Here is a 72,089-nt window from a genome sequence, read left to right on the forward strand (position 1 = left end):
CAAATTGTGTTAAACGTCGCGATTGTTCATCTAATAGCATTTGATTGTATGCACTATTCATATCTGCGGTTGTAAAGTATTTTCCGTTTATTTTTGCTAAAATAACTTGTATTGGTTCAATAGGCCAATTACACTTTGATTCATCTATGAGTGAGTTGAGGTATCTAGCGTCGAGAACGATTTTTAATGATTCTCCTTTGGCTAGAATGATAACAGGGTTGATAAATGTGTTACCTTTTGGTTGTTCTTCTTTATTTACTGGTGATATAATGTTGTATTGTTCTAAAATGTCGAGTAATCTGTTCACTTTATCGTGTAAGTGAATTGGTACTTTACTTGCTCTTTGTTTTTTGAAAACTGCATCTGGTTTTAATGGGAGATGTAATGATGAGCTGATTTTGCCAACATCAAATTTGGATGTTGCATAGACTGATGAATATTTGATTAGCTGTTTGGCTAATTTATCAAATTCGTCTTGTGTTATTTGTGAATGTTGGAAGTTAAACATTGTTAAAAATTTCTGTTGATTCTCTGCGTAGTTACTTATGTTGAATGTAGGTTTGAAATATGGGGTTTTTGTGAAATAATCCGTATTTCTTTTTTCGTTACTTATTATATTATTTATGGATAATTCTTCATTAAGAATTGTGGATTGACAAATATCTAATAATTGGAGTATATTATTTACGCGATATTCTTTTTCGTGTATTGGTGATATCGTAGCGTTGGTTTCGCAATAGCCTAAAAGTCCTAAAGGTAATGTTACTTGATAGGGTGTATTGTTGTATACATGTAGAGATATAATATCTGAATTCGAGTTTTTCAAATATTTTATGGATGAGATTGTGATTTTGAAAAATTTATGGATAGGTTTGAATTCAAAATCTGACATATAGAGTTGTTGTTTCTTTTGATTTTTATCATATTGGTGAACTTGTTTTATTGAAAAATTATATATGTTTCCTGATAGTGGTTTCAGGTGTTTTCGTTGTTGGTTATAAATTGGATAAAATTTTGAAAAGAATGGTGGTTGTTTATTTAATCATTGAAAAAATGTTAAGGCTGTATTGTTTGTTTTTGTGTACTTATCTTTGATTAGTATTTTACTATTCAAGATGTTGATTGTTGGTATATATTTAGAGATAAATGGTATTCCAATGATATTGTGTTTAATATCAGTGATATGAAATATTTGTTTAAATGGTTTGTTTAAAATTTTATTTTGCTCCATTGTTCTTGTGGGGAGAAAAAATAATTGAACTTTTCCATAGTTTTCTAATGTTGATCCTTGTGCTGTTGCTAGTTTACTGGAGGTTTCAAGAGGTGTTAGCTTTGGGTGTAAGGTTTTTATTTCATTCCATGTGGGAATGTTTATTATATTTGATTCTGCTCCTGAATCAATTAAAAAATCAATTTCAAGATCTGGTGGTTGAAATTCTTTGCTTCTTGGACTTTCTAAAAGAAATGGTATTGTCCAAATTTTTTCTTTGGGTTGTTCTTTTTGTATGTTTTGATAGATGTGATTTGTATTTAAGCATTTTGTCTTATCATTCTCATTGGGTTGATTTGTAGTGTTAATTTCGTTTGTTTCTTGTGTTGTTTGTGTAGAATGGATGGGTTCAATATAATAATTGTGGAGGAGTTCTAATTGATTTTCATATATATGTGATGAAAAAGGTTGTTCATATATAATAGGTTCGTAATCATTTTCAACTGCTATCATATTTATGGAGATAGTGTTTTCTGTATCACTTTCTGATTCTGATGATTCACAGTTTATTTGATTCAGTTGTAGTTCGTTATTTCCTGTGTCATCAATACCTGGAGGGTCTGATGTTGTTTCTGGGTTTGATTGTACTTGATTAATATTTCTTTGATGTTTAGGTGTACTACTTCTGTGGCGATTGTTAGAATTATTATAATGGTTATTATTCCTGTGTGGTGATTGGGAATAATTTCTATAATGATTATTATAACTTGAATGTCGATTTTGTGAATTATTTCGTGATCTGTTTTGGTAATTATTGTTTGGTCTGTTATAGTTTGATCTATTATATGAGTTATTCCTTGATCGATTGTTCGGGTAATTCTGGTTTCGGTTGTTTGAATAACTTCTATTCCGATTATTGGAGTAGTTTCTATTTCTATTGTATGATGAATTTCGTGATTGATTGTTTGGATAGTAATTATTTCTTGATTGGGAATTAGATCTAGAAACAAATCGTGTTGTAATTGAATTTGATCTGGAGTAGTTATTTCTACTATTTTGTCTATTGTAGTGATTTTGTGACAAATTTTGTGTATTTCTTCGTTCTGGCGATCTTCCTCTATAACTTGAGTTATGTGGTGATTGATTTCTCGTGTAGTTGGTATTGCTCGGTAGTGGTTTTCCTGAACTATTGTTGCTGTATACATTTTTGTTTGGTAGATTTTGATCTTTCTTCATGTATTGATAGAATGATTTATTTGGTTCTTTATATTTTTGAGGTTTATTTTGATTGTCTTGCTGTTTTTGTCTACATTCAGAAATACTATGTCCGTAACGTCGGCAATAATTACACCATTTTTTTGAAAGATGGTTTGCCTTTAAAGTTTGGGTGTTTTTCGTAAATATTGAGTATTTCAGTGATTTTTTCAACAAGGTCTGTATCTGATTCCTGTATATTGTTGATACTTGTGGTATTTGTTTCGATTCGGTTAACGTATTGTAATTTCAGATTTTCTGTTTCTTCGAGTTTCATTGTGATTTCTGCTTGTTCTAGTTTGTCTACTAGTTTTCGGAAATCTAAATCGGGCTCTCGAATTGAGGAGGGATGGGATGCTCTCTTTTTTATTGCTATTTTCCTTAATTGAGGTGTTAAGGTCATCATTAAGATTTCTGTCATTTTTGTGTTTTTATAGTCGTGTGTATTTAATGAATATGCTTTTCGAACTAGTGTTTCGATGCGTACTGCTAATTGTTTGATGGTTTCATTTGGTAATCTGCGAATTTCATTACATAAAACTCTTTGTTGTTGTTTGTTTCTTTCGGAGTCAAACATTTTTGAAAATTCTTGTGTAAATCTCTTCCAATTTGATTTTATTTCTAGAGGCAATACTGAAAACCATTTTTGGGCTGCGCCGTCTAAAGTTGTTTGTATCAACGCTGTGCGTCGATGTATCCAGTTTTGATGTAGTGGCGTATTAATTGGTTCAGGTCCTATATTTAAAATCAGATTTGCTGTTACTGCATTTAAATAGTCTTCTACAGAATATTCAGGGTCTGTTCCTGTGAATACCATTAAAGGTTTATTTGATGTTATTGATGATCCACCCATAAGGTATGGATTCATTGTCATTTGTAATGATTCTGCTGCATTTGGCATTTGAGAAAAATTTGAAAGTTGATTTCTTGTTATTTCGTGTTGTTGAAGATAATATGGGAGTGGTATTTCATTTTGCATTTGCGTCGGTTGATACGAGTGTGTGATCATTGGGTTTTGTTGCTGAATTGGTTGAAAATATTGTGTATTAATTGGGTTTTGTTGCTGAATTGGTTGTTGATTTTGTGTATCTATCGGTTGTGGGGAAAAAATTCTATGATTTGTATGTGGTTTCTGTACTCCTTGTCCACGATATTCTTGATTATATGGTGCAAATATATCTGGTTGTAAAAAATCATCATCTGAGGATAAGTAATCCATTTGATAAGATGTTTGTTTTTTATTTTTATTTTGTTGGAAAAATGGATAGTTTTCACTACGATCCTGTGAAGGATGTAAATTTGTTTGAAAATTTACTGAATTAGTTTGTGCTATTGGGTTATCCCAGTTTCGAGATCTTGTGTAATTATTAAAATTTTTTCGTGGGGGATAATTTGTTTTTGATGGATGTGTGTAATTATAATTATGTTCTGCAAAATTGTTTCTAGTGAACGTTTTACGTGTCTTTGACGGTATTGTCATGGGTCTGTATGTCTGATAATCCATGTTTGAATATTTTGGGGCAACGGAAGGTTTAACGGTTGATTGTAAGGTTACCTGTGTTTGTGAAGGGTTTGTATTTCTTGGTGTTGTTAAATTTGGACGTATCGGTGAAATGCTTTGTTGTGTAGTTGTTGTGTGTACGATTTCTTCATTTATGAAGTGTGATGGTGTCTGGATATCTTGCTGGGTGAGATTTCTAGTTCCATTGAGGTTTTCATTGTGTATGATTGTGGAGTTTAAACTATTATTTTGCATATCAGGTAAAAATGTATTATAGTTTAATGGTGTTGCATCAATGGTTAATGGTATTATTCTTACATATTCTCTTACATAAGATATCGTACTTATTGCTTGACTTGAGATTGATTGTGGGAAGTTTATGAATGCGGGATGAGACCATTCGGGGTCCCAAACATAGTCTGACTGTTCTGTGATGGCAGTATCATCGTTTGAGTTTTGAGGTCTAAAATTTTTTCTTGCTTGTGAAATTAAATCTAGGTTATGTGTGAAATAATCTATTATAAACCATGCCAAGATTTTCTGTAAGTCATGTTTTGTATGTTGTGAAACATCATCTTCAGTGAAATTTTCTTTAATTATATTTAGAAAACTAGAGAGTAGTGTGATTTCATGTCGTACTCTTATATGTTTAGATGTTTCTGTCGGTGAGACATTTGAGGTTGGGATTTCGTTTTCTAATATCGAGATATAACTATATATTATTGCAAAAACTTCATTGGTGAATATGGAGTTTGCTCTTTGTGAGTTATGATATTGTATGCTTTTTATATATTCTGAGAATACTTTTGAGAATTCTAAATCAAGGTCGTCTGTTTGAATTACATATTTGCTGTGGTTCTGGTTTGGTGAGCTGAATTCTATGGAGTAGATTCCGTATTGTTGTGTTAAGTTGCATATATCTTTCAAATAGTGATCGATAATTTGTTTTTTGATTTTTACATCTGGGAACTCTGTTTTACATGGACTGATTCCGGGTTCAAACAAATTTAAGAGTAAATTTTTGCAAAATATGTGCTGTCCTCTATCTGTGGTTGCATCTACGATAAAGGGGAAGATATCATCATCATCTGGACTTTCTTCACCTGGGGTGTGTGTTGAGCTCATTTTTTCGTTTGATGACTGTTAATATGTAACTATCGATGTGTCTAATTGGTTGATTCCAATTGTATAAATGTACTGGTTTGTGTTTATATTGTTTTTTTATTCTTCTTTTTCCTCTTTTTGATGAATTTGAAGTTGTTTCTGAGTCGAAAAAATATAATTGATCGTGAATGGGGCAATTTTTATCTATAGATTCTTTTAATTTATAAAGTTCGTCTAAACTGCTGGTTTCTGATTCTGAAAATGCGTTTTGGTTAGCGTCCTTACGATTTTTTGGTTAGCCTAACCTGGGTCTATTTGTTCAGGGTTGGGGAGAAAAGTATCTCGATTCCGAAGAATGATTTTTTACTTTCTCGTGGCTAGTATAAGCTTAGGTGTTAACTTACTTAATCTTTTTTAAGGGTAGTGATTGTGTTCAGGGTTGGAGAATAGTAAATCGATCCACAAGGTTCAGGTATAATTAGAACGCGAGTAGTTCGTTAGATACTATTTTTAACTTACTAAGTCTAAGATTTATCCGGGGTCTGGTAAGAGGGGGGATCAAGTGAAGGATGAATAACCGAAGTTCTTCACTGTTTATCCTAATTTGAATGATTAGTTTTATTCAAAAATTTCTGTTAGTCCTGGGTTTTTAGAAAGGGTTGGATAGTGAATCGACGTTTGAGGTCGTTAGACACTAGCTAAGTGGGTGGGGGAGAACAAAATTGTTCTTTTTGATCCAAGGATAGGCCTTGATGATCAAGTTTTAAATGTAATTAAATAGAAAATAATTTAAGATCCAAGGATGAGCCTTGATGATCTGGTTTTAAATTTAAGTGAATTTAAGTTTAAAATAATTTAAATTTGTGTAGAGAAAGGATTTAGTGTTTTTATGATATTAGTGAGCTTATGAATGCTGTTATGTTTAGGTGATGAAGCTGGAACAACAGGATGATTTATGATTACTTAACCATTTATTGTCATGCTACTAATTTTTTATTTTGATTTTTCAATAAATATTTTTCAAACATGTTTTGTATATTACTGCAGAATTTAGGAAAACGATCTGAGATCTTTTTATCAATCGTTATTGTATATTAATAATTTTGTTTAGCGCCTGAAATGATTTTGAAGATTGACTTCAATATTTTATGTTTGCAAATGAAAATCTAAATTCATTGCTAGTAGTATTCTAAATACAAAAGTTTGTGTTGGCTTTTGCCGAACTATCATATAACTATATGGTAAGTTTCTACTTTGTCGTATGTCGTCTCTGGTTCGAGGTCTTCTTGCAATTCCGGGTAGTTCTCTTATCGTTCGGAATATTGGCTTTGATCTATTGAGTCGTAGAGACATTTCGATTAAATTATCGTCGTGTAACATTTTAAAAATGTTTTGTCTAAATTCTAATCTATTTTTGGTTAATTCTAAGCTATTAAGGTCTTGTTCGAGACTTATGGTCGCACCAGATGAGTTAGGACCGAAGTGTATAACTCATAGAGTAATTTCGGATAGGGTACACCGTCTGCTCGTCACGCTATCTTATTTTCGGCCGGATAGATTCGTGCAACTTCTTAGTCTAATACCAATCCTAATCTTACTCTTATACTATCTAGTCTCAGGTTGTTTAACTAGTCTCTGCTAGGCTCAATAGATCTAGGGTATACTGGTTTATTGCGGCAGCTGAAGTCTTCTTGGAGAGTCAACTAATTTCTAAGTTAAATTCAAATCTCTCTGGTGCTGAAATTACAAGTAATTTCAGCACTTACAAATAAGTGGGTTGTTAGTTAGATGGATCATGATTGGTTAATATTAAATACTTTACAGTGGTAAAATATCTAATTTATCCAATCATAAAATGTAGTTTAGATCAGGTTCCATTATTTCGAGCCAAATATATCGCAACCGTGCAACAAGAACCAGTTGACTGCTATAAATACCGCAGCAAAATGCTTTCACTAAGAAAAATTATTTGAAAACAAACGTTTTGAACTGGCATAAATTTTCATTTTTCATGGAAAAAATGTTGACATTTTTATCCACAATAAAATTACATTGAAAACAGAGCTAATAAAATTAGCCAGCCATAAGTAAGATCGAAAACACCACTCATATGATGCTCGTCAAAAATTATGAATCCGAAAATGTAATTCACAACTCCTTCCACCCAAAAAATCTCAAAAAAACGTTGATTCAATTCATCTCAATTTCAATTGTCAAAAATTTGAACAAACTAACTTAACGCGATAATGCAAATCCAACCTATACATTTTGCTATAAAAAAATTTGAAACAGATCAAGCATTCGCGCATTTTTTGTACATTTTGATAAGGCCAACCAAAAACCAAAATCTAAAACCAAAAACTCGAACAATAAGCACTGATTTTTTGAGAGATTTTTCCGATGCTGCTTGCAGTTAAGATGAATTTCATTCACGCTTGGGTGCACGATGTTGCTTGAAATAGTTTTATCTAACAAAACCAAGGAAAAGAACTTCGATTTCCGTCATTAAATAGAAGTTAGTTCTGCGATCTCCGATAAGGCTTTTTCTGACCTTTTTTGGGGTAATCGAATCACAAGAGAAATGTTTTCAATATAATACAACAGAACTGTTCATCAAAAAATTTTCTGGGCAAATAAAACGAATTTGCAATACTTCTCACTGAATTTCAGATCAAGAAGAATGATTAATAGGAATTGGGTTGTGGCCAATTCTCCCAAAACTTCAAAGTGCTAGAACCCGGTTGCAACACTAATGCTAATCACGAGAGTACAAAATCACTAACAATCTTTTTCGATAATTTTTTTTTTCATGTGGGTCAGCATCCTACTTTTGACTTAAAAAGAATTAGTGCTTCAGCTAACACTTGACAGAGGCTGGTTGAATCGATTAAGCTGCCTTGAGAGAAATTTAAAATAGATTGTACATTCTCCTAACCAATACTGCAGTAAGTATGATGGGACCAAGTTACCACCATCCTCAATGCTAAATTGCACAATTTTCAGCTTATCAGAAACAAACAAATAAAAAAAATTTCAAGCAAACTACTAAGATGATGGAAGTTCTGGAAAAACTTTAAGTTGTTTTTATAACTTCAATCGATCAGAAAAAAACTCAAACTTTTTCCAGCACAACATTAAAGCGATTAAATTTTGGAAATATTTCAATTTAGTAATAGCTGGAATCGATTCGTAACCATTTTTTTCAGGCAAGCTACGAAAACTATGTGAAAGCAAGCTATGTGAAATATAAACGATGAAACTTTATATTTCCAATTTTTAAAGCGCGAATAGATTTGAAAAAACTAGAGCTTTATCAAGCAAGCTCATTAAGTGATGAAACATATAAAATTAATTTATAGCGAGAATCGTTTCGCAAATACATAGTTTTTTTCAGGCTCATCAAGCGATAAGAATTTGAAATATTTTCAAGCGGATTTCGATTTTAAAAAAATAGCTGGCTCATCAAGCAATGAAGTTTTTGAAATAATTCCTTTTAAATCATAGTTTGAAATCATTCACAAAATTTGCAAAAATCAAATCTCATCCAGCTAAAAGCTACCAGAAAAATTTACACTTTTTAAATAGCTTGATTCATTTTTTCAGGCTAACTATTCAAGCAAAAAAACTTCTGAAACAAAGTTTTTTGTCAACTTGAAACGGTTCGTAATTATTGATTTTCACAGCAAACTACTAATGTGAGAGAACATTTGAAAACTTTCATATTTTTGTTACAGAATGAATAGATTTGCGAAAAACCCGAAAGAATTTCGAGCAATTTATTGAAGCGATGAAAATTTCAAAAACTTCGAATTTATTACAGCTAGAAATGGGTCGCAGTAATATTGTTTTGCTAAACAAGCTCATCCAGCGAAAGAACATTGAATCACTTAAGCTTTTTTATAGCATCTTTTAGCACAAAAACATAAATTGTTTCTAAGCGAGCTCAACGGAATTATCATGTATTTCAACTTATTTCATAGCGGAAATCGGTTCAAAAAATTACGTTTTTTAAGTCAGCTTATCAAGTGTTTCATTTTTCAAAAATCTGCAATGTTTTTCAAAATTTGAAACGTTCTAAAACAATAAAAAAAAACATTTTTGAAAACTAACGTTTAGAATTATGAAACATTTAAAAATATTTCAAATTTTTTTATAGCTTGATTTGAATAGCCAAAATCTGAAAAATGTTCCGGCAATCCAAAAAAGCCACCAAATTTCGAATTATTTCTTAAATCTTTCCTGGCTAGAACTGGTTTGCAGTAAAAAAAAATTTGCAAGCAATTTCGTTATGCAAATTTTTTTCCTTTAACTCAAGTTACTTCAAGGCGCAAATTAAAAAATTACTTTTTATAAAATTGAAGTTTTTAAGCAAGCAAATCGAGCAAAAACTTTTGAAATATTTCAGGTTTATTTGATAGCTTGAGTCGGTTTTACCCAAGCTTTTACCCAAGCTTCATTATTCAGGCAATTTATTCCAGCGATGAAAATTCCAAATGTTTCAAGTTTTTACAGATTGAATCAGTTCACAATAAGTAAACGTTTTTAAAGCAAGCTAATATCACGATGAAAAAATATGAAAATTTTCAAATGAGTTGCTCAAACGTCAGCAAGCTAATCGAGCCCTGAAATTTTTTTAAAAAATCTAGATTTTTCACAGCCAGAATTATTTTGATTTAATAAAATTTTTCTTAGCGTGCTCATTAAGCAAGAATTTTTGAGATAGTTTTCAAGTTATTTCAACAGCTTGAATCGTTTTTCATTTAAAATAGTCGAGCTTGATTTTTTCAGGCTAACAATTCTAGCAAAGAAACTTTTAAAAAAAAGTTTTTCATCAGTTTGAAACGGTTCGTAATTAATTGATTTTCACAGCAAACTACTAATGTGAGAGAACACTTGAAAACTTTCATATTTTTGTTACAGAATGAATAGATTTGCGAAAAACACAAAAAAGAATTTCGAGCAATTTAATGAATCGATGAAAAATTCAAAAACTGCGAAATTTGTTTATAGCTTGAAATGGTTCACAGTAATATAGTTTTGCTAAACAAGCTCATCCAGCTAAATAACATTGAATCACTTAAGCATTTTTATAGCATCTTTTAGCTCAAAAACATAAAAATTTTTTCTAAGCGAGCTCAATGGATTTTTCATGTATTTCAACTTATTTCATACCGGAAATCGGTTCACGAAATTACGTTTTTTATGTCAGCTCATCAAGCGTTTAATTTTTCAAAAATCTTCAATGTTTTTCAAAATTTGAAACGTTCTACAACAATGAACAAAAAACATTTTTGAAAGTTAACTTTTAGAATCATGAAGCTTTTGAAACATTTCAAATTTTTTTTATAGCTTGATTTGAATTGCCATAATCTGAAAAAAGTTCCGGCAATCCAAAAAAGCCACCAAATTTTGAATTATTTATAAAAGTTTTCCTAGCTAGAACTGGTTTGCAGTAAAAGAATTTTTGCACGCAATTTCGTTATGCAATTTTTTTCCTTTAAATTAAGTTACTTGAGGGCACAAATTATTAAATTACTTTTAAAAAATTGAAGTTTTTAAGCAAGCATATCGAGCAAAAATTTTTTTGAACTATTTCAGGTTTATTTGATAGCTTGAGTCGGTTTTACCCAAGATTTTACCCAAGCTTCATTTATCAGGCAACTTATTCCAGCGATAAAAATTCCAAATGTTTCAAGTTTTTATAGATTGAATCAATTCGCAAAAAGTAAACGGTTTTGAAGCAAGCTAATATCACGATGAAAAAATATGAAAATTCTCAAATGACTTGCTCAAACGACAGCAAGGTAATCGAGCCCTGAAAACTTTCAAAAAAATCGAGTTTTTTCATTGCTAGAATTATTTTGAATTAATATAGTTTTTCTTAGCGTGCTCATTAAGCAATGACTTCTGAGATTTTTTTCAAGATTCTTAAATAGCTTGAACCGTTTTTCACTAAAAACTAGGCGAACTTGCTTTTTTAGGCAAGCTATTCAAGCGATGAAGTTTTCGATACATTTCAAGTTAATTTTTAGCCAAAAGTTAAAGCAATTCTATTTTTTAGCCAGCAGCTAAAGTGTTTCAAACTATCTAAAAAATTCAAGTTTTTTAAAACCTAAATTAGTAACGATACCCTCAAAAAACACCAGCAAGGTATTCAAGCAAATATGGTCACCTGATCTTTTCAGAGTGCATATCCAGGCAAGCTATACGGGCAATGAAATAGCTAGTTGGTTGCATAAGATAGCATTAACTAAGCCGGCTCATGTGATGAAAAAACAACTAATTCAAATGATTTCAATGTGCGAACCGGTTGACATAAATTAAGTTTCTAAGCAAACGCATCACCCGAGAAAATTTTGAACTATTTTAAGTTATTTAATAGCAGAAACTGTTTGTCCCGGAAAACATAAACTTTCTCAGCAAGCTTATGAAGCAATGAAGCTTTGAAACAATTCTTGTAATTTCATAGCGTGAATCAGCTTAAGAAAATTTCGAACGCGTTCATCAATCGCAGAATTTTTGAAATATGTTGACGTATTTATGCCAAGAATCAGTGCAAAAAATTTCGACCACGTTCATCAGCGACCCGCTCATCATCAAAGAGTAAACCAGTTCACATTTGAATTACTGAGTAAGCTCATCAAGCATTGACATCTTGAACCCAGAGGCACAGCAGAGTTTTCTACGTTTAGTGATACAAAATTGTGTCATAACTACGAAGTAAGGTTTTATTGTAAAAACAGCGACATTTTTCCTTTTGGTTCAAAACTAAAATGTTCAAAATTAGGTGCAATTTAACCATTCTTTATTACAGAGCTGTTTGAAATTATCCGGACGAATTTAATCAAATCCTTTTGTTTTCTTGACTTGTCCAATCCTGACCTTAACTGAGTTCCAAAGTTGAGTTGTTCGTTTTTTTTTTCCAGATAACTTGAATCCGCACTGTAACTCTGTGTTGAAATTTTTTTTGACAGACCCAAACCTTGACAAACTCAATCGCCGTAGTGCTCGCATATACTTTTTCAAGTTATCAAAATCAAAAATAATCAAAAATTTGAAAGTTAAGACGCAGCCATTTGTTCTTTTTTTCAGTATAAAAAGATTCTGAAAGCTTTCAAAAATTGTATAAAATTATATGATATAACATCAAAAAAGGCAGCAAAATAACTTAAAACTTATAGCGCAATTATTAACATGTAAGCAGAATATGTTCAATAGATTTTGAATTACAGTCGATAAATATTTAAAAATTCCCTGCTGTGGCAAATAATCCAAAAAGGCTAACTTCAGTTCAACTTTTCTGATATTGCATTTACGGTTTTTCTATTCTTTTTTCTAATTTTCCAACTGAGTTGATTGGTGTAAGCTAGTTGTTAGCCTGAAAAAAGTATATATTCTGATTTAATAACACTTGCTAATCGCCAGCGTAAACAATTCAACTTATTTCATAGCGCAAATCAATTTTCAAATTTTATCAATCAAAATCGTCAGGCGATCAAACTTTGGAACAGTTCCAGTCATTTCATAGAAAAAATTGATACGCGAAACGTTTAAAGTTTCCAAGCGAGCTTATCAATATTTTCGATGAAATTTAATTTTCAAGCAAACAATTAAGCAAAATTCTCAAATTACACTTCAGTTTACTGCTGATTTCAGCAGCTTCTTTCAAAATTGCAGAGCTTTCATCAAAATACGTTTTGGTTGTTTTACGACAAAAAAAGCGAAAATAATTAATTTTAGCGTGCTCGTCTCAAAAACAATTCAGTGTTACTCTAGATTACAACGTTTTAGTTCGCTTTTTCTGGTAGTGCTGGTCTATTGTGATGGGAGGTTTCTGGAAATCGTTCGCAAATGGTATGTAATCTTATAGTTTTTAACTAATTTATCGAAGAACGTCTTACAATTTTGAAATAAATCTGACCTTCAAGCTGAAACTAATCGAAATTGTTCTTTGAAATTTCGCGTTTGTCTTTTTGTCGGAGCTTTATGTGCTATTTACTTCTTAAAAATTGCATGTCAGATCGCTGCTGAATGATATTAAGTTTGAACCAAGGGGCTTATAGTTATTCAAAAACAATTGACCTGAAAAATGCAATAAATTTGATTTGCTCTTTTGACAATTCAAATCCACTTTGGAAAAAATTGTTGCAGTTTCAACTATATTTTACTGTCTCAAGGTCAGAGTTACTTCAAAAATAGACGTTGCTGTCCAAATAGTTTTTGAAATTTACAGAGAGTGCCGAAAATGTTAGTTTTTTCAATCAGAAGTTCAATTTGACTTATACAATGCTGATTGAAATTATTCTGTCAAAACCAAAAAAAGTTGAATTCTAAAACACAGTTTTTCTCAAAATATGTTGAATTTAAACAAAAAATAATGAGGATAAACAATGTTTAGAATTTAAGCAGAATTGATATGGTACTACTTTTTTTTGCCAAATTCGGGTTTCTTTTTAGTTAGTCAAAAACTACGCTGAAACTCTTTAATTAATTGATAATCAAATTCTATCAAAAAAACCTCTTACACAGCTCAGTAAAAGCGTAAATTTTCTTAAAAAAGCAAAACGTTCAATTGTTGTTTTAAGCAATAACTTTGTATTTTAATTAGTATAAATGACATTCGTCGTTTATCAAACCAGCAAACATCCTTTTATAACAGGTTTTGGAGACTTCACTCATCTGAATTTTCTTTGACTGTGTAAGAGACATTTGTGATATAGTTTTATTGTCAATTAACCCGGTAGTTAAAGCTTAATTTTTGATAAGCTAAAAAAGCCAAAAAAAATCATTTTATGGGTAAAATCTTGGCTCCGAAGTTCGCAAATTTCCACATATCAGTTCTGCTAAAAGTATAAGCAAAATGTGTCTCCATTATTTCACTCAAAATTAACCTAATTTTATGAAAAATTCAATTGATTTTTCAAATTTCATACGCTATAAAACTTCATACGCTATGTCCAGATAAATTAAATCTGCACTGTTGAAAATTGCAAATGACAGCAATTGAAACAAGTAAAAGACCTATTTCAAATTTTTCAGACATAGGTTGCCTCAAGATCAATTACAATTTCATTTTTGCAGATTGCTCTTTTTACTTATTTCTGTCTGATTCAAATTTTCGCAATTTATTATTTACAGAGAGTTGCAAAAAGTTTGGACAGACAAAATTAATTTAAAAAAGCAAATGTCTAGACATCAACGGAAATCAAAACTGAAATAAACATAACATCCAAATATCATGCAGCAGAGTTTCGGGATCTACTCAACAATCCGCACTTTCAAGAAAGGGGAGATTGTTAATTAGATTACTTGCAGCGAACTTTCAACCAATCAGAATGCAGCAAAATTCAAATTTACACACAATGCTCTAGAGACTCTACTGATTTTATTTACAGGTGTGGATATTATTCAGTAAATACAATAGGGGGGGATTGTTAAGTAGATCCGAGTTTTGTTCAAAACCTATAACCACGGCGGGCAATTGCATCCGAAGCGTCGAACTGTTTTATAGTAAAATCTGGATGTTCATAGCAGTTAGTTAAAAACTAGGCTGGCATAATCATCGGATAATCGACGATCTCGCATTTTGAATTTGGTCTGACAAAAAATTCAACGTTGTTCGGCTTCAGATTTTGCATGCAAAAAGCGTCGAAAAGCACTGATTGCTCATTTAAATTAATTCTGTCTTTCCGAACTGTTTGCTACTAATTATAGCTCAACAAATTAATTTTATAACGTCTTAAATTTCTGAAAAAATTGTGACTTTGAGACAGTCAAAGAGCCTTAAAATATCAATCGAATTGTTAAAACTGTATAGAAGTGCGAAAAGATCAATGCAAACAGGATTGCGCTTTTTCAGTGACATCAATTTTTTGCTTAAATTCAAGACAACAAATGAAAAAACACATTCTATTCAAGAACGATTTGCCGTGCAATTTTCAGAGACACAAAACACAAAAAACGCCAGCAAAATCTAAACTTCGAATAGTTATTCAAATTTAGATGCAGCTTGAATTATTTCGAAAATTTAAAACATTGCCCGATAAACTTGTTAAAAGCTATACATATTTCGATTCATAGTGAACGCCAAGTTGTTGGCAAAATCAGTGACCTTGAACAATTTAATCCGTCGAAAACTACAGCTTGTATTTTAATTAGTTTTTTTTTTTGGAAATGGTTTTTACGTGTGGAAATTAGTGGGAAGCTATAATTGCAAGAAGTTCGGACAGACTGAATTAATTAAAAAGAACAATCATACCATTTCGACAAATTTTTGAATGCAATTTCGTTTTTCAGAAACCTTGATATTCAAATTTGGCCTGATAACTAAGGCTCTGCAGGCAAAGTTTTTCAAATTAGGTATCTGGTTTTTGTAATTAATTGTCTGTTCGAACTCTTTGCTACTAATTATAAAATCCGACGTCGAAATGAGCAACTTTAGTTTAATTAACTTCGTTCAAATTTGTTGACCGAACAGGATATTGCCAACTATTTGGCATTTACTATAAACAAACTATCATTTTTGCTTCTACGAACCTGACTTAGATGATTCGAACTCTCCAAATCTCCGTAATATTAAGCAAACTCGAGAATTTGGTGCACATCTAAAAAAGCACCAAGTTTTAACAAAACTTTATCAAAAGAAGAGCGTGTGCTGACTTTTTTCTACAGCAGCTTACAGCTGGACGTCAATGAAGGTTGAAGTTTGCTAAAAACTTCACTTTTTCCCGTCCCGTTAACGAAAATGTACAAAATTTTTTGAAGTTCGTCTCAAATCTGTTGCCTCATTCATTTATTCATCGCGAGATTTCATGCCACAGAAACCAATTTTCAGTTAGATAATTAGTTCTACGAAGGATAGTTTGCAGCTCTAGTTCACTTACCGTATTTGGATCAAATAAAAATGAAAGACGAAAAAGTCTGAAGGAGCGTCAGAACGCACGGTGTCCTGCACAGAAAATTGAGCCTCGTTTCAAAATACCGAGGGCGAAGCAAACAACCTTTGCTCTCGTTTTCTTAGATACATGTAAACTGTCTATACAGTTTGAATCGTCTGTTGACCTAAGTTGACTTAATCACCATGATTTTGCTTTGTCAGCCGATAAGCGCTCGTCTGTCAGATAAGAGAGTTTGCTAACGAGGGTTAAGTTTATCTTGATTAACTGGCCAAGTCTGACAAGTCCAACACAATTTTAAGGCTCCATTCTTTTCTTGATTGATATTATAATTTGGTACGTAGATCAATTCTTTCTAGAACTTTTTCATCTGAACCCTTTAGATGATTGAATCCAATCATTTCTTTTCAATAAAGTTAATTATTTTCGATGTTATCATTTTTTGTCTAAAAATTTGAACAGTTTGAAAAGGATAGCGAAAGCGTCTTGTTATTTTCAGCAGTTTTGTTTTCCTACAATTTTTGAATTTTGATTTAAATCAGTATTCTATAAACATAAATCTGGAAAATGAGATTTTAAATGATAAGTAGAAATTACTTATCACTTCGAAAGTTTCCTTCATAAATCTAGAACAGTGAAGAAAAAATTAGATAAAGCACAGCTTAAATTTTAACGAAACTTTGAGAAAAAAAAACAGAGAACAAGAAACTAATCCGAAAATGAATGATTTTTTGCTTATTTTTTTTGTACGCGTATTTGTCGAAACAAATTTTTTACCTTTAATTGCAATTGTCAAAATAAATATTTGTGAAAGCTACAAAAATTTTCTTGACACTGTGCAGCTGAAAGCTTTCCTCAAAAAAGTTAATTGTTTTTTCAGTAAAGCAATGGATGGATTTAAGTCATGGGCGTCCCTTTTTCCCTAGCCAACCAATGAGTCCCCCTTATGTACTTCTAAATACATCCATTTTCGGCCGACGGACCCCATAAATTGTTCTAAGTCGCTTAATAGCGCCACTATATTCTTATTTTCAGGAAAGAGCGCGCGCCAAAAAATGCAAAATTTTAGTGCCCAACGATATTTTTGAATTTATTTCAAAAATTAGCCAGCGGCGCCGAATATTTTGGCTAAATAGGGTTTTCATAGTGTTCTGTAGAGCTCGGAAGATCAATCCTAGGTCTACGAGAAAATCCTAGATCCGCCCCTGATTTAGGTACTAATTAGGCCTAACTTCAATGTAAATAATGAGTAGCTCAAACGAACTGTTTTTCTCGATACCAGGGAATTGTTTCATAAATATTTTTGTTTCGAAAACGTGATTTAAAATTGAAAAGTTTTTTATTGACACTTTACTCGACTCCGTCTGACATTTCTGAAATTCCTTGCGAGCCTCCTCTCAATAAAACGAAGCATCGGCTATCAATGTGAATACATGATTCTAATGTTGAATGATAAAAACTATAAATATTATGTTTGTTAAAATTATGTTTTAGGTCTGTGAATCTGTCAATATGAACATCCATGTCTTCGCATTGGTTCTACTGCCAATTACAGCTGTGTTCGGTGCACCCACTGACTCCGATGGATCCAATTCACAGGACACCAAGAGTCCACCCAACGAATGGGGTCCCTATTACGATCTCCCTGCCGGTAGAGCCGACATGAAAATTCTGTTTACAAACGTGTTATCTGATTACGTTAGAGCCCATCATATGGCAGATTATATGTGTGAAACACAAGATGCCCTGTTTGAGCGATGGTTTAGAAGCTCGATCAATACAGATCATTACATTCTGTCTTTCTACTGCAGAACTCGTGGATTTAGGGGTTATTCTCACTTTAAGGTCGAAGCAACAAGCAAGCACGAGGGACGTGTACTCGAATATCAGTCTTCGTTAAAAAGTTTCGGCATCATGGACGCACGTGGTTACGATGAGGAGCAAACAAAGGACGGAATTAATGGTACGAGGAAGCAAAATGAGTTGCTTAAGAAAGTCAGAGATCAAATCAAGATGCAACCAGGCGAAGATCCCACCAAAGAGCTGTCCTGACGTTGGAAACAAGACAGTCAAGACGCTTGTCTGGACCAAGTTCGAGAACGGTCTCTACTACTACAAGTTCCCTGTAAGCTGTAACATCAGCTACTCTGACTTGAGCACCGGAGGAGACTACGTTACTAGAATCGAGGTTGTCGAGGACACAGACTTCAAAATACTGAATGGCGGAAAAGCAACACTGGTTGTCATGGAAAAACCTGAGCCCAATACTAATTATATCAAGATGATGGAGAAGGAACTGGCAGCAAAGCAGGCTGCAGTAACTACCAATGAACCCAACTCTGATATCAATTTAATGAGTTAAAGGTTGTATCAAAACTATTTAAACAGAACTTTACCGACTACTGTTAACCTTCCGACTACTGTTATTCTTCCGACTACTGTTAACCTTGTCAATATATTTTTTGAGCTCTCTTCTTCAAAGTGAAGCAAGAATACCGAAGACACTCATTTCTTGTTCCGACCAATGAAAATGAGAAGGAACTTTGTATTCGGGTCCTGTTTTCATGCTTACTTTTTTCAAAGCAAAATCAGGTACCAAAGATAATCACCAAAATGAGTCGAGTAATATCTCAATTTTCCCAGAGTCGAGAAAAACCAGTTAAAAATTTTGATTTTGTCTTTTTTCTGAAATTTTTTTCATTCTCTGTTGCTAATTCATTTATGATGACAAGTATAGTCGATTACGCATAATTCATTGGCTTTCTACGCATTCTTATAGTTTTCTCATTCCAGCACGCACCAAAAACGACGCTAAATTGAAAAAAAACTAATATTTGTAGTTTTTTCATCATGAATAATGTTTTTGAGCTGTTTTTATATAAATTTATCAGAATCCCAAAAATTTGTCCAATAAAACTGTGAAAATTTTCTTCCACAGTTAGCTCTTTTTAATTCTTTCAACGCACTTGCCGGCACCATTCGAGATGTATCCAAAAAAAACCCTTATTGTAACATACAAGGCAATTGGGTGAAGTTTTTTTTATATAATGCACCTCCCCTTTCAGCACCACACAACTATTCCAATTGGCAATATAAACAACTGGTAAATAGAAAAACCCGTTAAGAACAAGTACAGGGTGCAAAACACGAGTGACATCACATATATACACGACATAACAAATACCTTTCTGGTAGAAAAAAATTTAAAGATTGCACTATAAGCGGTTTATTATCGACTTCTATCGAGATCAGCGAGCCGGCCATCATTCTTTTAACCACAAAGGAACTAACCGATGGTCGGCTCTTTGCACCCTGTACTTGTTCAAAATCACCATCGAACATAGATTCAAGCCTGTCATTGATTCCTTATTTATCGAAAAACCATGAGAGTATCTCTAAACATGACCAAGTTAGCGGAAAAAAAAACACCTTCACACCTCAAAAGTGCAGAAACTGCCTGGCAAAAAACTACCAAAAATATCAGCAAAGGAAAGTAAACTTCACCGGCAGACTAGATGTACCCTGACGACTTTGAGGCCCTACCGTTTAGTTACGGTAAGTGCACAAGCAGGATAGGGCCATACCAGCGTTATAAAAATGCATATATATCAGCAAGCTGTATCAATTTATCAATTAAGTCATAAATCAGCATTAAATGCATCGTCGTAATGTTAATTTATCTTAGCCGTCCTTCCTCTACAATAGCGCTAATGGAGTTGTCGATAAATTGAACTTCACGCAGCGATCTGCACCCCCTTATACATAGTATAGAGCTCCTCAGGAGCGCAAAGCTTATTTTAGTTCTTACGTAATTTATCGATTCTGGATAGCTTTCTTGTCTTTTTTCACTTAGTTTTTCGGCTAATCGTTGCAACGTCCGCGTGGCTGTTGGATCAACGCCACCGGTGCATCCGAAAATTAACCGGCAGGAGCTACTCTGCTCTACGTTTAAAATTCTTTGGTGATACTTGGAGTTCTTCAGCGTTTCGTGATATTTATATGCGTCTTTATGCAGTTTTCGCGATGTTTTGGCATGGGGGTTGAAAATTTAGTTTAGTTACAGTAAATGCATAAGCTGGATAGGGCCAAACCAGCGTTATAAAAATGCATATATATCAGCAAGCTGTATCAATTTATCAATGAAGTCATAAATCAGCATTAAATGCATGATTTGGAGTTCTTCAGAGTTTCGTGATACTTATATGCGTCTTTATGCAGTTTTCGCAATGTTTTGGCATGGAGGTTGAAAATTTTCACATCAAAGAAAAATCGGCTAAATTGTGAACCCCAGAGTCCGTTTGCCTTAATGTCAAGTCGTGCCTCATCTTCAGTTGTAGTTGAATTAATGACAAAGCTTTCGCCTTGCAACGGCTGAAGTTTCGGCTCAATCTCGACGTCATGGCAAACCTCGTTCATGAGGTTGGCGGATGTGTCTCTGATTTCATTGTGTTTTATGTGTGTGTAACCGCCCTTTGCACAGTGTAGCGCATGTCTCAAGTTAAAATTAGCAATGCACATGTGAGTGGGATTTTGGTCGGTTCCCATCCGTATCTTAAGTAAATACCATCTCTGAAGTCTGATTTATTCAAGTTGAAGTTATATCTGTTCAATGGTAAAGCGTTGAGCCAGTTAGAGGATCCCTTTTCAGAGGCTAGGTCGATTGCGTATTTATCTGTTTCATCTAAGGAGTTCATGAGGTTTGTTTTCTTTCGGTTTGTTCTGTCAGTTTTCAATTTTTTGATTTTCGTACATATTTTTTCTTGCTGTGTTATTGCTGTAACAGGATCTTTAGATTCCAGTACTAAGGATGTTTCCTCAGACCATTCTAGATAGCTTTCATGATCAGATGGCAGCTTGATGTTAAGGCCGCCCATTTTAAGGGGTAAGGAAGATTTCTCACGGAACTGGGGGTTCAATGTGTCTTTACCGATTAGGTTAGGTATTAATTGTTCTTTGATAAACTTTTCGCATATTTCTAAGTTTTCCATAGTGTTAGGCGTTGTCCTGGTAAGAAATGAAAGTTTTTCTTGAACTCCTTTAGTATAGCAGGCATAAACGTTTTGGGGGGAGGTTTTAGCGATTTTCGTTAATTTTTTCAAAATTTTGATTTGCTCATTCTGTTGAAATTCGAGCAACTTTTTACATTCAAATTCTGTTCCTATAACTGAACCAAGCACTCGGGCGCCTGCCTTTATAGTGATTCCTGTATTTTCGAAGATTTTCTCAGCTTCATCGAGTTTTCCATCTTTGACAATGAAAGAGCTACCATTATATGTAGAACATTAATTTAACTGAAGTCTGCCTGAAGAGAGCCTAAGGGAAAACCCCAAAAAAGCTGCCAAACATCTGCAGATTATCACTTGAACATCACAGAATTGGCAATTTCCTCGGTTTTTCCCAATAACTACAAACTGCAGCTTAAACCAGGCATTGCACTTCATTCATTATCCGCAAGCTGAAAAATTTAGCCCCCTGGAACACATTACAACACATTCAAAACTCTCTCCAAGCACGAAAATGCTATCATCGTTGCTTTCCACGTCGGATTTTCCCAATTTTTCTTTGAGAATAATCAGAATGAAGGGTCACTTTACGTTATTTTACCTAAACCAAGAAAATTTTCTTCCACAATTAGCTCTTTTTAGTCATTCTTTCACCATAATAGCTAGATTTAACGCCCTATCCTCTTTCTAAAAAAGTAGAAGTGAAAATTTTGGAAAAGGCTATGATCAAAGCAATCTATGCTAACTCATTCTCGCTGCTCCAATCACTTCATGAAGTTTGTAAGAAGAAGCTATGCTCTAGAGTTGTTTTCCTTGCAAAATGATTTATCGCGGATAAACGTTAGGTGTCGAGTAATCAAATCAAAAAAAATTATTCTTAAAATTTTTCTGCGTCGGAGAAAAAGTGGTCTGATCGCTTCCCTTTTAATTTTTAGGTTTCAGAATAATTTGCAGCAGGGGGAGAGCATGAGAAATCTGATAAACCACCATATTTTAGCTACGGCTGCCGTACTTTTTAAAGCGTATAACCCTTTTCAATCCTCCACTTTACCCAGTAAAAGGACAGAATCTAAGTTTTTTTTAAATACAGTCTAGAAATTAGTCTGGAAAACGGATACATTCAGACCCGTTTTTCTCGACATTTAAATTTCATTTGGAATCCAAGCAAAATAAATTAGGTATTCACATATTAACTCGCTCTACACTCGGCAATCTACGAAGGCACCTCAATTTCTAATATAAAACCTACCTGATTGATTTTGAATTTCAAAACCATCACAATAAATTAAATTCTATTTGCTCAAGAACGAAAGTTTACAAATTTTCTTGAAATAATTCTTATAAAAATATTTATAAATTTAAAAAACTGCCTATGTTTTCCTTCGAGAAATGAGAAGCCGATGTGTATAGTTGATAGAAGAGTGCATTCATGTAGAAACAGAAGGCAGCAGTTGCAGAGATAAAAATCAAACTTGGTCAGATTTGAATAAAGCCGCATTATGATTAAATTATGTTTAAATACAGTTTTTGTTGTAGATGTTATTTATTGGCCGTCAACTGTGCTGATCGTAGGTAGACACCAATTCTCCTATACAAATCGATTGTGCTTCCTGATTTTTGCAGTTGGTATGTTGGCAAGCCAACAAACCTAAGGGCCAATAAGTCTAAAACAAGATAGCCACTCCAACAAGCCGAAGTTGTTATGCAATATAACAGATTGTCACTGTTGTTATGCAATTTATATGTAACTCTGATGTAAATTCTACTTCAAGGTAATATGGCGGTTTGTTGAACATCAGCCAGTCATTGTAGTTACATTGGAATAACCCAATCACCTTAAATTAAATTGAAGGGATCGAGGAGATTAAAAGATGAAGAAAAATATAATAGAGGGACAGATTCGTCCTTGTTAATCGCGTCACACTAGATGCTGCCTCTTCTTGATATATCACTGCAACCCCTCCATTGTCCCTGGCGGCAGCAAGGAGACGAAAGGAATTACCAGTCGACTAAAGGATTCTACACTTCCATGGCCTCGGTGGTCTCGACCGTTCCCTTTCAATTGGAAACTTAGTTGGGAAATAGAACAACTTCGTTAGTTGACTGCATTGAGAGGGAACCATTTTGAAGTTGCCACTCGAACTGGAGAACTTTTCTTGTACCAGTCTATTCACTTCTGTCATCATGGACACCAGGTCATACTTGAAAGCCCACTCACGAAACACCTGCACTATGGCCTGTATGAACCAGGATCCTTTTTCACTATTTCTCCAGCTGACGTATCCCGGCACAGTGGAATAGGCTATAAAGATGTCACTGTGACTGGCAATCAAGTCACCCTTGGCGATAGCGTCGGTTTCATCGTAGTTCTGCGATAGGAGATCCTTGTACATACGCTCTTCCTTCTCGGGGCTTAATGTATCAGGCACTTTTGAGTCGTCAGCTGGTACATCTCCCGAAGAGTCCATGGCATCTCGACCATATAAATCAGCCCCCTTGTCACAACTCCCTCCCCTGCAAGCCTGCAAGAAAAACAATTTAGGTTTCCCGTTCAGATTCGGGGACTTATCTCCGCGGAACAAATCCAGCATCCATTCCACCTTTAGCATCCCATTATAATCATGACTAGAATCGGTTGCATATACATATCCGTCTTTACCATGACTCAAAGCAACCACAATACAACAACTGTACTTCTGGTGATCTTTTTGAAGAGCAAATCTCTCTAGAACCTCTTTCATTTGGACCAGAGTTAAATTTCGAGTCGTTGCATCTTCGAATATTTCAAAATTAAAACCTCTTAGCAATAGTCTCATATTATCATGATCAACATCTGAGCCTGTTCTTTTTTTCTCGTTTTTGAAATCAACATTGTTTATGATCAAGGCTAGTCCTGTTTTCTTAGTCGTATCAATTGGGTAGCTTCCCAATTCCTTGCTCGGTTTTCGCGGTTTTGGCTCTGGAATGCGAGACGGAAATCCGTCAGCAGAATCATTGATTTCCAGTCTATCGATTCGCTTCAACAGGTCATCCGATAGCCCTGTGCTTTTCAGCCCGGCACCAATCGATTGTGCTTCTTCAAAACTAGGCAGTTTATCAACTAGATATTGTGGAGCATTAGTTTCAATCAGAGCCTCGCGAAAACATTGATACGCTGAATCGCCTCTGGTTGCTAAAATACTGCAAAGTTCGGAAACCTGGTTACCTCTCGTTTGCTTACTTAAAATGAGTTCCACCAGCGCATCGGTTAACTCTCCTTTGGCAACAAGGTAATCGCAAATTTCTCGAATACTTAGTAAGTTTTTGCTAAAATCAAATCTTGCTTCGCGAAGAGCAGCACTTCGATTGCTTTCCATTTTCGACTACAAACTGAAACAAGTAGTTCATCGTCACTCAATATAAGATACGAAAAGCTACTGTTAAGAGGCAATGTCATTTGACATTCACTCTACGTCCACCAGGTTTGCCCAAGTCGCAGACTTTTATCCATGCGGGAAAGGACCAACATACGAGCTAAGCAGCTCATGACGGCGAGCGGCTGTTGTGCCCCTGCTAAAGAACTACATGCAATTATTTTGGTTTTTTTCTGGGCTGGGTAATGTTGCCTCACCCTCAAGCATTGAGCACGGATCATGGTGGGCCTCGAACATCCGACCTTTCGATTGAGAGGCGGAGACGCTACCGTTCCCCATTCACCACCGCTCCACTTTTGAATGAGAAATATAATTATTAACGGGTTCCGATACGCTGAATAATCACAAGCGCAACAGGAATAAGCAGTTAGCATGGCCGCTGTCATTTTTGCAAAAAGTTGTTAGAGAAGTTACCTTGAATCGTGCAACAACAGTAAAAGTTTTGCAAAATAAATTTAAAATGAAACAAAGATAACCGCTTACTGTACAAGTAGCACAGAATGTTCCAACCAAAGTTTTTTAGAAAACTACAAAAAAACTCGAATTAGTGTAGTTTTTTCTGCGTGATGTGATAAAAGGATCTGAAGCAAGACTATAATTTAGGCAAATTAGACAAAACATTTTGTAGACAATTTTAGAAATTTTGGTTAATTAAATGGCGCTAAAAAACTCCAAAACTAACTTTTCTTGCTTGAAACTAATTTTGCAGGGCTTAAATTAAGCATGAATCTGCTGTTGTAAGCCTACTCCCTCAATTTATTCGTTCAAAATCTTAAAAATTTTAAACCAGATTTTCTCGTTACTCAAGAAATTTTTTAAATATTGTTCGAATCAAGACTGAATTTTCGATCAAGAAGAGGAAAAAACCTTTGTACTGGGATGCCATTCAATTTTTCCGCAAAATCAGTAATCAAAATTAAACGCACGGCCGGGTCGAGTGATAAATCATAGTCAAAAATTTTCTGTGTTTGAAACTTTTGCGTTTGAGACTAAATTAGATTAAAGATAACAAAAATTGTTAATTTATTTATTATTTGCCAAGTAAATCATTGGTAATTTATTCTAAGCTAGGCTTTAGTCGCCAATTTAATCATTTAATTTACTAAGTTCATTAACAACTAGTGATGCAGTGCAGAATAGGCCGACATAATTATGGATGATGTGGCAAAAAACAAGAGTTCGATTTAAATTACTTTGAAGCTCTCAACGTGCAATTAAATCACAAGCAGGCAACTTCTGACTAATTCAATAATTTCAAGAAAAAACGATTAAAAGAAGCTCACTGAGTCAGCAGATGAAAAAATTTTGTTTCGGAAGTCAAAACAAAGAAACCCAACAATCAAAGAAAGAGAAAACCGACGACATTCATTGTCAACTAGCAATCCAGTGCAGAATTTTATGCATTTTAAATTACTATAGCAAGTCATTGAATTGTAAGCAAGGCCATCATTTAAAATCAATTTTATCGGTGAAAATGATTCTGAATCAATGCAAAAAAAAATTAGCTGAAAATTATGAAATTACATGCTATTGAAAAGAAAAGATATATCACTGAATAGCTGATTCTTGAATAGTAGAAGTAAAAAATAATTGGGTATTTTTTGTATTTAAACAAAAAATTGAATGGCTGCGAAAATTTTTATTTAGTGGTGCAAAAAAAGTAGTGCGAAGGCTTTTGAAAACAAAATTGCAAAAGAAATAAACCAATGCATTAATTGATAAATTCAATAAGAAGGAACAAGTCACTGCAAAGTTTTTGTTCAAAAAAAATGAAAAACAAATGACTGGAAAGCTTTTCAACAGTAAAATGAAATAGGAAAGAAACAATATGCTGCAGAAAGCTTCTTTTCACAATTTGACAATTTTCAGAACATTTTAATGGAGAAAAAAACACCGAACTTGCTAGAAGACACGGAACACGTTGAAATGCAAACAATGTTTTATATATTAGGCCGAGTCAACAGTACAAAGAATCATAAAGAAAACCTTATCAACAAAAACTTAATTGAAGGTTTAATTTTTTTTTTCAAAAAACGATTTTCAACAATCAAAAGGTTGAAGTTTCTTGAGAATGAAGAAATCTAAGGTAAAGAATCCAGAAAAGCATGAGTAAAAAACGTAAAAATGTTAGTTAAAATGAAAAAAAAACAAGAAAAAATTCACTGTCAAAATTTTTTCTTAAATAAAACAAAAACTACTGCAGCGCTTCAAAAAGGGAGAACAGAAAGGAACCAATCAGTGGTTCACTTTTTTCAAACTACATATATCAAAAACATCAAATCACTGCATAGCAATTTGTTGAATACAAAAAAAAAGCACCGAATCAGTGGAAGACAAAACGGAACAAATGGCTGCGAGGCTTTTAAAAAAGTTATGAAAAACAAATCAAAGCTCAGCTTCTTTCATAAAACATTAAAAAACAAACATAGTGATGCGGAAAAGTTTTAATCTGAACTTGAAATCATTAAGAAAACTTTCATTATTAAACAGAGCGAAATTGATGGAGGGCGTTTTTGATTTTTTTAAATCAGAAGCAAACCATTTGGAAGTTCTTTCGAGGATTAAAAATGATTAAAACCAACGGAGCTTGTGTCTACATATCATGAGTTTCTATATAACAAGAAATCTATAGAAAGCTATTTTGAAAACAAAAAATTAACGTGGAAATTTGGCAGCCTTTTTTTAAAAAAATCAAATAGAAATCATTAAGATTCTTTGTAGGAAAAATTTCAAAAACCGCTGCACTGTTTGTTTTAAATTTCAAAAAAAAATTATTCACAAAGAATAAGAAGTTATGCCGGAACTTAGAGACAACCTTTTTCAAAGTGATTTCGTTTTGATTAAAGAAGCTCATGGAGACAAAAACAGCATAAGTTCTTTGAAAAAACTAATAGGTTAGACTGTTGTAAAACTATTGTAAAAAGCAGAAGGCTTGAGCATGTCGAGATCGGGTAATTATGAATCATGTAAAAGTGGCGTAATAATTGGGCAAAGAAATCACTCAAATAACTATTAAAAGACTTTTTGGGGAAAAGTAGAGGTAGATAATGAATTAAAAATCGAAAACATTATATCGCACTTTTAAATCAATTTCGAAAGCTTTCAACAGAAGACAACCAATGACTTCCTGCATTCTCAAACAGACATATTTGCATTTGGAAAATCAATTATTTCAAGCCAAGATTCTTCAATCGGATTGAGCTTGACCCGAAAGCTCGCCAGTCTTAGGCACTCGTGGCCGGTTCAGAAAATTTCCTTGAACTACTTCGGGTTACTGCTATTACTAAATGTGCCATGTCTCCATAAAACCCACAGAGCAGGTTGGATGCCTAGAATTTTGTTGACTAAATAAACAAGAAATCAGTGAAGACCTTTTTTACGAAAACGAATAAAAAACTGCTAAGATTTTTTAAAACTTAACAACCGGGACAAATCCAAGCTTTCAATCAAAAAACTTTTGAAAACCAATTGATAGGGAAACGTTTTTATCTCAATCTGAAATCATTAGTAAGTTTTCCATTTGAAGAACCGAAAATAGTGGAGAAGCAAACCATCCGAAACAAAGCATTCGAAAGTTCCTTTGAGGTTTAGAAAAAGATAAATAACAAAAGGAGCTTCGTTCTGAACAAAAACATTCTATATATCAAGAAAACACATGAAAGCTATTTTGAACAAAACAAATTAATTAGGAATTTCGAATCTCTTTTTTAAACTATCAAACGGAGATCAGTAGAAAGTTCCTTTCTAAGAAAAATCTGAAAAACCGCTGCAAATTTCTTTTTTAAATTAAAGTTTCATTAAAAAAAATTAAGACAAAAATTAAAAGAAGCTCACAGAGTCAGCAGACAAAAAAAAGTTGTTTCGAAAGTCAAAACAAACAAACGAAACAATCTAAGTAAGAGAAAACTGACTACATACATTATCAACTAGCAACCCAGCGCAGAATTTTCAGCATTTTAAATTACTATAATAATTCATTAAATTATAAGCAAGACCATCATTTAAACTCAATTTTAACGGTGAAAATGAATTTAAAACAAAACTGCCTGACAATAAACAGAAGTTTTTAAAGCTCAAGGCAAAATCTTTGCAAAACTCTAGATACTGATGACAGTGTGTGAAAACAGTCAGAAGAAACTTTATAAAAAACTCATTTTTGGAGCCAGGCAGTCTTAAAAAACAAACTTAAACTAAGACGCAGACACTAGGCTTACACACAATTGAGAGCAACTTGAGATTAAAATGAGTGATTTGTTTTATTTCAGCAAAAAAAACTTCTCTCCAAACTAGAGAAAGCACTGGGCATCGTTTGTTTAGATCAAACTAACGGGTTAGAGACAATTCAGTAAAAAAGATGATTATACGAAGTGACATTCAATCAGACTTCGAAGATCGCGTTACTTCTTAAATTGTTTTATTTCATTAAAAAGATCGTAAAAGATTTTTCTATGAAATAATTGAAGCAAAACTCAAATAATCATACAAAGAGAATGCGCATTAAAAAACAGCGGATTATATGATCAATCACACCTAGATGAAAAACTAATTTGATTACTTTTTTTTTCGAAAAATATTATGTTTCTCCAAACCAAAGCAAGAACCCAGTGTGACTTTGTAAGCTATAAAAAAAGACGGATTCAACAAAACATGGTAACAATAAGAATACATGATTAACATTTTGAAAAGTTTTTGAAAAATCAAATTTATTTTTTCGAAACTGAAAAGAGTACCCGGTGTATTCTTATAAATTAAATATAATGATTTATAAATCAAACCGAGTGAACAAAAGAAAAGATTATATTGATGATGTTACCAACGCGAACGTCAGTCAAAGATAGAAATAGAAACAAAAAAAACGTGCAATGGCTGCGTTGGAAAAAAAAACAAATAGAAAAAAAAGATATTATTGCAAAAATTATATTGAAAAACAAACAAGACATCAATGCAAAAATAATAAGAAAAATCAGCTGAAAATGTATGAAACTACAAGCTATCGAAAAGAAAACACAAATTACTGAATAGCTGATTGTTGAATAGAAAATGTAAAAAATCATTGGGTATTTTTTTATTTTGAAAAACGATTGAATGGCTGCGAAGCTTTTTATTTAGCGGTGCGAAAGAAGTAGTGCGAGGACTTTTGAAGAAAAAATCATTAACGAAATAAACCAATGCAATAATTGTAAAAATCAACAAGAAGAAACAAGTCACTGCAAAGTTTTTGATCAGAAAAAATAAAAACACAAGACTGCAAAATTTCAACAGTAAGATGAAATAAAAAGAAACAAATTGCTGCAGAAAGCTTCTTTTCACAATTTGACAATTTTCAGAACATTTTATGGAGAAAAAAAAACACCGAACTTGTTAGAAGAGACGAAACACATTGAAACGCAAACAATGGTTTATACATAAGGCCGAGTCAACAGTACAGAGAATCATTAAGAAAACCTTTTAGTAAAAACTTAATTTAGGTTTGATTTTGTTTTCAAAAAACGATTTTCAACAATCAAAAGGTTAAACTTTCTTGAGAATGAAGAAATCGGAGAAAAAGCATCCAGAAAAACAAAAGTAAAAACGTACAAAGGTTAGTTATAATGAAAAAAAAACACTCAAATGTTTTTCTTGAATAAAACAAAAACCACTGCAACGCTGCAGAAAAAAAAACAAAAGAGAACAGAAAGGAATCAACCAGTGGTTAATTTTTTTCAAACTGCTTATATCAAAATCAAACCATTGCATAGCAATTTGTTGAATAGAAAAAGCAGGAAATCAGTGGAAGAAAAATGGAACAAATGGCTGCGAGGCTTTAAAACAGTTAAGAAAAACAAATCAAAGCTTAGCTTCCTTTGAAAAAACATTAGAAAACAAAACAATTTGACGCGAAAATGTTTTCATCTATATTTGAAATCAATGAGGAAGTTTTCATTTTGAAACAGACCGAAACTGGTGGAAGGCGTTTTTGCTTTTTTTTTAATCAGAAGCAGATCATTTGGAAAATTTTGTGAGGATTAAAAAACATTGGAGCTTTTGTCTTCATGTCAGGAGTTTCTATATAACAACAAATCAAATGAAAAAGCTTTTGAAAACAACTAATTGAAGTGAAATTTGGAAGCGTCTTTTTAAAAGAATCAAATAGAAATCAGTAAGTTTCTTTGTAAGAAAAATTTCGCAAACCGCTGCACTCTTTGTTTTAAAATTCAAAAAAATTTTATTTACACAAAAACGAATATACGCCGGAAGTAGGATAAAACATTTTTCAGTGATTTCGTTTTCATTTAAGAAGCTCACGGAAACAAAAAACAACTCAAAGTTCTTTGAAAAAACTAGTAGGTAGACTGTTGTAAAATTAATGTAAAAAACCTGGTACAATCAATTAATTTCATGCCAAGATTCCTCAATCGGATTGAGCTGGACCCTAAAGCTCGCCAGTCTTAGGCACTTGTGGCCGGTTCAGAAAACTTCCTTGAACTTGTTCATTTCGGGTTACTGCTTTTATTATTTGTGCAATGTCTCCAAAGCCTCCATAAAACTCACTGAGTTTTATGGATCTTAATCCTTAAAAATGCGGAAGGCTTTAACATGTACAGATCAGTGATAAAAAATCATGTAAAAGTGGTTAATTCACGAGACAAAGGAATCACTCAAATAAAGATAAGACTTTTGGGGGATAGGTAGATGAAATAAAAATCGAAAAAATATATCGCATTTATAAGATCAAATTCAGACGCTTCAAACAGAAGGCTGCCAATGACGTCCTGCGTTGTCAAGCAGACACAATTGCATCAGGTAAAAACAAACTTTTTCTGGCCAAAATTCCTCTATCGGATTCAGCTTGACCCGAAAACTCGCTAGTCTGAGGCCCTCGTAGCCGGTTCAGTTAAGTTTGGTGATTTTGTTCACTTTACGGTTACTGTTTCTACTAGTTGTGCTATGTTTCTAAAGCCTCCATGAAACCCCCAGCGCAAGATGGATGCCTACAACTTTGTTGAGTAGAACAAAAAACAATAAATCATTGGAAGACATTTTTTATGAAAAGAAATAGATGACTGTGAAGGTTTTCTTCAGAATTAAAAACCAAGAAAAACGAAAAAAAAAATGTAGGTTTTCTTTCAATAATAATTTTACAAAAAGACAAGAATTCAGTGGAAGACCTTTTTACGAGAACGAATAAATGACTGCGAAACTATTCTAAATAATAAAAAAAAAAGACAAGAATTCAGTAGTACACCTTTTTTACGAAAACGAATAAATGACTGCGAAAAAACCAAATATATTAAAACAAAGCCAAGCTTTCTTTCAAAAAAAACCCTTTGAAAACCAAATGATGCGGAAATGTTTTAATCTCCATCTGAAATCATTAAGAAGTTTTTCATTTAAACAACCGATACTGGTGGAGAGCGTTTTAGATTTTTTTTAATCAGCAGCAAACCATTCGAAAGTTTCTTCGAGGGTTAAAAAAGATTAAAACCAAGAGGAGCTTTATTCAAAACAAAAACAATCTATATAACAAAAAACACTTGAAATCTATTTTGAGCAAAACAAATTAACGTGGAATTTCGAATCCTTTTCTTAAAGAATCAAATAGAAATCAGTAGAAAATCATTTCTTCGTAGGAAAAATCTAAAGAACCGCTAAACTGTTTTTTTTTAATTCAAAGCAGTTTCATTTTTTAAAAAAATAAGAAGACATCGCAACTTGGAAATAACGTTTTTTGAGAGTATTTCAAATTTGAAGTGATTCCGATTTAAACAAAGCTCTTGGAAGCATTAAAAAAACAGTTCAAATTTCTTTTTCAAAATTAGTTCAAAGAAAAATGCGGAAAGAATCGTGTAAAAAAGAATCACCTAAGAGTGGCATAACTATGGGACAAAGGAATCACTCAATTAAAGATATTTAGAATTTTTGTGGAAAAGTAGATGAACATGTATCATGTCAATTGCAAACGCTTTAGACAGAAGGCTACCAATGACGACCTCTAAGATGACACGTCCTTTTGTGTCCCTGCGTTGTCAAGTAGAGATATTTGCAACTGGCAGAACTACTTATTTTCCTACCAAAAATCCTCTGTTGAATTGAACTTGACCCGAAAACTCGCCAGTCGTACACCATCGTAGCCGGTTCATTCAACTTTCTTGAAATTGTTAACTTTACGTTTAATGATTTGACTTACTGTTATATGTCTCTTAAGCCTCCACAACACCCACAACGCAGGATGGATGCCTAGTCTGTTGAGTAGGAAAAAGCAATCAATGAAGACCTTTTTTACGAAAAAGAATGAAGGAGTGTAAAAAATTTTTTTAAACAAAACCAAGAAAAACAAATCAAAGCTAAGCATTCTTTCAAAAAATTATTTAAAAAAAAACAAACTGATGCGGAATAAATTCATCTCGATTTGTAATCATTGAAAATGTTAAAATCTCGCAGCTTAAATCTGCTGCCATATCTGATGTGGCTGCCTCTTAATGTTCTGAAAAGTCGAGTTATCTATCAGATTGTCTGTCCTTGATGCTCATGCAGTTATGTCAGCAAAACCAATCGGCATCTTTTAACTCGTCTTGCGGACCGCGCAGCACCAGATGCACACGTAGGGGCGCACTTTCATGAATGCGTTGGAAGCAGGAAAAAATTGGAAGCCACTGTCATCGATTCTTCCAATAATGACCGGAAACTGCTCACTCTGGAAGCGCGACACATCGCTAGGAAGCACCCGAAACTGAAACAGCTGAAGGAATATCAGACCAGCGAGCTGGTCTTACGCGTGTGACATATTGTTTTCTTTCTTCCAGTCTTTTACTGGCGAGTTACATCTCTTTACATTTGTTTTTCTTGTAAGCCCATTTAGTCATAATTTTGTTGCACTCCTCATGTGTTTCGTTTTTCAATTTTGTTGTTTGCCGGATGATGCCAATGAATTGCGAAAACGCTTGGAAGTAAAACATCGTATTTTATATAAACCAAATTAACGTGGCATTTCGAAAGTCATCTTTTAAAGAATCAAACAGAAATCAGTAGAAAAGTCCTTTGTGAGAAAATTTTAAATAACTGCTGCACTGTTTCCTTTTTAAACTAAAAATAAAGGTTTCTTTGAAACAAAATAAAAAACACACACCGAGAATTGGAGAAAATAGTTTTTAAAGTAATTTCGTTTTAATTAAGAAAGCTCTTGGAAATAAAAACATATCAAAGTTCTTTCAAAAAAAATTAGTAAAGACTTTTGGTAAACATCATATGAAATTGCGAAAAGCTTTAACATGTCGAGAAAGGGTGTTTCAAAACTCATGTTAGGGGTGTCTTTTTTATGGGACAAAAAATCACTTATGTAAAGAAAAATAATTTTGCGGAAAATTGGATGTTAGAATTAGAAAACAAAAAATAGCATTTGAAATATTAACTACAAACGCTTTAAGCAGAAGGCTACCATTGACAACTTCTAAAAGCACACATAATTTCGTGGTCCTGCGCTCTCAAGTAAAGATTGTGAAACTGGTTAAAACAATTATTTTCCGGCCAAAATTCCTCTATCGATATAAACTTGACCCAAAAACTCACTAGTAGCCGGGTCCCCAAAGTCCTTCTTAGCCAGTTTTTTCAACTTTCCTGAACTTGTGCACTTTATGGTTACTGCTTATACTAAGTGTGCCATGTCCTTTTAGCCTCCAAAACACCCAAATGAGCAGTATGGAGGCTTTTCAGACAGCGGACAACCAAATGACCGCATGCATCACTAACCACAGGTTCAAAAGGGGCTTCTGACTCCAAAAACAAAAACTTCAGCCCAAAATCAAAAGTAACATAAATATAAGTATAGCACGAAATGGAGTATAGTATCCAAAAAGTATTACCAAGCATTGAACGACATACTCAAAAAAGCCCGTATTTAAATTTCAAAAAATGATAAATAAAAAAAAGAAATATTAAAAAAAAATAACTCTACAAAAATTGAAGGGATTCAATCCGAAAAAACATAGTTCAGTCAAGTAAGACATAAACTGCACCTGGATCCCACAGTGCAGATCTTGAATTCTATATAGTTTGAGATGAATTATCTCAACAGAGCGTCCAGCTGTCGGTTTCGTAATATCTATTGACGGAGGATATTGCAAAAGATGAAATGTCTTATGCAAGAGTCTTGATGAGAGAGTTCAATTTTAGGAAATCGCAATAAAGGACAAAAATCACGCTTTTTACCTGGTCGCTGCATACTTTGGTCAAATTTAAAATACCCAGCGTTTGCAAACCTGAAGGAATTAGTAAAATTTCAAGTTTGATAAGGTGCTCCATGTATTTGGCGATATAAAGCGCAATCCATTTAGTGATTCTGCTCTACAAACGTTCGATGCAAGTTATGTTGCCTCTCAAAGCGAATTAGCACGGCGATGCGTAAGAAAGAATTGTCAAGATGGAGCTTTCGCTTAAGTTGTTTAGCAGTATATTCAAGCAATCAGGATACGTTTCTCTTGATCTACTAAGAAGTTTGGTATGCTTCAGTAATTTGGAAAACCATATGCTCCATCCAGGACAAGGAGGCACAGAAAATGCGTCCAACATCGCGATGAGACAAGATTACTTCGATGGGTTCACCTAAGAGCTCAAATTGTGAAGGCACTTCGTTCGAAATTGACAACCTTGCTTTTGGGGGATTGGCAAACAATTTTGTAGTTCAAATCTCATGGTTTTAAGATAGTAAGCATTCGTCACAGCGGCAATCTGACGCAACTAGTTTGCTGTCACAAAGCAAACAGAAAGACCAAGGCGCGGACCTTTTTCAAAAATCCTGGCAGGTCGTTTATACAACAAAGGAAAAGTAGAAGACATGATTTGAATTCCTGTGCAACTCCGCTAATACGTCGTGCAACCCTCGACAAGAACAAGTTGCTTCCTGTTATTCACGTAGTCACTAATTGATGGACCATCGAGTTGAAAAATTGAGTTGTAAGCTGCTTGAAAAAAGTATTGAACATAATCGAAAATTCACTGGGGAATTTAGGGGAGACATGACCGTTTCTTAGTACTGCTGGTAGACGCAGAGAACTCTAACTAAGTCTGTTAAGATGTTTGAACGCATCCTGAGTGTCTCTGCCTCCAAAAACTTAAACCACATACTCTGCTAAACCATCGTCGGAACGCACTGCCGTCGGATCGCGAATTTCTTTATACAATTGAAAGTTTCAGGCCAAAATCATGGGGCTATCAGGAATATATGTACAATGCAAGTTCAATTCACGCGCGTCACAATTGCACCATCAGATTCGAATTTGTCCAGCAATACGGCTTGAAAGACGAAACTTAGATTGCATTTGAATGTCCCTCGAAGTCTGCCTTATTGAAATTTCGACACTTCCCAATATGTATTTTGGAAGTACTGCGGAGGTGTTTATCTTAACAGACAGCGCATTGTGGTAGGACAAATTTCTTGCATTCAGCTGTGTGGACAGAGCAGGGAGAGCAGATATTATGTTATCAGCCTCGTTCATGAGAACGACGTCCAAGATATGACTTTGCATCGTATCGAATGTGGTTAGCTGCGATGAGTTCTTTTCATGGAAGATATCGACTTAGGCTTGTTCATTGGATATTGAACTGGACACATCCTCCCAGGATGCGACGGCTAAGTTTAGATCTCCAATCAAGAGAATGGGCTAACATTTCGTCTAAGTCTCAAACTACTCAACAATTTTAAAAAGGAGGGCGGAAGGCTATGAATATTTCGACTCATTGGGTTGATTGTACGCAGATAACCAAGAGAGGCCAGTTAGTTAGGATTGTGACAGCCAGAAGCAGCAGTCTTCTGGAAGATTAAAGGCTACGGGTTTAAGCCGATATAATTTTTATGGCAACTAAGAGACCACCGTGTTGTTTGGGACGTTTTTCTTTACTGAGCATCGAAAGTTGAGACAAAAAAGCTCTGCATCAATAAAGCCGGCCAGTAACAAGTTTTCACAGATGAACAAAATGATGTCGAAATCAAACTAGTTTCCTTAGTTGACAAAATATTTGCGTCTCATCGCATTTATAAGACTACGAGCATTGAACCAGAAAACAGTTAGTTCTGTCGAGTCTAGCCAGTTTGTGCTCCTGTTTTGGTTATCACATGGAAGATCGGTAACTTCATTGCTATCCAGGAAAAAAATCAAGTTTCGAATAAGCTACGATAATTCACATAAAATTAGCTTCTAAACCATCAGGTTAAAAGTTGAAAAAAAAAACTAATCAATCACAGCTGACCTCTAAAATTGGCCAATTAAATTACAACTTTTTTAACCTCTGAACCAAATTATTTTTAGTTTTTGTGTACTGAAGTTTATGAGTGAAAATTTCGAATTAGACATGTACGTTTTCGAAAAGAAATCAAACATCTTTCGATACTTCATTTTAGTGTAAAAACCCTGTTTCTAAATTCATCGAGCGTGTAGTCACATCTTTTCAGGCATATATTGCTTCCGGTGATAACAATTTAATTTGATTGTTCAGCCTATCTATAATTTCTCAACTAATATCTGCGCTAAGTCTGCATTGTTGAAGGCCTACCGGTTGAGGCCTACGGGCGAGCCAGCTTTCGTATGTTCCTCAATTCTAGTGATTAAGTGCCGAACAGTGTTCCCGACACAGGTGGAGATAGATCTACTACAAATCATTTATAAAACACTGATTCAGAATCTTGTTGGGATTTGACAGCATTAACTTTCTCTGCTTGCACGAGCTGAGATAGGTTTTCACTGAGCACACACCCCAGGGTGTTCTTTTCCGCTTTACTCACGAATGAAATTAGATTCTGTGGTCATGACTCTTTCAGCTGTTGAACCGTGGGGTAGTAGTTTGAGTTGTAAGAGGGAAGACAATGTCGTGTAGGCGACACGGAATGTTTTTCAACGAATGAAAATAAGCAAATCAAGTCTCTTTTAACGACTAAAAAAACGAGGACGCCAGAAAACTTGACAGGCATTCTGAAGGAGAAGGCAGAAATATCAAATAAAGTTTGGAAATTGTTTAAAATCGTATCTTTGCTCATATGGTTGCAAGATAAGCGATCATACACTCGGATCTCTAAGAACATTTCGTAATCATGAGCTACCTAGTTATGATCTGGTTCGTCGATACATTTGAGATGGAACAATTTGATAAGTTGCAAAGCATATATTAGTTCAAGCATGCATGCTTAAAAAACAATGCTATTAGGCACAAAACCGATGCTTCATGAAAATCCGCATACTAGCAGTAGTATTTCAACCTATTTCCAGAGCTATGTAAAAACAGAATGTAGCAGAAACATGAAGAGATGGCATAAAATTCCTAAATATGTTAACATCGGGACTTCTTAAACATGGCTGGAAATGTCTCGCTCAAGTAAAAAATATATAGATTAAAAAGTAAAGTACGCAGTTACAATTTTCCCGTACTCCTCACTCCTCTTGATGTGTAAAAAAAAATATTTTAAATTGATTCTAGATAACTGAAGTTAAGAAGCAGGAAATAATTACCAAATTCGTAAAACAAGCCAAAAATCTTGGAACACTATTTCACATTATTTACATTCAGTTCTAAATAGAACAATCTCAGTTCATTTTGTGGATTCTGATTTGATGTCCACGAAAGTAGCTGGAAGTACGCATTTAGGCCTTGCGCTTCTCCATCCGTTGACAATGTGACGAGATAGACCGACTGAATCACCAGGGCTGTATTCATTTTCTGAACTATTAGGATAGCTGTGATACAGTGCAGTTTTTTCAGTCACTGGATTAAAGCCAGGCAACAAACTCTTCGGGACAGTCACGCGTATTAATGTCTTGAAGTCTTTCTCTCTCATTTTCTTACAAACCGGACAAATACTCTCACCTGAATCATTGACGTTCACAGGTACAGCAAAGCCTCGAGCATTCATTCTGAACAGATGGACACACTGGTGTTCTGTGACCGGAAGAGGAGGTTTCGATTCATAACTCGGAAGGTGAGGCATTGCGGACAGAAACTCTTGGCCAAATTGTTGCTCGGCATTGCTGTCATTGCCTGCGAAGCATTCCGGTGAATAAGAATTACGAAAGGATTGAAGATCAGAGAAATATGCATCTGATTTATTGTCACACGCAGTATCACTCAAATCCAAAATTTCGCAAATCCAGTCGTATCCCAGCAAATTAGATTTACCACTCGGATACACCGGTTTGGCCGACTTGATAGTCACACAGTCCTGGTGAGGCCTAATGGTCTTTAAGGGATCATTGAGCTGAAGTTTAACAGGGACTCTTATATTTCCTGAATTTTGTAACTTGCGTAGAAAAGTATCATCAAGAGCTTCATTATCGCTGAAGTTTGACTTCGCTAAATCTTTTGGTGTGCTACTTCTAAGGGAGTTTTGGTTTGCCGATTGTGGTATTCCTTTCTTCCGCAGTAATTCTTGTTTAACTGCTGCAGTAGGTTTCTGTGTTTTTAACTGTTCAACTGATATGCTCTTCAAGATATTTTGATTGTCTTTCAGCTGACCAATCAAAGATTGATTTCTGATTCTCAATTCTACATTCATTTGTGATACTTAACCATCCGCATTTCACTATCGCTGAAACAAAACATGAATATCTAATGCCTCGCACAAATTATGGAGTATATCAATGACACAATATACAAGAAAGAAAGAGTAGCGACCTGTGCCTTTGGAAACAATTAAATTAAATCAGAATCCTTTCCGTCCTAAGAAAGTAGAAGAAAAACAAAGAACACTTCAATTACTGTTAAAAGGTTAAGAATCGAGTATTTTTTCTTTCGTTGGAATTCATAATTTATGGAAAACTAAAAGTTTAACGAGCATCATCTGGTATATAAAAGTCAAAGTCTTTTTTTTTGTTTGTTTTTTAACGGTAATCAGAAGGTCAAAAGTATCATAGTAACCGAGGTTACAGTCAGGAGTCCCTTCATCATGTATTCCAGTCAAAATCCTTGGAATTTTCTAGATATGGAAGTGATAATAATAAAAGAAGATGACAAGTGTTTAAGTCCTTTTCAATTAAAATCGATACGGGTTACGTTTCTTCAATAAGAACACGCAACTCGACACGAAAAAAATTCAAAGGAATAAGAAATTTAAAATGTTAATTCAAACGTTTTCAGTGGTAAAAACGGCAGATCAATGTAAAATAAATTCCAGAAACGTTTTCGACATAAAAGTCATCATCAGCCAATCTAAAAAACAAAGCACCTGTAAAACCGGAATGGAAATGGATGTGTAGAAATTACGGTAAGGTAAATTGGTAAATTGTACGTCTTACAAAGACAAATATGAAAAGTATAATTAAAGTGCTCATGGAATGTGTTAAGAGTGAGTCAAGTCAAGAGTCTTGGCACGTAGAAGCACGATGTCACAGTTGCTTGGGCGGCAACCTGATATTGATGAGTCTTCCAGGTAGATCCTGGCTTTCTGGAAAGGAGATGCAGTGTCGTATGTGATCCTCATCAACGATCTGGAGCTTACAAAGTCGGCAGACACAGTCCATATACGCTGTAAACCCTTTTTCCTGTACAATATCATGTATTTCGCGTTTATAACAGCCAATTTTAGTGCATATAATATTATGACATCCCGAGGTGTAGTATAGCGCAAAGATACGTCTATGTCGCGTGTTTGCCTGCCTCAGGCCAAGGTAATCGTTGAAGTATAGGTTCTCAAGAAGGAGTCTCGTGGAGCTGAAAACAGAGATTCCAGCCCATTTCTTCCAGAAAATTCCACAAATTCTGTTATAATGGTCGTCCAACTTATCTGTGTCGATCTGTAGGAATGTATTCAGGCCATATGTTCCTGCTGGGAGAACAACTTTCTCCAGAAGTCTCTGGGCCGAGTTAAAGCACACTTTCTGAAGGTTTAATTTATGTTGGAGTCCAAACACGGTTGATTTAGTTTTGTTTATCAACACATTGAGGTGTTCTGTGCAGGCTAGTTTTGATGTTAGGTTGACTCCCAGGTAGCAGAAGGTATTCGTGTACTCTATAGCAATTCCTCTATAGAACAGGGCGTCCTCTGGCATGATTTTGCCTCCTTTCCTGAACTTCAAGGCTTTCGTCTTGTCAATATTGACAGTGAGCTTGTTGGTATGGCAGTAATTGGCAAGTCTATCCAGGGCTTCCTTAACGTTTTTCAGATTGCGGTGAGAAAAAACAAAATCGTCGGCGTAAAACACCACATGGCAACCAGTTTCTTGCAAAATTTTGGATAAGTCAGCAATGAAAACAGAGAAAAGTAATGGAGATAGCTTGTCCCCTTGAGCTACACCGACGTTTTGAACAATTTTTCCGGACACAAAACTTCCGTCAACTACCTGTAACAAATTATTCTGGCATATTGCGTGTAAGATGCCTAAATTACGTCCCCGGAGACCCTGTTTTTGTAACTTTGCGATGAGAAGGTTGCGGTCCACCGAGTCGAATGCTTTCTGATAGTCAACAAAACAAGCATAGCACTTTCCGTGATTGACTAAATCGTCTTGTATACTGTTTTTGAGGTCGTTAACAGCTGAAACTGTCGATCTACCTTTTCTAAACCCAAACTGCGTTTCTGGTAATATAGAATTTTCTTCAATCCAGCCAATTAATCGTGTGTAAAGAATCCCAGTAAAAATCTTATATAGAGCAGGTAATAGACTGATACCACGATAGTTGTTTGGATCCCTTTTTTCTCCTTTTTGCTTGTAAAGAGGTTTCACCAACGCTGTCTTCCAACACTCGGGTAGGACTGAAAACTTGAAACACGTCTGGAAAAGTGCAAGTAAGAGATAAAACGTAACCCCAAAAGATGTTTTTAAGGCTTCTGCCGTTATACCGTCGGTGCCTGCCGCCTTGCCATTTGGTGCCTTACTAGTATGATATGTTACTTCAGAGAGTTCTATGTCTTTGTTTAGGTTGATGTCGCATTCCCAGTTTGTGAAGGCATAGTCGTGATTCCCAAGATTGGAGAAACTATTTACCGGCACTAGCGATGTGTCTCTGTAATAAACATCTGTAAAGTGGTTTTCCCATACCGGCATCATAATTGCACTTGTCTCAGCTACTTTTGGCTTGGATTTTAAAATATTCCAGAATTGTTGTCTGTCAGTTTCTGCTACTGCGATAATGTTATCTTCTCTGTTCTTTAAGTACCTAGACTTCTTTTGTTGACACAGCTTCTTGTAGATTTTCTTGTGATTTTGGTACGCGACAGCTTCATTTCGCCTGTTTTGATACAAAACCTTCAATTTTTTGTGCACTCCATACAGTTTTTTGTCAAACCAGTGTGCCGATATGCGTTTCCGTGGGTACACTGCGGCTGTTTTGAAGGCGGTAACGAAAAGTTCCGTATGTGTATTAATGTTTTCACCACTCCAACGGTTGATATCAGTGGGAATACTCTGAAGGGCAGCTTCTAGCGCGCTGATATCAATTTTGCAGATCCGATTGGGTTTATTATCCGCTTCTTCGTACCTGAAAGGAACGTTTAGTTGTACTAATAGGTGTTTTGTGATAAACTTCGGCACGACTGTTGTTGAGAGAGGCAACATTATGTTAGTGAAAAGTAAATCAATTGTACTGTTGCCATTTGGGGCGATGTACGTGGAGTTGCCTAGGTCATTTGCACAGTATAAACCCCAGAGTTCCAGATGCTTCAAAAGTGATAAACCTCTGCTCCCAGTGTCAACCCGACAGTTGAAATCGCCTCCCATGATAATAAGATTCTGGTTTGAGCAAAGTTCTAAGCAATTATCCAAGTCTGTGGTGATGAGATCTAAGTTAGTATTGGGGCAAAAATAAGAAGCAATTAGATGCACATTCAAGTTCCCAAAGATAACGCCAAGTGTATTTGCTGACTGGAAGAAAATTTTAGCCCTGCATCTCATTCTCTTGTTGACGGAAATAGCAATACCTCCACTTGGGCGTCCTCTGGCTAGTTTTTTAGCAAGAATGTTGTAAGTAACGAAATTGTTGATATCAAGGTTCTTAATAGAAAAAGTCTCAGTGAGAAATAGTACGTCATAGTCAAGTTCTTCTGAGTTTGTAAAGTCTAGAGTGTTTTTTGCGCCTTCGACAATCCATAAAGCAACTTTCAGTCAAGCCCGCTCTTTCTCGACTACTTTGCCCGCTCTAATAATGTACTCATTTTCAGGGTTTTCTTCTCTGATTTTTCGTAGGTCACATCTGAGTGTGTACTGTCGTGCTCTTTCGTCTTTCGTGAGGTCAGGCTGCAGGAAGATATTCTTGTATTTTTCCTTGTCTCTGAGCAGTCTTGCTTTTTTGAGAAGATTGTTGCGCTCGTCTGCTGATCCGAGGGTTACCAGAAGCATTTGTAATCCATCTTCATTCACTTTACCGATCCTTTTGGTGGTTAAGCCATCAGTAGCAACTGTTTAAGTTTCATGTAGAATATTTTGCACTAGTTTTTTGCCATTCTCTGCGGCCTTAGAGCCAGAAATTATGACATTACAGGCCCTCCTTTCTTGTTCTCTCTCTTCTGACTTCAGGTTTTTGAGAATTTCCGAGTAACTTGTTGGCTTAGCTGGAGCAGAGATGCTTTTTGTGTTTTCAGGGCTGATCATCTTCTTCAATTCCTCCACTTCTGACTCAAGTGCTTTGACCCTCTTCTCAGTTTTAGATGAACAGAAGCCGCATAGAAAATCATCCTGAAGGTATTTCAAGGGCATAAATTTAGGTATCCAGAGTGGTGTCCATATTTTGCAATTTGTGTTGGAGCATTGAGCAAAATGAGACGAACCTTCATTTTCTTCGTCTGATACCTCCTTCTGTTTTGACATCTTCTGTCTTGTCGACATTTCAATGCTTTCTTAAACTATTTAATAAGTTTAATCTAAAAAACTATTTAATCTAAAAAACAAAGCACCTGTAAAACCGGAATGGAAATGGATGTGTAGAAATTACAAAAAATGTATAAAAACTAACATTAAAAAGAATATAAAAATAGCGTCAGTTAAGACCCGAGTTAGTCATGTGTTTAAAACAAACGGACTTAAAAAACCTCACAACTTGACTGTGAGGTACCGCTGCCGGTATTCCTCGCGCGTGTTGAGGGCAGGTCTTCTCCTCGAAATATAAAGCGCTTCTAAGGTCAAAAGTTTATTCGTGTCTAAGCATCTGTCTAAAATTCTCGCCTCAACTGCAGCCTTGTCTGCTCCGCATTCCTTTAGATGACTACATAACGGTGCAGAGTCCCTAAGGTGTTCAATTTTTCGGGTGATCAGGTGTCGGACGGTCTGTCCAACATAGCAGGATTTGCATCCTGGACAACATATCTCATAAACCACCCTACTCGTCAAATACCTAGGGAAATCTGTTTTCAAAGTGGGAAGACAGGTTCTGAGTTTGCGGATCGTGAATATTGTAGAAATACCACAAATTTGCAGCCTTTTCGCGAAAATATCAGACACTTTTCCTCGATACTGGAGCCGGATAACTGGTTCCTCGATACTTTCAGGCTTTTTTGAATTGGTCGTTGCTTGTGTGGTCGTGTCCTGGTTTTCCTTGATTTTAAGAAGAGAATCTGTCACTATGGTTTCATAAAAAGCCGGAGAAAACTGATTTGCTTCCCAATCATTTTTTGCTTTCCTCAAACCTTTATCAAAGGCCTCCCAAGTGGAAGTGGAGTGATCAATTCTGTGCAAAGTGCCCTGAACAATGTTCCTCTTGTATTTTGTTGGCGCACAGGCGTGAAACCCAAGGGTGAGTCTAGTGTCTGTAGCTTTGCTGTACCATTCTGTGCTGATAGTACGGCCGGACTGTCTAATAAGCATATCGAGAAAAGGAAGCGTCCCATTGAGCTGTAATTCTATTGTGAACTCCAAATTTGGATGTAGCGTATTCACATATGATAACAGGCGATCAATCTCAACAACCTTGACCGAACGCAGGATGTCCTCTACGTACCTGCCAAAATTTTTTGCTTTAGGTCTGGACGATACTGCACCGCAACCACAATTCCAATAATTATCATCCATACCTTTGAGCTGGCGGATGGTTAAATTGGTGCATTTAAGATGAAACCATCGGTCACAGTCATCACAGCAAATAGAAAAACCTTCATCCAGGACCTCCAACATGCACGTGCCACAGGGATAGCTGTCTTTTGAACCATTGCTGTTGAAGTTATCAGGTGGTTGTCTGCTGATTCTCTCTTCGAAACTTTTCATCCAGATATTGGCAAGAATGACTGCTAAAGAAGAACCCATCGCTACCCCATCAGTTTGGATATACCATCTGCCATCACACATAAAATAAACGTCTGTAACCGCCATTCTCATGAGATCTTTAAAAGTTTCTTTATCAACAGGAGGAAGTTCCTCCGAATTATAGAGAATATCTGCTGCTAACTCGATCGACTCTAGGACAGGGACGTTGGTATAAAGGCTCTTGACGTCGAGAGAAACAATAACTTCGTCTTCCTCTAAACTCACCTCCATCAAGTCACGTTTGATATTGATAGTAGACGTCTCTATTTTGGCTTTATCAAACCATTTACTCAACTGGTTGGTAAGATTCTCGTAAGATTCTCATAACTTTCAAACCCGGGAGAGACAGAACTGGACGGAGAGGTGTTTTCTGTTTATGTACTTTCGCCAGGCCATACAGTCTCGCCGGCTGAACACCCGTAGATCTGCATTTACTGTATAAATCGGATGAGATCTTCCCCGCACGAACTAGTGACATGAGGTTTCTATTGAACGTCGACTCAATCGCAATTAAAGCATCCTTCTTTCTAGAATCATCGAAAGGCTTGAACTGTTCTCCATTCAGAACTTCTAAGAGTCGTTCGCTATAATCTCCGGCAGACATCAAACAGTAGCCAGCACCCTTATCAAAAGGGACCGCCTTCAACTTGTTCTTTTTGAGATATAAGGTAACCATTTTTACTGCGCGGTCAGGCCTCTGTCTCTTCATCTGCTTGAGATAACCAACAGTCAACGCGTTTACTTCGTTCATAGCAGCAATATTTGAGTCATCATTTTTCATTTGAGCCAGTACTTTGTCGATATCTGCCAAAAAATGCATCTCATTGAATTGGTCCAGAACAGGGTGCTTGGGACCCAATAAAAGCAGATCAATAACATACTTCGGTGGCTCCAAATCACCAATAATTTTGACAGTATTTCCCACAGATCTCAAGGGTTTTTCCTGTTCGGCAGCCAGTGCCACAAGTTTTTTGTTGTGTCTATCATGAATAGTAAGGCGTCCCCCCTACGCGAATGCCAAGCAACAGAGAGAAGTAAATAATCTGTGCATTTTTCTTTCAGAAGTTGTCGGGCGTTGCGTAACTGGTCCGATCTCATGATCATTGTCCGGTGTGCTTCCGACACCAATTGTCTTAGTTGTCTTCTTTGAAAGTTATGGACCATTGTTGCCTCAAAGCAACCATTTTCAGGAATACGAAACTTGAGGAAGCGGGGAATTAAGTCATTGCTCAGACACTTTTTCAAAAATAAAATACAATGTTGACAATTTGTCGCTTTTAACAAAGCCGCTGTGTAATCCAAATAAATCTTCCAAATCCCGTCTTGCTGTAATATCTTCTTCAAAAGTTTAAAAGGGATAACACAGATTGATATGTAGACAGTGGTAAAAACGGCAGATCAATGTAAAATAAATTCCAGAAACGTTTTCGACATAAAAGTCATCATCAGCCAATCTAAAAAACAAAGCACCTGTAAAACCGGAATGGAAATGGATGTGTAGAAATTACAAAAAATGTATAAAAACTAACATTAAAAAGAATATAAAAATAGCGTCAGTTAAGACCCGAGTTAGTCATCTGACTCAAAGATCTGAAAAATGAGAAACGTGTCTAAAAAGGCTTTAAAACTTTTTAACCAATCAAATTTGAACAACTCTAATTACATAATATAATTACGTGATCATGAAAATAAATTTCCTGTAAGTTTCTGAGATTTTTTAGTTTTTTGTTCTTTCTGTTTATAAAATTTCGATTTGCGAACATTTTTGATCCTGACATGTCAGTTTTTTAACTTTTAGCCATGTTATACATAGACTATAATTTTAGTGTTAATTCCCGGCTCCTGAATTCATCGCGTGTGTTGATCTTCGGCCTCTCCCTCCAAATATGCAAAGCCTCTAGTAGTGTCAGTAGCTTATGAGTGTTGGCTGTTTGGGATATAATCTCTGACTTCAGCTCAGCAGTACCGCCTACCTCCTTATTACATTCTAACAAGTGTTGTCCTACTGGGGAGTCCCCTTTGCGGTGTTCATCGACCCTCGTGGCTAAATGTCGGACTGTCTGACCGACATAGGTGGAGTTACATCCACTACATGTAAGCTTGTACACCACTTTGGATCTCAGTTCACGAGCAAAGGAAGTTTTGAGGGATGGCAAGCATGTTTTCATTTTTCTTGTTGTAAAAATTATTTGTGCCCCGAATATTAGCCGAACCTTTGCAGCAAACAGTTGAGATGGATCGCCTCTATATTGCATTGTAAGAAGGGGTGGTGAGTCTTTCAACCATTTATCATTTCTCGGTTCTGATGCCTTCACCTCTAAATTTTTCTTTCCCTCAATGATTTTGTTAAGAGTTTCATACACTACCCTGTCAGACCAATTTTTCGGATATTGATTTTCAATCCATTGTTTCCGATTTTTTTTTCCAATGCCTTGGTCAAAATACTCCCATGTTGAGGTACTTCTGAAAACCCTATGAACCGTCCCTTCAATAATGTTTCTTTTGTACTGCAAAGGTGCGCAGCCTCTGAAATTTACAATGGTGCCGGTATCAGTGGGTTTTTAATACCAACCACATGTGACCTTTTTTGCTGAATCCACGTTGACATTTAAGTCCAAAAAGGCCAAATTACCGTTACTATCGAGTTCTTCTATGGTGAACTGCAAGTTTGGATGCAACTTATTGGCAGCCTCGAGAACTACCCCAGGATCACCCTTGACCGTTCTAACTATGTCGTCCACATATCTTAGAAAAACTTTAACACCATTGACAGTCCGATCTGCTTCCTGTTGTTTTTTGCAAGTCATGCAATACCATACTGTTTCAGCGATGTCTGCGTACTCGGATTCCAATATGTTACCACACCCTAAGTGGTACCCATTCAAACCAGCTTCGCATTCTACTCCTTTTGTCCGATATGTCACCTTTTTCTGACATCTAGGGCACACTTCCTTGTTACCCTCACTTAGCACAGTCAATTTTGGTACTTCTTTCTTTAATGCAGGTTCGTATTCTTTCAGCCACAAATTAGCCAATATTACTGCAAGTTTACCTTACTCACTGCCAACTTCATTAGTTTTTTCATAGTCTTGCGAGATGTTTCCGGAGGGTTGACTTGCTCATATAACCTCCTCAGGGCTATTTCGTTCGCTTCCTTGAGCGGGACATTAGTGTACAAACTCTTTACATCAAGGGAGATTATACTCTCGTCAGAGTCCAACTCAGTTTTCTCCAAGATCTCCCTGGCCATTTGAGTGTTCGTTTCTATGTTTGCCCCCTCAGTTTCATAAAAGTACTTTGCCAATGTTTTATTTAGGTTGTCATATGAGCTACCAGGTAAAGAAAGGACGGGACGAAGTGGTGTGCCTTGTTTGTGTACTTTTGCTAATCCATACAGTCTAGCCGACTGCGCTCCCGTTGATCTCAACCTATTATACATCGCTTCGCTAATCTCGTCCTTTTATTTCATGGCGAGTAATTCTATGTTTATGTCTTTTTCAATTTTCATAATCACGCTGTCTGTCAGATTCTTCCTCTCATTAAATTTTTCTGCCTGTAATAAGTCTTTCAGTTTTTTCTCATATGTCTCCTTTTTCATTACACAAAAACCCACCCCCTTATCAAATGGCACTGCCAGAAGACCGTTGTCCTTCAATTACTTTTCAACACCTTTGTCAGAGGGGGTTTGTTTCACATTATTAGCATATCTGTTTGCAGCTGCTTCAATCTCACATAATTTTTCTCCGGGTATTTTATTTAACTTCAGTTCAGACAAAAACCCATCAATGTCAGCAAGGAAGTGAATTTCCTTGAATTTGTCTCGTACCGGATGTTTTGGTCCAAAATTTAAGACTTTCCGCACCCAAAGCGGCAAAATCACTTCATCTAAAATTCTAACTGCCCTTTCATCCAAGTTTTTTAATGTTCTATCCTGTCTTTGCGAAAGTTTTTCAAGCTTTCTCTTGTGTCGGCTTATCAGGTTATTGACACTACATCTTGCTTGCCGGTTCAGATAGAATATTACCGAAGGCCACCACTTCTCATCTATACCCCTTCTCACTACCTCTCTTGCTTTTACTAGGTTACCCGATGCCTTGGCCCTATCCGCACTTGCCTGGCTTAGCTCAGATCTCAAGAGTCTCAGTTGGAAGCTGTGCACCGCTTGATCTGAAAAAACACCGTTATCAGGCACGCGAAACCGTAAGAAGTCTGGTATAATGTCGTTATCGAGACATTTTCTCAGAAATTTAATTCTCAGGAAACTGCTATTAAATTTGTTAAAATGTTTTAAATAATCTAATGCAAGTTTCCAAGTGAGTTTTCTTTTCAAGCACATTCTAAGGAGTGGTGGTGGCAGCAAAATTGCGGTCATCTGTTCTTTGCAGGCCACGAGCACTTAAACTCATGTGGCACTCAGCAAAGAAAAAACAGCCACAACAAAATCTTACCCCTTATTGGTCGTTCGGTTCCGGCTGGAAGTTGCCAGCCAACACCTGCGCTCTCCGCGCCTTTGCCATGCGGCGTCCCTGCGATGGTTTCTTGGTCTGGGCCCGTATCCTTGAGAAAATGCCTGGCAGGTGGTCTCGATGGGACAGCACCACCCGTAGTGACTTCAACTCCAATTCACTTGACTGGTGCAGTTGAAGATACTCTCTGAGGACCGCAGGATTCTGTCTCTTCCTTCTAGAGATAAGGCTACCAGTTGTTTTTATGACGATTATCTCTGTCTTCCGCAGATCCTCAAAAATATCGGGAGTGCCCGTTCTCCTGCAGTAGACAATGCCACTAATTTGTCTTCGCTTTGATTGTAAATACGCCAGTAGTTCATCAAGTGGGCAGGGCGTATAGTTGTTCGTGCGATGTGAGGATATGCTGTTGTTCAGCACGTCGTGCCAGATAATAATCTGCTTACTGGCCAGAGGTTGCAGTTCCAATAAAACTCGTAAATCCTTCCCCATGTTCAAGGTATTGGGGTTCAAAGAAAGGCCGGGGACTGCGTAGACCTTCTGCTGCGCGTCTCTCCGTTCCTCTTGCTCAAGATCTATCAGGCTGTGATAAAGGGAGCTGGCAGCTACAATCATAGCCATTTTAACTCAAACACTACTGATATTATGAACAAAAAATGATAATAAAATTATGTTCAAAAAGAGAAATTTTTTTTTCGAACTAATGACTGTTTTCCTTAAAGGAATATAACAGTTTGCTTATAGCTTATCGCTAAAAAGGGTTAGAATTTAACAAAAATGGTTATAAGAAATTTAAAATTTTATTTCAAACGTTTTCGCACATTCTGTGCATCATCAGGATTAAAGTATTTTTAACAATATTTACAAAACGATCAAAGATCTGAAAAATGAAAAACGTGTCTAAAAAGGCTCTAAAATGTTTTAACTAATCAATTTTGAACAACTGTAATTACATAATTTAATTACGTAATCTAGAATAACATTTTCCTGTAAATTTCTGAGATTTTTTATTTTTTTGTTCTTTCTGTTTATAAAATTTCGATTTGGGAACATTTTTGATTCTGACATGTCAGTTTTATAACTTTTAGCCATGTTATACATAGACTATAATTTTAGTGTACTCTGTCTATTTCGAAGTATTCAAAGCAAAATTTCGAAAGTCAAACTATTCAAAGTTGAACAGATTTTAAAAACCAAAAACTAGAATTGAGTATTTGAAAATCACCAAATCTCGTTTATAGCAGAAAAACGTCAATTGGTGGTGTGTCACGGCATCATCAATAATTCTATCAACAGCCACCGCATAAACAATTACAGATCTTAAACTGCAGAGGAAATGACAGAAATTTTGAAGACACTGACAAATATCAGCGCAATTGTATACTGTCAGAGAAACGGTACACCAGATTTCAGGAACCAGCTGATCAGCTCGGGTTTTCTTGTCTTTCCTATTACGAGGTGACTCATTTCAAAGATGAAGAGAAGAACGGAGCTGATGAACGAATATCAGGTACTGAACCAGGACGTCCAGCTAGAGCTAGCGTCATTGCGGTTTGTGGTCGAACACTGAGGCAACCTCCAGCTGTACGGTCGAAGTTTCGTTCAAACACGAAAAAGAAATCGCAAACAAGAAGGAGGTGCAGAAAAGATGGACAGAGGCGAAAAAACTGTTGGGCCAACTGACGAGGTGGCTTCAACGGAGAGGGTCAGTTAAAATTGTGTTATTTAAGTTGCTTTGTTTGACGTGACGTTTATTCCTCGTGGACTACAAAACAATGAGCACTGTCGTACTCCCACCTCCAATCTTTATTTGGTTTTTAAAAAAGAAACTAATTTGGAAAATAGTCCGTGATTATAAGTCGTCTAGAAATTCGTCTACAAAACGACATTATACCTAATTTTTTGATGTTCAGGGTACTTCAGCCTTCGGTAATGAAATACTTAAGTCTCAGGGGACAAAGACAAACAACAACAGTCAAAGAGACCCATCAGAAGAAGCTGATGAAACTAACAGAAAGGCAAGACCGACCAACTCTAGGGAAGCAAAGTGAGGGTTCAGTAAAAGCTCTTGATGATATTGAATAACCATATTGGGTGCAACAAGTGTTGGCGTTAGGGCCGAAACATCCCGTCAGGGATAAATTTAATGAAACACACTTTCTTGCTGATAATGACATCTTTCGATCGGATCTCAAAAATCGTAAAGTCCCTGGGGAGGCCCTTTGTGAGATCGAAGCTGTGGCAAAAGTCTATGCTAAAAGGGTGGAACAAGGGTGGACAAGGGCGTTAAGAAGACCCGAAAATATCTGAAGAGTATTGGATTAGCTGCGGTACCATATGACAAGGGCGTGGGTTTTTGTGTAGTGAGGAAGGACACCTATGAGAACAAGTTGTTTGATACATTAGATTCAAATCAATTCGGCGAGAGTAAAGGAACATGTAATGCGATTATTTTGAAGATAGAAAGAAACATCAATAAGGAAGTGTTTGCTATGAAAAAAAGACGAAATAAGTGAGAAGCTCTACAAAAGGATAAGGTCTACTGGGGCAGCGCGCCGGGTTTTATGGGTTGGCGAAGGTGCATTAAAAAAATAACCCATTAAGACCGGTCCTCTCCTTGCGTGGTAGCTTTTCTTATAACTTGAACAAGGTTTTTTTCGATAAAACTGAGGGCGCAAACATCAAAACTAACTCACTAGAAGCGAGAGAAATCTTAGAGAGCATTAATCTTGAGTCCAATGAAAACTTGATATCTCCTGATGTGAAGTATCTGTATACAAATGTTCCACTTAAAGAAGCAACACACATTGCTCTGAGTAAACTGTATGAGTAAGATGAACCACCATCAATTGCTAGGAAAACCATGAAGAGAGTGTTGAACATGGCAGTTAGTCAAGTCCATTTCAAGTGCAAGGCAACATGGTACGTTCAATAAGATGGTTTGGCCATGGGGGTATCTCTTGCCGTTCTTTTAGCAAATTTTTGGCTGAAGCAGTACAAAACTGCACTATTGAGGGATATTTTCGAAATGTTTTTGCCGAAAAAGATCTTAGCAAAATATGCCCCGAGTGCAATAAGAATGTCACATGTCACGTACAGGTCAAAAATTGAAGAATGTGAACACTGTTTGAACTGATATCATGTAAAATGCGGTGATATATCAGATGATGATGATCGAAATATAAGTGAAACCGTTTGGTACTATAGAAAATGCATCGCGATCAGCGAGGAAATTAAGTCAGTGCAGCAAGCTAATTCAATTCTCCGTTACGTTGACGAACAGTGAAGGCTGATCCTGAAAAGATGCTACGGGCTTGAAACTTACTACATTCAAACTTACAGTTCACAATGGAGACACCAAACACAAACGGGAAATTGGCACTTTTGGATTTAAAAATTAGTGTTGACAAAAGCAGGAAAAGTAGGATGCAACTTATTGGCAGCCTCGAGAACTACCCCAGGATCACCCTTGACCGTTCTAACTATGTCGTCCACATATCTTAAAAAAACTTTAACACCATTGACAGTCCGATCTGCTTCCTGTTGTTTTTTGCAAGTCATGCAATACCATACTGTTTCAGCGATGTCTGCGTACTCGGATTCCAATATGTTACCACACCCTAAGTGGTACCCATTCAAACCAGCTTCGCATTCTACTCCTTTTGTCCGATATGTCACCTTTTTCTGACATCTAGGGCACACTTCCTTGTTACCCTCACTTAGCACAGTCAATTTTGGTACTTCTTTCATTAATGCAGGTTCGTATTCTTTGAGCCACAAATTAGCCAATATTACTGCAAGTTTACCTTACTCACTGCCAAACTCATAAGTTTTTTCATAGTCTTGCAAGATGTTTCCGGAGGTTTGACTTGCTCATATAATCTCCTCAGGGCTAATTCAACCGCTTCCTTGAGCGGGACATTAGTGTACAAACTCTTTACATCAAGGGAGATTATACTCTCGTCAGAGTCCAACTCAGTTTTCTCCAAGATCTCCCTGGCCATTTGAGTGTTCGTTTCTATGTTTGCCCCCTCAATTTCATCAAAGTACTTCGCCAATGTTTTATTTAGGTTGTCATATGAGCTACCAGGTAAAGAAAGGAAGGACGGGACGAAGTGGTGTGCATTGTTTGTGTACTTTGGCTAATCCATACAGTCTAGCCGGCTGCGCTCCCGTTGATCTCAACCTATTATACATCGCTTCGCTAATCTCGTCCTTTTTTTCATGGCGAGTAATTCTATGTTTATGTCTTTTTTAGTTTTCATAATCACACTGTCTGTCAGATTCTTCCTCTCACTAAATTGTTCTGCCTGTAATAAGTCTATCAGTTTTTTCTCATATGTCTCCTTCTTCATTACACAAAAACCCATCCCCTTATCAAATGGCACTGCCAGAAGACCGTTGTCCTTCAAATACTTTCTGGCTTTTTCAACACCTTTGTCAGAGGGGGTCTGTTTCACATTATTAGCATATCTGTTTGCAGCTGCTTCAATCTCACATAATTTTTCTCCGGGTATTCTATTTAATCTTATTGGTCGTTCGGTTCCGGCTGGAAGTTGCCAGCCATTACCTGCGCTCTCCGCGCCTTTGCCATGCGGCGTCCCTGCGATGGTTTCTTGGTCTGGGCCCGTATCCTAGAGAAAATGCCTGGCAGGTGGTCTCGATGGGACAGCACCACCCGTAGTGACTTCAACTCCAATTCACTTGACTGGTGCAGTTGAAGATACTCTCTGAGGACCGCAGGATTCTGTCTCTTCTATCTAGAGATAAGGCTACCAGTTGTTTTTATGACGATTATCTCTGTCTTCCGCAGATCCTCAAAAATATCGGGAGTGCCCGTTCTCCTGCAGTAGACAATGCCACTAATTTGTCTTCGCTTTGATTGTAAATACGCCAGTAGTTCATCAAGTGGGCAGGGCGTATAGTTGTTCGTGCGATGTGAGGATATGCTGTTGTTCAGCACGTCGTGCCAGATAATAATCTGGTTACTGGCCAGAGGTTGCAGTTCCAATAACACTCGTAAATCCTTCCCCCTGTTCAAGGTATTGGGGTTCAAAGAAAGGCCGGGGACTGCGTAGACCCTCTGCTGCGCGTCCCTACGTTCCTCTTGCTCAAGATTTTTCAGGCTGTGATAAAGGGAGCTGGCAGCTACAATCATAGCCATTTTAACTCAAACACTACTGATATTATGAACAAAAAATGGTAATAAAATTCTGTTCAAAAAGAGAAATTTTTTTTTCGAACTAATGACTGTTTTCCTTAAAGGAATATAACAGTTTGCTTATAGCTTATCGCTAAAAAGGGTTAGAATTTAACAAAAATGGTTATAAGAAATTTAAAATGTTATTTCAAACGTTTTCGCACATTCTGTGCATCATCAGGATTAAAGTATTTTTAACAATATTTACAAAACGATCAAAGATCTGAAAAATGAAAAACATGTCTAAAAAGGCTCTAAAATGTTTTAACTAATCAATTTTGAACAACTGTAATTACATAATTTAATTACGTAATCATGAATAACATTTTCCTGTAAATTTCTGAGATTTTTTATTTTTTTGTTCTTTCTGTTTATAAAATTTCGATTTGGGAACATTTTTGATTCTGACATGTCAGTTTTATAACTTTTAGCCATGTTATACATAGACGACATTATACCTAATTTTTTGATGTTCAGGGTACTTCAGCCTTCGGTAATGAAATACTTAAGTCTCAGGGGACAAAGACAAACAACAACAGTCAAAGAGACCCATCAGAAGAAGCTGATGAAACTAACAGAAAGGCAAGACCGACCACCTCTAGGGAAGCAAAGTGAGGGTTCGGTAAAAGCTCTTGATGATAATGAATTACCATATTGGGTGCAACAAGTGTTGGCGTTAGGGTCGAAACATCCCGTCAGGGATAAATTTAACGAGACACACTTTCTTGCCGATAATGACATCTTTCAATCGGATCTCAAAAATCGTAAAGTCCCTGGGGAGGCCCTTTGTGAGATCGAAGCTGTGGCAAAAGCCTATGCTAAAAGGGTGGAACAAACACCATCTGACAAGGGCGTTAAGAAGACCCGAAAATATCTGAAGAGTAATGGATTAGTTGCGGTACGATATGACAAGGGAATGTTTTTGCCGAAAAAGATCTTAGCAAAATATGTCCCGAGTGCAATAAGAATGTCACGTACAGGTCAAAAACTGAAGAATGTGAACGCTGTTTGAACTGATATCATGTAAAATGCGGTGATATATCAGATGATGAGGATCGAAATATAAGTGAAACGTTTGGTACTATAGAAAAAGCGTTTGGTACTATAGATCAGAGAGGAAAATTAGTCAGTGCAGCAAGCTAATTCATTTCTCCGTTACGTTGACGAACAGTGAAGGCTGATCCTGAAAAGATGCTACGGGATACAAACTTACTACATTCAAACTTACAGTTCACAATAGAGACACCAAACACAAACGGGAAATTGGCACTTTTGGATTGAAAAATTAGTGTTGACAAAAGCAGGAAAATTAACTGTGGATGGTATCAAAAACCAACAAATACAGGTACCATTCTAAGTTTAAGTAGTTGCACACCCTTCAGTACAAGAGAAGTGTGATTGAAAGATTTGTTCACCGGGTTTTCCAGAGTAAGTCAACATGGGAGGATTATGATAAAGCGGAAAGTTCTAAATTTAGTTCTTATGTAGTTTATCGATTCTGGATAACTTTTTGTCCTTTTTCAATTAGTTTTTCGGCTAATCGCTGCATCTTCCGCGTGGTTGTAGGAGCAGCGCTACCAGTGCATCCAAAAATTAGCGGGCAGAAGCTACTCTGGTCTACTTTCAAAATTCTTTGCTGGTAGTTGGTGTTCTACAGTGTTTCGTGATATTTATATGCGTCTTTATGCAATTTTTGCGATGTTTTGGCATGGGGGTTGATATTTTTCACTACAAAGAAAGCGCGGCTAAATCTTGAACCCCAGAGTCTGTTTGCCCTAATGTCAAGTCGTGCCTCATCTTCAGTTGTAGATGAATTGTTGACAAAGCTTTCGCCTTGCAATGGCAGAAGTTTGGGCTCAATCTCGATGTCACGGCAAACCTCGTTCATGAAGTTGGCGAATGTGTCTCTAATTTCATTGTTTCTTATGTGTATTTAACCACCCTTTGCACAGTGTAGCGCATGTGTCAAGTTTAAATTAGCACCACATGCACATGTGAGTGGCGTTTTGTCGGTTCCCATCCTTACCTTAATTAACTACCATCTCTGTATTCGATTTAATCAGGTTGAAGTTGTATCTGCTCAATGATAAAGCGTTGAGCCAATTAGAGGCTCTTTTTTCAGAGGCCAGGTCGATTGCGTACTTATCTGTTTCAATTAAGAAGTTAATGACGTTTGTTTTTTTTCGGTTTGTTCCATCAGTTTTCAATTTTTTGATTTTCGTACATATTTTTTCTTGCTGTGTTATTGCTGTAACAGTATCTTGAGATTCCAGTACAAACATCATTCCAGTATGATGTTTCCTTAGACCATTCTAGATAACTTTCATGATCGGATCGCAGCTTGATGTTAAGGCCGCCTATTTTAAGGGGTAAGGAAGATATTTTACGGAACTGGGGGTTCAATGTGTCTTAACCGACTAGTTTATTTATTCATTGTTCTTTGATCATTGGAAATCATATTTTGTGGAGAACTAAGAACTTAACAAGCATCATCTGGGTATGTACAATTTAAAGTCAAAGTATTCAAAGTTGAACAGGTCTTAAATACCAAAAAAGTAGCATTGAAAATTATGAGTATTTAAAAATCTATCATCATTTATTGAAAATTTCGTTCTTGGAGATTTACAATGTGAGTTGATACAAAACCCATTATTCAATCTGTTGGCATATACTAATTGACTTTTTTTCCAACCTGGCAACATTAGACTAAACGACGCGATCCAATTAGACTAGCGACCCGATGCCATGTGATTATTTTATTTGTCTCTTCTATCTAGCTTTTTTCAAAGTTTCAATTCATATATAAATAGAAAAAAAATAAGTTTAGTTACGGTAAGTCTACAAGCTGGATAGGGCCATACAAGTGTTATAAAAACGCTTATATATATATCAGCAAACTGTATCATTTTATCAATGAAGTCATAAATCAGCATTAAATGCATCGTCGTAATGTTAATTTATCTTAGCCGTGCTTCCACTACAATAGCGCTAATGGAGTTGTCGATAAATTGAACTTTGCGCAGCGATCTGCAGTCCCTTATACATAGTATAGAGCTCCTCAGGAGCGCGAAGCCGATTTAAGTTCTTATGTAGTTTATCGATTCTGGATAGCTTTCTTGTCTTTTTTTACTTAGTTTTTTCGGCTAATCACTGCATCGTCCGCGTAGCTGTTGGAGCAGCGCCACCGGTGCATCCGAAAATTAGCGGGCAGAAGCTACTCTGCTCTACGTTCAAAATTCTCTGCTGGTATTTGGAGTTCTTTTGTTTTTCGTGATATTTATATGCGTCTTTGTGCAATTTCCGCGATGTTTTGGCATGGGGGTTGAAATTTTTCAAATCAAACAAAGCGCGGCTAAATCGTGAACCCCAGAGTCCGTTCGCCCTAATGTCATATCGTGCCTCATCTTCAGTTGTAGTTGAATTGTTGACAAAGCTTTCGCCTTACAATGGCTGAAGTTTCGGCTCAATCGCGACGTCATGGCAAACCTCGTTCATGAGGTTGGCGAATGTGTCTCTAATTTCATTGTGTCTTTGTGTGTTTAACCGCCCTTTGCACAATGTAGCGGATGTGTCAAGTTTAAATTAGCACCACATGCACATGTGAGTGGGGTTTGGGTCGGTTCCCGTCCGTATCCTCATTAACTACCATCTCTGTATTCTGATTTATTCAGTTTGAAATTGTATTGGCTCGATGATAAAGCGTTGAACTAAAGAGAGGCTCTCTTTTCAGAGGCCAGGTCGATTGCGTTTTGATCTATTTCATTCAAGGAGTTAATGAGGTTGGTTTTTTTTCGGTTTGTTCTGTCAGTTTTCATTTTTTTGACTTTCGTACATATTTTGTCTTGCTGTGTTATTGCTTTAACAGTATCTTGAGGTTCCAGTACTAGTGATGTTTCCTTAGACCATTCTAGAATACTTTCATGATCGGATGGCAGCTTGATGTTAAGGCCGCCCATTTCAAGCGGTAAGGAAGATATCTTACGGAATGTGGGTTCAATGTGTCTTTACCGACTAGGTTAGGTATTTATTGTTCTTTGATTATATCTTTTCACATATTTCTAAGTTTTTCATAGTGTTAGGCGTTGTCTTGATAAGAAAGGAAAATTTTTCTTGAACTCCTTTAGTATAATAGACATAAACGTTTTGGGGGGAGGTTTTCGCAATTTTCGTTAATTTTTTCAAACTTTTGATTTGCTCATTATTTTGAAATTTGAGGAATTTTTACATTCAGATTCTGTTCCTATAATTGGATCAAGCACTTGGGCGTCTGCCTTTATAGTGATTCCTCTATTTTCGAAATTTTTCTCAGCTTCACCGAGTTTTTCATCTTTAACAATGAGTTGGCATATGGGTGTTTTACCATGATAGCCAACAATTTTACCACTTGATACAATTTGATCGAGGACGGTTCGTAGATTGCTTAATTTACCGATTGCGTTTCCGTCGTCTGCGTACCATTTCTGAGATACGTTGTCTGCGGATAAAAGTTTCATGAGGCGTATTATGGCTAGACTGTACCTGGCCATTGCTATTTGATCCCATTGGGTTGTCTCTTCTTGAGAGTAGATGGTTTTTCTGTTAACGAACAGTTTAGATGGATTAGAGAAGGAGTTTTTATTCGCTGTTAAAAGAAAAGGACGGTTTTTTTTGATATTTTATACCAGCTTTCAATTTAACGAGTTAAAAGTGTTTTCTATCTTCTATCAGTAAAACAGCATCGGCGGAAGTTTTGCTTTATTGATCTCTTAGCGTGTGAATTGCATATTCAATGCCAAATTTTTGTCCCGGACAGAGTTGATAGATCGAACCGAGCGACATGAGTTGGTTTTTTAGGCATTTGGTTATTGTTCGTCCTATTATACTACGCATAACTTCTCCTATGCCTATGGCTCTTACTCCTGGATTCTTATCTAAGGGTATTAATCCACATGCGTTATATGGTTCCGTTAGTTCTGGATTTAGTCCTTCGGTAGCCAATTTTGTGGCAGTTTTAGCCATTATTTTTGCTATCTCAACTGATTGTTGCCCGAAGTGTGTTCACATACGTCTTCATTCACTTGCATCAAGGCCAGATGGTCCATGAGATCCGTGCGTTCTAATAGCTGTTTCTTGATATGTTGACCGTTTATCTGATCAAATATCGATGGCTGGAAAAGAATTGTTTCATTTGAGACTGGTGTAATATAGTTCTCATCAATTGGTTCAGATAGTGGGTGCTTCTCTGTAAGAGTCTGTTCTACTGTCTTACGTTCGACAATCTCGTCGAGCAATAGAACGCCTTTAGATGTGTTCGTTAGTTCTGCTATTGCGCATGATATTTTACCATTATTCATAAAATTGTTGAACTGTTGTGCTTCAATTTCAATTTTTCTTCCATTCTTTTTGCATAGGTCATCCAGGTCTCCTTCTTGCCATTGCTCAAGTCGCCTTGCTATTGTTTTGGATAAAGATTCATCATTTTTGGACTTTGTTTTGCACAGTAGTAAGTTTGGAAAGATCATTGCTGCTAGTTTTTCCTATAATTTCAATTTGGATTTAAAATTGGTTAGACAAGGGCGATGGAGAAAGAAAAAAAAAAGAAAAAAAAGAGGAAGGAGTGGTGCAACTTGACGTCGTGTTGGAGGTTGATTCACCAGCTCACTCCTTCTTGTATTTAGTTACATCTCCTAGATACGTATTTCACACGCCTACGATAAGATAAAATAAGTCTGTGAAGAAAACCAAGCGCATTTAATATGAAATTGCCCAAGAGGTAAAATTGAACCGACACACTATTTAATAAATTTATCACAACAATTAGCAGAAACAAACATAGATTATGCAGAAAGAGACATAGTTGGTTCATTTTGGTGTCGAGGACCCCACCGAATCCGCGACACTATCGTCAGTCACCAGAAAGATGTCTCTGGCTTCTCCTTCTCTCCAGGACCTACTTAATTTTTCTCCCTGTATCATTTTATTTTGAGAATGCGTGAAAATTGTAAATTCAAACAAACGTTTTCTCACATTTTTGTGCACCTTCAGCTTTAAAAAGTCTAAGCTATCTGTACAAATTGATCAAAGATCATTAAAAGTGTCATACTCATCATTATTTTAAAACCTAAAAAACTTAACCAATCCCAATATCACATTGATTACTAAAATTGTGTAACAACTATTAAAACAATTTTATTCATTTAGTCATAAATTTCGAAGAGTTTTCCTTTTTTGTTTTTAGAATTTCGTTTTGTCGCTAATTGCATGTAAGTTATTTCAATATTTTTTGTTTTAGACAAATTTTTTTGATTCTGGAACTATAGCCTTAGTGTAAGCTCCCTACTTCCAAACTCTTCGCGCTTGTTAATTGCCGGTCGCGCTTTCTCAATTTGCGTCGCCTCTAATGTAAGTAACTTAATGCTCCTGGACTGCTGATCCCTTATGCTCCAATTAAACTCCATCTAATAACTATCGCTACCACACTGCCCCATATGCTGTTTATTTGGGGTATCCCCTTTTCGGTGTTCCTCAATCCTTTTGATGAGATGTCGGACCGTCTGGCCAACATAGATGGATATGCACCCACATTATTCAAGTCTGTCTACCTCTTTTGATTTCAGTTCACTGGAAAAGGAGGAGTTTCAAGAGGGCATACCCGTTTTTGTTTTCCTCGTCGTGAATATTATCTGCGCATTGGTGATAACGTGCTTTTTTTTTTTGCTAATGTCTGACTGTGATTCCCCGGATATTGAACCATCAAGATGAGTGGCAAATCGCTGCTATAATAACAGGGCTTCTTTCTTCAGCCATCTTCTTTCTGTTTTTGACCTCCCTGATGATCCTTTCAAGGGCTCGCGATGCAACCTGCGACTACCAACTTTCCGGATATTGGTTATCCAACCCATTTTTACGGTTGATTTCCATCGTTTCATCATAATCCTCCCATTGTTGTCGTGCTGCGGAAAATCCGGTGAATAGTTCCTTCAATCACACTTCTCTTGTACTGAAGGGGGGTTCAGCTTCTAACAATTAGTATGGTACCTGTATCTGTTGGTTTCTGATACCACCCACAGTTAATTTTCCTGTTTTTGTCAATACTAATTTTCAAATCCAAAAATGCCAATTTCCCGTTTGTGTTTGGTGTCTCTATTGTGAACTGTAAGTCTGAATGTAGTAAGTTTAATGCCCGTAGCACTTTTTTTAGGATCACCCTTCACTGTTCTCACTATATCGTCGACGTAACGGAGAAAAAAATTAGCTTGCTGCACTGACTTTTTTTTTCTCTTTTCGCGATGCATTTTCTATAGTACCAGACAGTTTAACTGATATTTCGATAAAATTCAAATAATAAATCTCCGCGGGACCTTCTTATTGCACCCGGGACATATTCCATTAAGACTTTTTTCAGGCATTTACAGTTCGTTAGTATCCCACGATAGTGCAGTTTCGTACTGCTTCAGCCAAAGATTTGCTAAGATAAGGGCAAAAGATGCCCCCATTGCCAAACCATCTTTCTGATTGTACCATGGTTCGTTGCACTTGAAATAGACTTGACTAACTGCCATGTGCAACAATTTTTTCATGGTTTTCCCAGCAATTGATGGTGGTTCATCTTGCTCATACAGTTTTCTCAGAGCTATGTCTATTGTTTCTTCGAGTGGAACTTTTGTAAGCAAACTCTTCACATCCAGAGATATCACATTTTCCTTGGGTTCAAAACAAATGCTCACTGAGGTTTCTCTCGCTTCTAGTGAGTTCGTTTCGATGTTTGCGCCCTCAATTTTCTCGAAAAATTTTGCAAGAACCTTGTTCATGTTATAATAAGAGCTACCACGCAATGAGAGGACCGGTCTTAATGGGTTATTTTTTAATGCACCTTCGCCAACCCATAAAGCCTGGCGCGCTGCCCCCAGTAGACCTCATCCTTGTGTAGAGATTGTCGCCTATTTCGTCTTTTTTCTCATAGCAAACAGTTCATTTTTGATGTTTCTTTCTATCTTCAAAATAATCGCATCACTTTTTCCTTTACTCTCGCTGAATTGTTTTGAGTCTAATGTATCAAACAACTTGTTGTCGAAGGTGTCCTTCCTCTTTACACAAAAACCCACGCCCTTGTCATATGGTACCGCAGCTAATCCAATACTCTTCAGATATTTTCGGGTCTTCTTAACGCCCTAGTCAGATGGTGTTTGTTTCACCCTTTTAGCATAGGCTTTTGCCACAGCTTCGATCTCACAAAGGGCCTCCCCAGGGACGTTACCATTTTTGAAATCCGATAGAAAGATGTCAAAATCGGCAAGAAAGTGTGTCTCATAAAATTTATCTCTTTTCTCGAAAAATTTTGCAAGATAATTGTTCAAGTTATAATAATAGCTACCACGCGATGAGAGGACCGGTCTTAATGGGGTATTCTTTTTATGCACCTTCACCAACCCATAAAACCTGGCGGGCTGCCCCCAGTAGACCTCATCCTTGTGTAGAAATTGTCACTTATTTCGTCTTTTTTTCTCATAGCAAACAACTCCTTACTGATGTCTCTTTCTATCTTCAAAATAATCGCATCACTTGTTCCTTTACTCTCGCTGAATTGTTTTGAGTCTAATGTATCAGACAACTTTTTCTCGTAGGTGTCCTTCCTCATTACACAAAAACCCACGCCCTTGTCATATGGTACCGCAATTAACCCATTATTCTTCAGATACTTTCGGGCCTTCTCAACGCCCTTGTCAGATGGTGTTTTTTCACCCTTTTAGCATAGGCTCATGCCACAGCTTCGATTCGCAAAGGGGCTCCCCAGGGACTCTACGATTTTTCAGATCCGATAGAAAGATGTCATTATCGGCAAGAAAGTGTGTCTCGTTAAATTTATCCCTGACGGGATGTTTCGACCCCTTGTTGTACCCAATTTGGTAATTCAAAATCATCAAGAGCTTTTACCGAATTCTCACCTTGCTTCCCTAGAGGTCGGTCTTGCCTTTCTGTTAGTTTTATCAGCTTCTTCTGATGGGTCTCTTTGACTGTTGTTGTTTGTCTTCGTCCACTGAGACTTAAGTTTTTCATTACCGAAGGCCAAAACTTCTCATCTACACCACTCTGCGCCTCTCGCCCCTTCTAGTTTGCCTTCGACATTTTTCTCATCTGTCCTGGCCATGTTAATCTCCGTTCTTTTTTTCTGAAAACTGTATGCCGCTTGGTTCGCAAACATACCTTTTTCCGGTACCCTGAACTTCAAAAAATCAGGTATCGTACCGTTTTTTAGACAAACTTTCTGACTTTTTCTTTTTGGTGGCAGTTGATAAACTTAACATATATGGACGCATAATCACGGACTAATTTCCCAATGAGTTTCTTTTTTAAAGTCGAAATCAAGATTCGAGGAGTGAGTACATGTGTGTTCATTGTTTCGCAGGCCATGAGGATTAAACCTCACGTGACACAACTCTAATAAGAGGGACACAAATAACACAACACTAACTCACCCTCTCCGTTGATGGCTCCTCGTCAGTCGGTCCAAATGTTTCTTCGACTCTGTTCACCAGTCTTCTTTTCTCTGCCCTCCTTCTCGTTTGCGATTTTTTTTTCTGTTTCAACGAAGCTTCGACAAAATGGCTGGTAGATTGTCTTGGTGTTCGAACACAATCCGCAAAGATTTTAGCTCCAGCTGGACGTCCTCTTGCAGTGCCTGATATTTGTTCTTCTCTTCCTCTTTGAAATGAGACACCTCATAATAGGAATGACAAGAATACCCGTTCTGATCAGGTCGTTCCTGATATCTGGTGCACCAGTTCTCGGACAGTATACAATTGCGCATATATTTGTCAATGTCTTTAGGATTTCTGCCAATTTTTCTGCAGTGCAAGCTCTGTAATTGTTTGTGCGGTGGCTGCTGATAAAACACATGATGATGTCGTGCCACAACCTCTTGACATTTTTCTGCTAGAGGTGCCCTACAGAGTAGGCTTGCGAGGTTCTTCTGAGGGCTAGTGGTGTTCGGGCTTAAGGAATAGCCGGTATTTTGGGCAACATTTGTTCCTTTTCCGGGTTGCTAAGTTGTTCCATGATGTGGTAGAGGGAGCTAGCCGCTATAATGTAGATCATTTCAGTTCCAATCCGGTAAAATAAAAAAAGATCATTACATCGTAAAATTTTTCTACTAAAAAGAAGAAAAAATTAAAATTACGTCTCCTTGTAGTAAACACTGTAATTGATAATTGGCTCAGCGCAGTAGAGTTTTACACATTTTTGTGTTTCTTCAGGTGTTAAAAATCTAAACTATCATGACAGAATGATCAAAGATCATAAAAAATGTCATACAAATCATTATTTCGAAACCTAAGAAATTTGACCAGTCACAACTTCATTATTATTACACATTATGTAACAACTATTATGTAACAATTTTATTCGTTTAGTCATAAATTTCTGAGAGTTTTTACCTTTTTTTACAAACTCGTTTTGTCGCTAATTTCATGCTTACATGTAAATTATTTCCTTATTTTTTGTTTTTGCCAATTGTTTTTAATTCTGGAACTGAAGCCTTAGATAATAGTTATCTTTTTATTCGTTCTTGTTTCTTTTTTTACCTCTCTTTTGTTCCTTCTTTAGTTATCTATTTGTTCGTTTTTTTTTCTTTTTCACCTCCCCTTTGTTCATTTTTTTGTCTTTCTTTTGAATCAAAAATCTTTTTTTATCTAATCTAACATTTTATCTATACTTTTTTTTTCTGTTTATGAATTTTTTTCTTTCTGTTTATAAATTTTTTCTATCTGTTTTCAAATTTTTGTCTTTCTTCAGAAATTTGTTTCTTTCTATAAAGAAAGAAAGAGGGTTACAGGTGCTTGAAAGTATAGTGGTGCTTGAAAAATCGAAAAAAGCATGTACGCTTTTTTAATCTATCGTTTCTTTAAAAACTAAACTATCTTTTTCTTTCGTTTATGTTCATTTTTTTCTTTATTTTTATATATCTATATTTTTTTAATCTCATCTATCTTTTTATAATTCCTTTTTACCAATTTATTTCTTCTTTCTTTTCGTCTATCTTGTTTACTTTTCTTTCTTCTTTCTTTTTATCTATCTTTTTCATCAACCTTTTTTATCTAATTTTTTATCTCTATTTTTCATCTTACTTTTATCTATTTTTTAGCTAACTTTTCATCTATCTTGATTATCTATACTCTTTAAACCTATCGTTTTATTAACCTTCGTTACAATTCTTTTGAATTATTTTTAAAAAAATTTTGGTATTTAGATTGAAAAAAGATAGAAAAAAAATAGATGAAAGACAAAAAAACAGATGAAGATAATAGATAGATAAAAAGATAAATTTAACAAGATAGATAAAAGATAGATAACGAAAGTAGATAAGAAGATAGAAAAAAACATAGATGAAAAAGATAGCAAAACGAAGAAAAAATTTTAAAAAAATTTTGAACGAAGAAGGAAAAAGATAGATAAAAGAATAGGTAAAAAGTTAGATAAAAAAGATAGATGAAACTGATGCATAAAAAGATAGATAAAAAAAGAAAGGAAAAAATAATAGACTAGCAATAAATAAAAAAATGGAGTGTGGTCTGTATTTAGACAACCGCGCATTCATACTCGTCAGTAAGCAGACAAATGCCATATTAACCAATCAGAAACAAGAGGTGAAAGCAAATTCACGAAAAAAAGTTTTAATTATTCATTTCTTCCTTGTCTCAATTCTGATTTGTTAATACAGTAATTGTCTACTAACTGACGAGTCTGAATCCGCGGCTGTCTAAGCACTGCTAGGTAACCATAAAATAAATAGAAAAACAGATAGAAAAAAAAATGTGGGAATTTTAAAATGTTTTTGCACATTTTGTGCATCATCAGGATTAAAACTTTTTAACATATATACAGAAGGATCAAATATCTAAAAAAAATGAGAAACATGTCTAAAAATGATTCAAAATTTTCGATCAATCAGTTTAAACAACTGTAATTACGTAATCATTAATAACATTTTCCTGTTCTTTCATTGTTATTTTTTTGTTCTTTCTTTGTTATAAAATTTCGATTTTGGAGTTTTTTCGATTCTGAAAAATCAATTTTTTGAAATTTAGTCGTGTTATTGAAGGATTATAATTTTAGTGCTAATTTCCGCCTCCTGAATTCATTTGATTCTCGGCCTCTCCCTCCAAATATGCCAAGCCTCTAGTGCGAGTAGCTTCTGAGTGTTGGCTGTTTGGTCTATAATCTTTGATTTCAGCTCAGCAATACCGCCTGCCTCCTTATTACATTCTAACAAGTGTTGCCAGATATGTTACGACAGTGAGGAGGCCTCTTTGTGGTGTTCATCGACCCTGGTGGCTAAATGTTGGACTCTCTGGCCAACATAGGTGGAGTTACATCCATTATATGTAAGCTTATACGCCACTTTGGATCTCAGTTCACGAGTGAAGGAAGTTTTGAGAGATGGAAAGCAAATTTTTATTTTTCTTGTTGTGAAAATTATTCTTGCCCCGGATATTTGCCGATAATCTGCAGCTAAAAGTTGAGAAGGATTGCCTCGATATTGGATTGTAAAAAGGGGGTGAGAATTTCAACCATTTATCATTTCTCGGTTCTGATGCCTTCACCTCTAAATTTTTCTTACCCTCAATGATCTTGTTAAGAGTTTCAATTACCAACCTGTCCAACCAATTGTTCGGATTTTGATTTTCAATCCATTCGTTCCAACTTTTTCTCCAATGCCTGGTCAAAATTTTCCTATATTGAGGTATTTCTCAAAACCCTACGTACCGTCCCTTCAATAACGTTTCTTTTGTACTTCAAAGGTGCGCAACCTCTGAAATTTATAATGGTGCCAGTGTCAGGGGGTTTTTGATACCACCCACATGTGACCTTTTTTCCTGAGTCCACATTGACATTTAAATCCAAAAAGGCCAAAATACCGTTACTATAAATTTTTTCTATGGTGAACTCCAAGTTTGGATGCAATTTATTGGCAGCCTCGAGAACTACCGCAGGATTGCCCTTGACGGTTCTAACTATGTCGTCCACATATCTTAGAAAAATTTTAACACCATTCTCAGTCCGGTCTGCTTCCTGTTGTTTTTTTTAAGTAATGCAATACCATACTGTTTCAGCGATGTCTGCGTATTAGGATTCCGATGGATATGTTACCACACCCTAAGTGGTACCAAGTCAAACAAGCTCCGCGCTCTACACCTTTAGTCCGATATGTCACCTTTCTCTGACCTCCAGGACAGACCTCGTTGTTACCCTCATTCAGCACAGTCAATTTTGGTACTTCTTTCTTTATTGCAGGTTCTTATTCTTTGAGCCACAAATTGGCCATTCTTACTGCAAAGGAGGTGCCCATTACTAAACCGTTTTTTTTTCTACATAACACAAACCATTGCGTTTGAAGTGTATCTCACTCACTGCTAAATTCAGTAGAATTTTCATAGATTTGCCAGATATTTCCGGAGGATTGATTGGCGCATATAACCTCGTCAGGGCTATTTCAACAGCTTTCTTGAGCGGGACATTAGTGTATAAACCCTTTACATCAAGGAAAATTATGCTCTCATCAGAGTCCAATTCTGTTTTCTCCAAGATCTCCCTGGCCATTTGAGTGTTCGTTTCTATGTTTGCCCCCTCAACTTTATCAAAGAGTTTTGCCAATGTTTTATTTAGGTGGTCATTTGAGATTACACGATGCCTTACCTTATCCGCATTTGCTTGGCTTATCTCAGATCTCAGGGGTCTCAGTTGAAAGCTCTGCACCGCTTGATCCGAAAAACACCGTTATCAGGCAGGCGAAATCATAAAAAAAATTGGTATAATGTCGTTATCGAGACTTTTTTTTTCTCTGATTTTTAATTCTCAAAAACTTCTATTAAATTTACTAAAATGTTTTAACTAATCTAACACAAGTTTCCAGGTGAATTTTATTTTCAGGACCAATCTAAGGAATGGTGGTGGCAGCAAAATTGCGGTCGTCTGTTCTTTGCAGACACGAGCACTTAAACTCATGTGGCACTCAGCAAAAAAAACAGCCCCAAGAGTATTTTACCACTTATTGGTCGTTCGGCTTCAGCTGAAGGTCCCCAGCCAACACGACCACCCTCTGCGTCTTTGCCCGGCGGCGTCCCTGCGATGGTTTCTTGGTCTGGGCCCGTATCTTTGAGAAAATGCCTGGCAGGTGGTCTCGATGGGACAGCACTAACCGTAGTGACCTCTATTCCAATTCACTTGACTGGGGCAGTTGGAGATACTCTCTGAGGATCGCAGGATTATGTATCTTGCTTCTAGAGATAAGGTTGTCGGTTGTGGTTATAACGATTATCTCTGTCTTCTGCATATCCCAAAAATATCGGGATTGCTCGTTCTCCTGCAGTAGGCAATGGTACTTATTTGTTTTCGCTTCGATTTGGTTTCGCTTCGGCGTACAGTAGTTAGTGCGATGGGATGACATGCAGTTGTTCAGCACATCGTGCCAGAGGATAAACTGCTTACCGCCCAGAGGTTGCTGTGACAACAATACCCGCAAATTTTCCCCCTGTTCAAGGTATTGGGGTTCAAAGAAAGGCCGGCGGCTGCGTAGACTTTCTGCTCCGTCTCTCTCTATTCTTCTAGCTCAAGATTTTTCATTTTATAACAATTTGCTTATATTTTATCGCTAAAAAGAATTAGAATTTAACAAAAAAGGTTATAAGAATTTTGAAAAGTTAACTCAAACCTTTATACATCATCAGATTTAAAATTTTTTTACAATATTTAGAAAACGATCGAAGATATGAAAAAAAAGGAAAAATATGCCTAAAAACGCTTTATAATTTTTTGACCGATTAAATTTAAACATCTTTAAATAAATAATAAATTACACAATCATTAATAACATTTTCCTGTAAATTTTTGAGACTTTTTAGTTGTTTTTTCTTTCATTGTTATAAAATTTCGGCTTGGGAATATTTTTAATTCTGACCAGTCAGTTTTGTAAAACTTAGCAATGTTATACATGGACTATAAGTTTAGTGTTATGATTTGAGCGTTATAGAAAAATTGGATGAAAAAAAAGAAAGGAAAGAGAGAAAAAGAAAGGAAAAAAGACAAAAGATAGTTGAACAAAGAAGATAGATACAAATGCAAGAAAAAACAATGATAAAAAAGATAGTCAAAAATGATGGTTAAAAAGAAAAAGAAGAAAAACATACTTTGCTTTTCATTTAAATTACAAATTCATCCAAGAATTCAGCAATTTTTAGGATATTTCAGCAATACTTAGGCTCAATGATAATAAAACAATTACGTCAATTATCTTGAAAATGCTGAGTGCCTCTTGCCACGCAACAGGACAAAGACATTTTAAAGTCAAGCCGAGAATATGCACCGCAAAAGCTCTGTATTCTCTAGTATATATAAATTTCTGATGTTATGAACCAGGATTTTGATTTCCACTTTGGATAGTTTTGAAATTTTAAGAAAGATTACAATTTCCCAAAGCACATAATCATTTAGTACCTGTAATCAAAATTGATTGACTTGTTGTTTCAGTTTTACAAAATGGAAGATAAAAGCAAGTGTTTTGTGATTTTTGAGTTTTATACGTGGATTCTTTTATTTTATAAAAACTAAAAAAAGTTAGAAATAAGAGATAAATGAAAAAGATAGATAAGCAGACAGATAAAAAAGATAGATGAAAAAGATAGATAAACAGAAAAATAAAAAAATTTAGATAGACGGAAAGAAAAAAAGAGAGATGAAGCTAAAAAAACTAAAAAGAGATAAAAGCAGAGTACAAAAGAGAGAAAAAGATAGATGAAAAAGTTAGATGAAAAACCTAGATAAACATGCTAGAAAAAAATAGATAAAAAATATTTAAAAAGTAACAGAAAAAAAATAGATGAAAAACATTTTTTAAAATAGTGACTTGTTTTTTCAGTTTTACAAAAGGACGCACAAAGAAAGTATTTGTTGATTTTCGATCTTTATATTCTCGAGGACTCTTCGAGAAATCTACAAAAAACTAAAAAAAAAAGATAGATAAAAAAATTGAATGAAAAAAATAGATAAACAGTTAGATGAAAAAGGTAGAAAAAAACATATTTAACTGATAGATTAAAAAGTTGGTTGAATAAAAGAAAAAGAGATAAAAACGAAAGAAAGAAAAAAATGATAAAAAGAAAAAAAAGCTAGAAAAAGGTACATGAAAAAGTTTGATAAAAAATCATATACAAAAGCTCGAAAAAAAGGTCGATAAAATATTGATTTAAAAAATAGACAAAATTGATGATAAAAAAAGAGGAAAATATTTTGCTTTCATAGATAATACCATTTCATTCAAGAGTTCATCATTTTTTATGAAACAATAAAATTTTTAGTTCATACGGCAACAATTCTGACAAACAGAGTGGGGATAGACAAAGTGTTTGATAAGGTACTGAAAAAACCTACCCTAAAGAACTATCATTTTGATCTGCTCTATTCAAATAAAGTTAAAATACAAATTCAAATAAAAAAAAACAGATTTTCAGATATTCCAATAAAACAAACATATCCCGTCCCTGTCAACAATTCGACCATACTGATACTTGACAAATTTGGCTTTTTCAAGAAAAATGACTATGTTCTATTGATGCAAAAGTGAGCAACCCATATCTGCAATCTTTTACTCAGGCTTGAATAGTCAAACGACAATGTTGTCCGAAAACAACGCCTCATCTTTTGAAAGAAAGCAGATCCAGATCAAAGCAGATCAAAACACAGTCATATTAATATTCAACGTCCCATTCCCCCTCGCATGATAGGGAAAAAGCCCATTGCACCCCTATACTTAGGCTCAATGATAATAAAACAATTACGTCAATTATCTTGAAAATGCTGAGTGCCTCTTGCCACGCAACAGGACAAAGACATTTTAAAGTCAAGCCGAGAATATGCACCGCACAAGCTTTGTATTCTCTAGTATATTTAAATCTCTGATGTTATAAACCAGGATTTTGATTTCCATTTTGGATAGTTTTGAAATTTTAAGAAAGATTACCATTTCCCAAAGCACATAATCATTTAGTACCTCTAATCAAAATTGATTGACTTGTTGTTTCAGTTTTACAAAATGGAAGACTAAAGCAAGTATTTTATGATTTTTGAGTTTTATACGTGGATTCTTTTATTTTATAAAAACTAAAAAAAGTTAGATATAAGAGATAAATGAAAAAGATAGATAAGCAGACAGATAAAAAAAATAGATAAAAAAGATAGATAAACAGAAAAATAAAAAAAATTTAGATAGACGGAAAGAAAAAAAAAGAGATGAAGCTAAAAAAACTAAAAAGAGATAAAAGCAGAGTACAAAAGAGAGAAAAAGATAGATAAAAAAGTTAGATGAAAAAGCTAGATAAACATGCAAGAAAAAAAATATTAAAAAAATATTTAAAAAGTAACAGAAAAAAAATTGATGAAAAACATTTTTTAAAATAGTGACTTGTTTTTTCAGTTTTACAAAAGGACGCTCAAAGCAAGTATTTGTTGATTTTCGAGCTTTTTATTCTCGAGGACTCTTCGAGAAATCTACAAAAAACTAAAAAAAAAGATATATAAAAAAATTGAATGAAAAAAATAGATAAACAGTTAGATGAAAAAGGTAGAAAAAAAACATATTTAACTGATAGATTAAAAAATTGGCTGAATAAAAGAAAAAGAGATAAAAACGAAAGAAAAAAAAATGATAAAAAGAAAAAAAAGCTAGAAAAAGGTACATGAAAAAATTTGATAAAAAATCATACACAAAAGCTCGAGAAAAAGATCGATAAAATATTGATTTAAAAAATAGACAAAATTGATGATAAAAAGAAGAAGAAAATATTTTGCTTTTTAAATAAAACAATTTCATTCAAGAGTTCATCAT

General features: G+C 35.6%; 3 protein-coding genes across 3 annotated transcripts; all 3 read right to left on the reverse strand.

Annotated features, from left to right (window-relative positions):
• Positions 1–22,251: 22,251 nt before the first annotated feature.
• Positions 22,252–24,466, reverse strand: LOC134851021 (caspase-3-like). The gene has a single exon (XM_063866901.1). The coding sequence runs from the start codon at positions 24,321–24,323 to the stop codon at positions 22,977–22,979; it is 1,347 nt and encodes a 448-aa protein (XP_063722971.1). The 5' UTR covers positions 24,324–24,466; the 3' UTR covers positions 22,252–22,976.
• A 13,328-nt stretch (positions 24,467–37,794) lies between these two features.
• Positions 37,795–40,171, reverse strand: LOC134851145 (uncharacterized). The gene has a single exon (XM_063867098.1). It carries the CDS (start codon positions 38,893–38,895, stop codon positions 37,936–37,938), a length of 960 nt encoding a protein of 319 aa, XP_063723168.1. The 5' UTR covers positions 38,896–40,171; the 3' UTR covers positions 37,795–37,935.
• Positions 40,172–43,363: 3,192 nt separating this feature from the next.
• On the reverse strand, positions 43,364–47,819 carry LOC134851987 (uncharacterized). The gene is made up of 3 exons (XM_063868263.1): positions 47,622–47,819; positions 44,952–45,575; positions 43,364–44,863 (listed from the first exon to the last, which is right to left on the reverse strand). The coding sequence occupies exons 1-3, from the start codon at positions 47,817–47,819 to the stop codon at positions 43,364–43,366; spliced, it is 2,322 nt and encodes a 773-aa protein (XP_063724333.1).
• Positions 47,820–72,089: the final 24,270 nt, after the last annotated feature.

Source organism: Symsagittifera roscoffensis, chromosome 7 (genome assembly GCF_963678635.1).
Source record: "Symsagittifera roscoffensis chromosome 7, txSymRosc1.1, whole genome shotgun sequence".
NCBI lineage: Eukaryota > Metazoa > Xenacoelomorpha > Acoela > Convolutidae > Symsagittifera > Symsagittifera roscoffensis.

What these genes read in the sequence shown, in the direction of transcription:
- LOC134851145 (XM_063867098.1), bottom strand. Translation starts at nt 38,895, where the DNA reads ATGAATGTAGAATTGAGAATCAGAAATCAATCTTTGATTGGTCAGCTG.
- LOC134851021 (XM_063866901.1), bottom strand. Translation starts at nt 24,323, where the DNA reads ATGGAAAGCAATCGAAGTGCTGCTCTTCGCGAAGCAAGATTTGATTTT.
- LOC134851987 (XM_063868263.1), bottom strand. Translation starts at nt 47,819, where the DNA reads ATGGCCAGGGAGATCTTGGAGAAAACTGAGTTGGACTCTGACGAGAGT. An exon ending in TGAAGTTGGCAGTGAGTAAG is followed by an intron (nt 45,576 to 47,621) that starts GTAAACTTGCAG and finishes GCATTCGCGTAG; the next exon opens with GGGGGACGCCTTACTATTCA. An exon ending in GACTGTATGGCCTGGCGAAA is followed by an intron (nt 44,864 to 44,951) that starts GTACATAAACAG and finishes CTTACCAACCAG; the next exon opens with TTGAGTAAATGGTTTGATAA.